Source organism: Triticum dicoccoides, chromosome 2B (genome assembly GCF_002162155.2).
Source record: "Triticum dicoccoides isolate Atlit2015 ecotype Zavitan chromosome 2B, WEW_v2.0, whole genome shotgun sequence".
NCBI lineage: Eukaryota > Viridiplantae > Streptophyta > Magnoliopsida > Poales > Poaceae > Triticum > Triticum dicoccoides.
The window spans coordinates 261393926-261466014 of NC_041383.1; positions in this window are offsets into that span (position 1 = coordinate 261393926).

Consider the following 72089-nt stretch of genomic DNA (forward strand, 5'->3'; position numbering starts at 1 on the left):
AAGTTGACTCATCATCAGTCCCATAATTATCAAGATTCATATTGCAAAACAAAGATCTAATAGGAGATGCATCAATAACTTTAAGATCCTCATCATTATTTTCATGGAGACTAGAAGAACACGCTTTTATAAAGCAATCTTTCTTTGCACACAATCTAGCGGTTCTTTCCTTGCACTCATCAATGGAAATTCTCATTGCTTTGAGAGACTCATTGATATCATGCTTAGGAGAAGAAGATCTAAGTTTAAGAGAATCAACATCAAGCGAAAGTCTATCAACGTTCCTAGCCAAATCATCAACTTTGAGCAATTTTTCTTCATGCAAAGCATTACAGTTCTTTTGAGAAATCATAAATTCTTTCACACTATTCTCAAAATCAGAGGGTATCTTATTAAAATTACCATAAGAATTATTGTAGGAATTTCCATAATTATTAGAGGAATTGCTAGGGAACGGTCTAGCATTAAAATTTCCTCGATAAGCATTGTTTCCAAAATTACTCCTACCAACAAAATTCACATCCATAGATTCATTATTATTCTCAATCAAAGTAGACAAAGGCATATCATTGGGATCAAGAGGAGTATTCTTAGTAGCAAACAATTTCATAAGTTCATCCATCTTTCCACTCAAAACATTGATTTCTTCTATAGCATGCACTTTTTTACTAGAAGATCTTTCGGTATGCCATTGAGAATAATTAACCATAATATTATCAAGAAGTTTTGTAGCATCTCCTAATGTGATTTCCATAAACGTGCCTCCCGCGGCCGAATCTAAGACATTTCTAGAAGCAAAGTTCAAAACGGCATGAAACTTTTGTATGATCATCCATAAATTCAAACCATGAGTAGGGCAATTGTGAATCATCAATTTCATTCTTTCCCAAGATTGGGCAACATGCTCATGATCAAGTTGTTTAAAATTCATAATATCGTTCCTAAGAGTGATAATCTTAGCGGGAGGAAAATACTTCGAGATAAAAGCATCTTTGCACTTGTTCCAAGAATCAATACTATTTTTAGGCAAAGACGAAAACCAAACTTTACCACGACCTCTAAGTGAAAACGGAAATAACTTCAATTTGACAATATTGTTATCCGTATCTTTCTTCTTTTGCATATCACACAAATCAACAAAGTTGTTTAGATGAGTAGCGGCATCTTCACTAGGAAGGCCGGCGAATTGATCTTTCATAACAAGATTCAGCAAAGCAGTATTGATTTCACAAGACTCAACATCATTAAGAAGAGCAATCGGAGTACTAAGGAAATTATTATTATTGGTATTCGAGAAATCACACAATTTGGTATTATCTTGCGCCATGGCAACAAGTAATCCAACACACAAGCAAACAGAAAAAGGCAAGCAAAAGAGAGAGGAGGAGATTGGGAAAGAGAGGGCAAATAAAACGGCAAGGGTGAAGTGGGGGAGAGGAAAACGAGAGGCAAATGGCAAATAATGTAAATGCGAGGGAGATGAGTTTGTGATGGGTACGTGGTATGTCTTGACTTGAGCGAAGACCTCCCCGGCAACGGCGCCAGAAATCCTTCTTGCTACGTCTTGAGCTTGCGATGGTTTTCCTTGAAGAGGAAAGGGTGATGCAGCAATAGTAGCGTAAGTATTTCACTCAATTTTTGAGAACCAAGGTATCAATCCAGTAGGAGGCTCCTCAAAAGTCCCACGCACCTACACAAACAAACAAAGAACTCGCAACCAACGCAATAAAGGGGTTGTAATCCCTTCACGGCCACTTGCGAAAGTGAGATCTAATAGAGATAGTACGATAAGATAAATATATTTTTGGTATTTTATAATATAGATGCAAAAAGTAAAGATGCAAATAAAAGTAGATTGGAAGCAAATATGATAAAGATAGACCCGGGGGCATAGGTTTCACTAGTGGCTTCTCTCGAGATAGCATAAGTATTACGGTGGGTGAACAAATTACTGCCGAGAAAGTGATAGAAAAGCAAATAATTATGAGATTATCTAGGCATGATCATGTATATAGGCATCACGTCCATAACAAGTAGACCGACTCCTGCCTGCATCTACTACTATTACTCCACACATCGACCGATTCCTGCCTGCATCTAGAGTATTATGTTCATAAAGAACAGAGTAACGCATTAAGCAAGATGACATGATGTAGAGGGGTAAACTCATGCAATATGATATAAAACCCATCTTTTTATCCTCATGGCAACAATACAATACGTGCCTTGCAACCCTTTCTGTCACTGGGTAAGGACACGGCAAGATCGAACCCAAAGCTAAGCACTTCTCCCATGGCAAGAAATATCAATCTAGTAGGCCAAACTAAACTGATAATTCGAAGAGACTTGCAAAGATAACTCAATCATACATAAAAGAATTCAGAGGAGATTCAAATATTTCTCATAGATAAACTTGATCATAAACCCACAATTCATCGGATCTCGACAAACACACCGCAAAAAGATTTTACATTGAATAGATCTCCACAAGAGAGGGGGAGAACATTGTATTGAGATCCAAAAAGAGAGAAGAAGCCATCTAGCTAATAACTATGGACCCGAAGGTCTGTGGTAAACTACTCACAACTCATCGGAGGGGCAAGGATGTTAATGTAGAAGCCCTCCGTGGTCGATTCCCCCTCCGGCAGAACGCCGGCGAAGGCTCCAAGATGGGATCTTGTGGATACAGAAGGTTACGGCGGTGGAAATTGTGTTTCGTTGGCTCCCTGGATGTTTTAGGGGCACGTAGGCTTATATAGGAGGAAGAAGTACGTCGGTGGCCGCCCAAGGGGCCCATGAGACAGGGGGCGCGCCCTATAGGGGGGGTGCCCTCCTATCTCGTGGAGGCCTCGGATGCTTCTTGACTTGCACTCCAAGCCCTCTGGATCACGTTCGTTCCGAAAATCACGCTCCCGAAGGTTTCATTCCGTTTGGACTCCGTTTGATATACCTTTTATTTGAAACACTGAAATAGGCAAAAAAACAGCAATACGGGCTGGGCCTCTGGTTAGTAGGTTAGTCCCAAAAATGATATAAATGTGTAAAATAAAGCCCATAAACATCCAAAAGGGGTAATATAATAGCATGGAACAATAAAAACTTATAGATACGTTGGAGACGTATCAATGTGATGCAAGTTCTTTTCCGTAAGCACGTATGACTATATTTGGAATACATGCCTACATTACATTGATGAATTGGAGCTAGTTCTGTGTCACCCTATGTTATAGCTATTACATGAGGAATCACATCTGACATAATTATCCATCACGGATCCAATGCCTATGAGCTTTTCATATCTTGTGTTTCGCTTATTTACTTTTCCGTTGCTACTGTTACAGTCACTACAAAACCCAAAAATATTACTTTTGCTACTGTTACCTTTATTATCATACTACTTTGCTACTAAATACTTTGCTGCAGATACTAAGTTATCCAGGTGTGGTTGAATTGACAACTCAACCGCTAATACTCAATAATATTCTTTGGCTCCCCTTGTGTCGAATCAATAAATTTGGGTTGAATACTTTACCCTCGAAAGCTGTTGCGATCCCCTACACTTGTGGGTTATCAAGACTAATTTCTGGCGCCATTGCCGGGGATCATAGCTCTATTCTCTGAGTCACTTGGGATTTATATCTGTTGATCACTATGAGGAACTTGAAAGACGAAAGAACCAAGATTTTTCCCTCAACTACGAGGGGAGGTAAGGAACTACCATCTTGCTCTACACTAGATTCTCCTTCTGTTTTGAGTAAGCTTGCGACACCTAAACTTGCTACTGCTATGAATTCTGATATGTCGCATGTTATTGTTGATGCCACTTCTGCTATGCATGATACTTATGATGAAACTACTTTTGTGCGTGATACTACTTTTCCATTAGGTGAATTTCTTGATGAACAACTTGCTAGGGCTAAACAGAATGAAATTATTGAAGATGCTATTATTGATGATAGTGATGATGAAAGTTCTCCCAATGATTATGAATTGCCTGTTGTTCCTGAGGGTTGTGTTATGGAAGAGGAAGCTGCTAGAGCTATCTTTGCTTGTAAAGATAGATATGATCTTAAAAAGTTATTAGCTAAATGGAAGCAACAGTCTCTTAACGCTAGAATGAAACCTGACCCTACTTTTGCTACTTCACCTATCTGTGTTACTGATAAGGATTATGAATTCTCTGTTGATCCTGAGATTATTACTTTAGTTGAATCTGATCCTTTTTATGGCCTTGAATCTGAAACTGTTGTGGCTCATCTTACCAAGTTGAATGATATAGCCACCCTGTTTACTAATGATGAGAAGTCTCGCTATTATTATATCCTTAAGATATTTCCGTTCTCATTAAAGGGTGATGCTAAGACTTGGTTTAATTCTCTTGCTCCTGGTTGTGTGCGTAGTCCCAAGGATATGATTTATTACTTCTCTGCTAAATATTTCCCTGCTCATAAGAAACAAGCTGCCTTGCGGGAAATATATAATTTTGTGCAAATCAAAGAAGAGAGTCTCCCACAAACTTGGGGGAGGCTTCTCCGATTACTTAATGCTTTGCCTGATCATCCTCTTAAGAAAAATGAATACTTGATATCTTTTATAATGGACTAACCGATGCTTCCAAGGACTACTTGGATAGTTGTGCTGGTTGTGTTTTCAGGGAAAGAACAGTCGACGAAGCTGAATTACTATTGAATAATATGTTGACTAATGAAAATAATTGGACTCTTCCTGAGCGAATTCCTGAGGTAATTCCTGAACCAATTGAGCCAACTCCTGAGCCTATTCCTAAACTCACTCCGAAGAAGAGAGGTGTTTTATTTCTCAGTCCTGAAGATATGCAAAAGGCAAAGAAATCAATGAAAGAAAAAGGTCTAAAAGCTAAAGATGTTAAGGATTTACCACCTATTGAAGAAATACATGGTCTTAATATACCGCCTGTCGAAGAACCACATTGTCTTGATAACCCGACACAGGTAGTAAAGGTAAATTCTCTCTATTTATATGATAAAGTTGAAATCCCCTCTACTAAATTTCATAGCCCATGCTTAGATGAATTTGATGACTTTATGGCTAGACAAGAAAGTTTTAATGCTTATGTTGGTAGAGAGTTGAAGAATAATGCTTTCGAGATAGGACGCGTGAGCGACTATATGGCTAGAGTTAAAGGTGAACTTAAACTCGTTAGCAAATATGCTTCTATTGTTGCTACTCAAGCTTTGCAAGTACTTAAAGCTCAAAATGATTTGCTTGATGAACTAAATAATAAAAATGACTTTGCTGTTTAGTGGCTCTAGAACTGGTAAAATGACTCAGGAACCTTTGTATCCTGAAGGCCACCCTAAGAGAATCAAGCAAGATTCTCAGAGAAATAATTTAGAGGCACCTAGTTCTTCTAAAAAGAAGAAAAAGAAAAACGATAGGACTTTGCATGCTTCTAGTGAACCTGTTGTAGACACACCTGAGAATCCCAATGATATTTCTATCTCTGATGCTGAAACACAATCAGGTGATGAACATGAACCTAGTGATAATGTTAGTGATAATGTTCATGTTGATGCTCAACTTAGCAAAAACAATGAAGTAGAGATTGAACCTGATGTTGACCTTGATAACCCACAATCAAAGAATCAACGTTATGATAAGAGAGATTTTTTTGCTAGGAAGCACGGTAGAGAAAGAGAACCATGGGTTCAATAACCCATGCCCTTTCCTCCTAAACCATCCAAGACAAAGGATGATGAGGATTTTGAGCGCTTTGCTGAAATGATTAGACCTATCTTCTTACGTATGCGCTTAACTGATATGCTTAAAGTAAACCCTTATGCTAAATATATGAAGGATATCATTACAAATAAAATAAAGATACCGAAAGCTGAAATTTCTACCATGCTTGCTAATTACACTTTTAAGGGTGGAATACCAAAGAAACTTGGAGATCCGGGTGTGCCAACTATACCATGCTCCATTAAAAGAAATTATGTTAGAACTGCCTTATGTGATCTTGGAGCTGGTGTTAGTGTTATGCCTCTCTCTTTATATCGTAGACTTGAATTGAATAAGTTGACACCTACTGAAATATCTTTGCAAATGGCCGATAAATCAACTGCTATACCTGTCGGTATTTGTGAGGATGTGCCTGTTGTGGTTGCAAACGTCACTATCTTAACGGACTTTGTTATTCTTGATATTCCCGAGGACGGTAGTATGTCGATTCCTTGGTAGACCCTTTTTGAATACTGCAGGGGCTGTTATTGATTGCAACAAAGGCAATGCCACTTTTCATGTTAATGGTAATGAGCATACGGTACACTTTCCGAGGAAACAATCTCAAGTTCATAGCATCAATTCTATTGGAAAAGTTCCAACTATCATTATTGGAGGTTTTGAATTTCCTCTCCCTACTGTCAAGAAAAAGTATGATATTCTTATATTGGGAAGTTCATATCCCCGTTGAGGTAACCTAGTGTTATTCGAAATTTCTCTGGTTCCGTGTTACTCGGAATGAGCTTGTTAACAAGACTTGATCAACCTTGTTAGTGGATTCATTTTGATGATCACGAGATGGATGGAACTAGAAGGCACAACCTTCTGTACCCTCTTTTTACTTCCTGTTATTTAGAATAAATAAAGCAAAAATAGTATTATCCGTCTGTTTTCTGAATTATCCGTGCAATAAAAAAATATCCCGAAAATAAAAGTGCTCCAAATGCCGTGCAAATTTAGTATGATTTTTTATGAAATATTTGAGGATTTTAGGCACTGAAATCACTGCAGGAGGGGCAAGCACCAGGCCACGAGAGTGGAGGGCGCGCCCACCCCCCTGGGCGCGCCCCCTGTCTCGTGGGCCCCTGGTGGCCCCCTCCACTTATGCTAGCACCCACACACTCCATCTTCTTCCCAAAAAATCCCCATCCATCTCAAGCACGAGTTCTAGCTCATTTTGCTGTGATTTTCGATCTCCTTGCTCAAAGCTCCATTCACAAAACTGCTTTGGGAGATTGTTACTTGGTATGTGACTCCTCCATTGGTCTGATTAGTTTTTTGTTCTAGTGCTTTATTCATTGCAAATTTTTGCTGCATAGGTGACCATGTTCTTGAGCTCTGCATGTTAAATTTATGAGGTCCCAAGTAATTCGAATGCATGATATAGGCTCTTGGCACTTGTAGGAGTAGTTGCTACCAATCTTGTTTAGTTTTATTCACTTTTATTTTGAAGTTACTAAAATTTCAGAAATTTTTAGAAAATGTTAAGGAGACTTTTGAGGGGCTCTTCTAGCCAAGGCTCCCAGGAAAAACAAGCTAAAGAGAAAGAAAAAGCCAAGTATAATCTTCCTCGCATAGCTATGAGTTATAATGGTTTACCTTGTGTGCCAACATGCTATTAGAATGATTATGATGTGGTATGATGGGATGGTATCCTCCTTTGAATGAATTGAGTGACTCGACTTGGCACATGTTCACGCATGTAGTTGAAACAAATCAACATAGCCTTCATGATATTTATGTTCACGGTAGATTATATCCTACTCATGCTGGTACTCGGTGTGAATTAATTTTAATGCATGTTTATGACTGTTGTCGCTCTCTTAGTTGGTCGCTTCCCAGTCTTTTGCTAGCCTTCACCTGTACTGAGCGGGAATACTGCTTGTGCATCCAAACACCTTAAACCCCAAAGTTGTTCCATATGAGTCCACCATACCTTCCTATATGCGGTATCTACCTGCCGTTCCAAGTAAATTTGTATGTGCCAAACTCCAAACCTTCGAATGAAATTCTGTTTCGTATGCTCGAGCAGCTCATGTTTCAACTAGGGCTGCTTATATCTTCCATGCTAGGTGGGTTATTCTCAAGAGGAGTGGAGTCCGCTCCTCATTCACGAGAAAGGGCCGGTAACCGGGATGCCCAGTCCCATGATCCAAAAAGATCAAATCAAACCAAAATAATTAAACAAAACTCCCCCAGGGCTGTTGTTAGTTGGAGACACTCGTTGTTTCAAGCAAGCCATGGATTGATGCTTGTTGGTGGTTGGGGGAGTATAAACTTTTACCATTTTGTTTGGGAACTGCCTATAATGCATGTAGTATGGAAGATACAGCCATCTCATAGTTGTTGCGTTGATAACGAAAGTATGCCGCTCAAAATGTTATTCAATCTCGATTTTAAATCGAGCTCTGGCACCTCTACAAATCCCTGCTTCCCTCTGCGAAGGGCCTATCTATTTACTTTTATGTTCAGTCATCACCCTTCTTATTAAAAAGCACCCGCTGGAGAGCACACTGTCATTTGCATTCATTACTATTGGTTTATATTGGGTATGACTTGACTGGATCTCTTTTACCATGAATTACAATGTTTAGTCAGTCCTTGATCTTTAAAGGTGCTTTGCATTTATGTTTTGCGGTCATAGAAAGGGCTAGCAAGATACCATTTTGTTATATCATGTTATGATTATTTTGAGAAAGTGTTGTCATCCGAGTTTTATTATTATTGCTCGCCAGCTGATTATGTTACTGATATGAATAATTGTGAGACATAAGTGTTATTGTGAGTATGGTTAGTTCATAATATTTGCTGAAACCTGAATGCTAGCTTTGCATGTTTACAACAACAAGAGCAAACAGAGTTTGTAAAAGTTTTTTCTTTATAACTTTCAGTCTATCAACTGAATTGCTTGAGGACAAGCAAAGGTTTAAGCTTGGGGGAGTTGATACGTCTCCATCGTATCAACTTTTCCAAACACTTTTGCCCTTGTTTTGGACTCTAACTTGCATGATTTGAGTGAAACTAACCCAGGCTGACGCTGTTTTTAGCAGAACTGTCATGATGTTGTTTTATGTGTAGAAAACAAAAGTTCTCGGAATATCCTGAAAATCCATGGAGGCACTTTTTGGAAAATATAAAAAATACTCACGAAAGAATCAAGACCAGGGGGCCCACACCCTGTCCACGAGGGTGTGGGGCTCACCCACCCCCTGGGCGTGCCCCCTGTCTTGTGGGCCTCCTGAGGCTCCGCCGACCTCAACTCCAACTCCATATATTCCATCTCGCGGAGAAAAAATCAGAGAGAAAGTTTCATCGCGTTTTACGATACGGAGCCACCGCCAAGCCCTAATCTCTCTCGAGAGGGCTGATGTGGAGTCCGTTCGGGGCTCCGGAGAGGGGGATTCGTCACCGTCGTCATCATCAACCATCGTCCATCACCAATTTCATGATGCTCTCCGCCGTGCGTGAGTAATTTCATCGTAGGCTTGCTGGACGGTGATGGGTTGGATGAGATATACCATGTAATCAAGTTAGTTTTGTTAGGGTTTGATCCCTGGTATCCACTATGTTCTGAGATTGATGTTGCTATGACTTTGCTATGCTTAATGCTTGTCACTAGGGCCCGAGTGCCATGATTTCAGATCTTAACACATTATGTTTCCATGAATATATGTGTGTTCTTGATCCTATCTTGCAAGTCTATAGTCACCTATTATGTGTTATGATCCGACAACCCCGAAGTGACAATAATCAGGATACTTCTCGGTGATGACCATAGTTTGAGGAGTTCATGTATTCACTATGTGCTAATGGTTTGTTCCGGTTCTCTATTAAAAGGAGGCCTTAATATCCCTTAGTTTCCGCTAGGACCTCGCAGCCACGGGAGGGTAGGACAAAAGATGTCATGCAAGTTCTTTTACATAAGCAAGTATGACTATTTTCGGAATACATGCCTACATTACATTGATGAATTGGAGCTAGTTCTGTGTCACCCTATGTTATAGCTATTACGTGAGGAATCGCATCCGACATAATTATCGATCATTGATCCAATGCCTACGAGCTTTTCACATATTGCGTTTCGCTTATTTACTTTTTCGTTGCTATTGTTACAATCACTAAAAAACCCAAAAATATTACTTTTGCTATTGTTACCTTTATTATCATACTACCTTGCTACTAAATACTTTGTTGCAGATACTAAGTTATCCTGGTGTGGTTGAATTGACAACTCAATTTCTAATACTCAATAATATTCTTTGGCTCCCCTTGTGTCGAATCAATAAATTTGGGTTGAATACTTTACCCTCGAAAGCTGTTGCGATCCCCTACACTTGTGGGTTATGAGTGTGGAACAAGCTACATTTGCTCTATTTATGATGCGAAACCTAACCAGCTTCAAGGTTTGTTCATACGCATTGGCGAGCTGTTTGCCTGTTTCAGTTTTAAAAAAGACAAACAAAATAAAGTTTCAGCAGGCTCCCTCACATGCTGATGAAAATGTGCACCAAGTTCCAGCAGGATCCCTCACCTATGCAAACCCAATGCCACCTTGGTATTATACACTACTGATATACTCCCTCCATTCCTAAACATAAGACCTTTTAGAGATTTCACTATAGACCACGTACGGAGCAAAATAGTGAATCTGCACTCTAAAGTATGTCTATATACATCCTTATGTAGTCCATAGTGTAATCTCCAAAAGGTCTTATATTTAGGAACGGAGGGAGTACATGTTTGCAAGATTATGCTTCTTGTCATCATCAGTGTACTTGTTCTGTGTGGCACGATAGCAGAGTACTTGTTCTGTGCGACACAATAGCAGTACCATCAGATGAAACAATTACCTTCAGTAAACAAATGCATGGGTTAATATGAATAAGAAGTTAAAGACTTCCACAAACCTGAATATATCAAATGTTGTGTTTTGAAAAGCAATCATGTAATCCATGGCTCTATCCTTATTTGTAGATAATCTTAGTTTTCTGGCCAGTTTACTTCGAACTATGCTTGTATTTCTTAGACCTGGTCACAGGAGGCATCCCTACCATGTTAAAATAGGTCTAGCGTGTCACATACACGTATTATGTACTTATGTAATTGTATATGCTGATCATTATATATAGAAAGACGTGGAGAGTCATTGCCCCACGGAAAACCCTAAACCCTATTCTCAAATATGGTATCCGAGCCAAGTGGTCCTGAGTTCAAGACCCTGGTGACGCAGTATTAAATAAAACGATTATGCGGCCTGCATCAATCCCACGTCTAATGAATAAAATAGCATAGACGTGAGGGGGTGTTGAAATATATTGCACGCCTCTCTCCATCAGTTCGGACTTTCTGATGAGTTGGCTGGAGCATGAATTCAATATGACTATGCAAGTTTTTAGTAAGTGCAGACATCATGCCGCACTGTCCTCAAAAACCAGTTCGTTCATCTGCAACCTCTATGGTTGTGATCAGCGGATAAACATTGTACAGAAACACAAATTGTCAAACAAGTCTAATTCATAAAGTACATGGTTAGAGAACTGAAGTTGTACCTTGCTGCACCCTGAAGTGCAGTTTGGATCACTTTCACAGGGTCGATGATACCATCTTGATTATATGAAAATACTCCTCTACAGTAACCAAAATGAAAGGTTAAGTACCGAACCTCTAAAGATTATTACTTTGCTGGAGGAATATGAAACATGACATTTTTAGTGCACTTCAAAATGAACAGCTAAAACACAGTTAAAAAGCACAGACCTATTGTTGCATCATAGCCCAAACTAAGTTATCTTTGTCTTGTTTTAGTAGCTTCCCAATAATTATGGTGATCAAGGGAGTTTGCAGAAATTGAGGAACAATTAATATATGGATTAATAGGCTTGAGACATTAATGGGAGAGCACAAACAACATATAATCAGGCTGCAAATAAAGTAACAAGAAAGAAGTGGAAAAATATCTTTAAGATGCTAAAGGGAAATTTGATTACGTAGAACAGAATATACACAATAGGACAATGATCACAATTCACTATACTGCAATGTAATAAACATGCATACACATCTATTCCTCCCAAATCACCGTACCTTATTTTCAGAAAGTAATGACCAGTCCAAAAAGACATACAAATTATCGGAAAGTCGTCACCAGACTGGCAATCAGATAGAAGGGAGAAATCAATTGGTCATGCAGCAGACCCTCCTTGGAGAAAAGAATATAAAACACACTGGGGTATGATTATGCTGAAAAGAAAACATACATGAGAGGAAGAGCTATCAAGAATCATTCTACGGCCAACATAGTTTGAAAGAAAAGTGGCGACCAAGGAAGATTATGGAGTTAATTACACCTAGGGTACATGAACTTGCGCGGCGGTAACGGATTCGTACATAAACAAAAAAAACCCATAAAAGTCATACACCAACTCTGATGCGGACTCGTTTAGGCCCAAATCACATGCAAAGTGGACACATGGGCTGCCACGCACGCCTGGGTCGGTCCACTGTGCCACGCATTTTTTGCAGATAACCCCCCCAGTTTAATTGTTATTGACCCGCCGCCCACTCCTCTGTATCCCAATTCTTTTTCCAGATCCACCAAGGCGACGCGGCAGCCGCCCTTCTCGTGCGGCCATGGAGGGAACGACGGCCAGATCCCGTCGTGCGACCATGGTAGGCGGTCGGAACGGCGGCCTCAACCACGGCAGCAGCCTCAACCACGGCGGCAGCCTCAACCACGCCGGGAGCCTCAACCACCCCGGCGGCAGCAGCAACATGGATGGCGAGTGGAGAATTAGTTCCGAGCTTACATTTGGCTCAAAAAAATCCATTAAGGTGTGTCCTTGTTCCGAGCTTTCTTGATTGTGGAGGGTGAACATGCCTCAATCTTGTGTCTGATTTGTAGGGAGGGGAGAACACTGATAAGGCAGAATGTGGCTGCAAACTGACGCCTGTTGTGAGAATGTGCGATGAAGGATTTGATGCAGGACGACGTTTTCTGAGCTGTCCATATGAGGTATCCGATTTTGGTTTAACTGAATTTTGCTTGTTTCACTGAATTTTGCTTGTTTCACTGAATTTTGCTTGTTTCACTGAATTTTGCCATGTCCAAATTTTGCACTGAATGTCTTCTGCAATTGAAATGGACAGGGGCTGAACTCTTGTGGGTATTTGAGTTGGATGGATGATGCATGGCAGGGGAGATCAAGGCTTGTTATTCACAAGCTTGCAGATGATAACAAGAAGCTGCAAGTTAGTTTGTTTGAAAAGGAACATGAGATTCAGAGGATGAAGAAAGAGAGGAAAAAAATAGATCATCAGAGGAAAACTAGGGAAAAAATAGATCAGTTTCTTGTACTTGTGATTCTTGCCAGTGTTGTGGTTTATGCCGTGGTTGCATTGCTTAGCAGGGGCTTTTTGTGATTGTAAGATGAAGAAAAGTGGAATGTGTAATGCTGAAAAGCAAGTTTGGAAAGTGTAATGTTTTCATGTTTTGTGCCTTTCTTATTGTTCAAATGTGACAAGTTTTAGTATAAAGAAGCTCTGAAATGTAAAGTACTTGGGAGACAGTTGAAACTGAAATTCACTTGAAATGAAAAGTACAACACTGACCACTAACAGTGACCACTAACTTGATTAACACTCACCACTAACAGTTACCACTAACTTGATTAACACTGACTACTAACACTCCTGAAACTTAAGCACTAACACTGACCACTAACACTTCTGACCACTTAGTAGAAATTCAGATTCTAGTTCTGCACTTTCTGAAACTCTAGTCCTCGTCGGACGACAAGTCGATGTACTCCGGTGCCGGACGGCTGCAGCTCGGCTCCATAGCGTGGTTGTACTGCACTGGTGCCTTCCCAGGTGCTGCAGCTTGCCTTCTGACCATGGCGTCGCGCGCGGCGCGGTGGTATTGCACGGCCTAGCTCACTCTAGCGGGGTCTGCATCGGCAGGAGCTGGCAGTCCCAGGACAGAAAGCTCGTCGATGAATCTACGGCTGGAGTCCTCCCTTGCCGCAGTGCCATACGAGTTCAGTATGGCAGTTTGCTGATCAACTGTAGGCACCACGGCTGGGAGCGGAGCTTGTGGCCATGGATCCCATGGCTGGGGCTGGAACGGAGGTTGTGGCCATGGATCCCATGGCTGAGGTTGGGGCTGGGGCTGGGGCTGGGGCTGGGGCTCGGGTTGGGTTGTAGGGGAACGAGGATGGGTGATGTGATCCTAGGTTCCGGTGATGGTAGCCCAGGTGGTGATGAGCTTGCGCACCATGATTGTCGCGGTGAGTACGGCTTGGGTTTGGCCGCGGTGACCATGGCTTTTATAGCGGCCGCGCGTGGACATGGCGGGAAGAGGCGAACGCGGGAAGTGGCCATGGCGGGAAGGGGTATTGGCGGGAAGGGGGGCATTGGCGGGAAGGGCCATTGGCGGGAAGGGCGTCCTGTTTGGCCAGAGGTGGCAGATGATGCAGTTGGCACAAGCATGTTTAGCAGTATACACAAATAGCTTGGTTGGCATCATATGCTCGATAGCCTCTCATAGCCTACTGGTTCGACCCCCCCTGTCACAAGTAACAGATACTGGGTTTGAGTCCCAGTATCACCCAATTTTTTTTAACATATTTTCTGCAATTTTTTTAGTGACATAAGTTGACAACATTAATTCAAAGATTTTGAAAAGCTAATCCTTTTTTTGACATAAATGCTGTCAACAAACATATTTTCCAATTCATTTAAAAGCTGTCAACTCCTATTATGTTCTTTTTTGACAGAAATGCTGTCAACTTCATGGACCAAAAGATCCATCATGCAAACATATTTTCTGCAATTTTTTTAGTGACATAAGTTGACAACATTAATTCAAAGATTTTGAAAAGCTAATCCTTTTTTTGACAGAAATGTTGTCAACTTCATGGACCAAAAGATACATCATGCAAACATAGTCTACTTTGCCAAATTAAAAGATCCATCATGCATTACAAAATTTCTCTTGCAGTCTTGTAGTTCATACATGAACTGGGACATTTTGCAGTTTAGTGCTGAACTAATGTAGCATACAGAAACAAATCTAGTGCTCTGGGGTCATTGGAGCATTCTGGGTCACTGGAATCTCTTCATTGAGGTCTGGGATTGCATTCCTTGCTCCATCATGTCCAAACATCAGTTGCCACAAAGCATAATCTTCAACTCTTCTTCCTCCTGGTGCAGCTCCTGTTGCAGGTGCTTCTGGCCCAGCTCCTGTTGCAGGTGCTTCTTGTCCAGCTCCTCTTCCACCCCCCAGCTCTTCTTCCTCTTCCACCCCTCACAGCTCTTTCTCCTCTTGATTTCTTCACTACTCTGCTTGCACTAGCACTGGTACCTGCCTCATCTGCAAAATTCAGTTCTTGTAAGTTTCTGACAATGCAAGATTCATTACACATTCAGTTTTTTGCAAGATTCATTACACATTCATTACAAATTCAGTCACTGTACCTGCATTTGTTTCAGATGTTGTTGTTGCCTTTCTTTTAGCTCTGCCTGCCCTTCTACCAGCAGCTCTAGCAGTTGTTTGCCTGGTCCTTTGAGGGATTAAATCCCTAGCTGCAGCTACAAAGCTTGACTCCTCTGGCAGTGGTCCAGGTGGTCTGACATTTGTAACATATATGCTCTCTCCTACAAAACAGTTTGTGGCAATGAGCATCTACAAACAGTTGTGGCAAACAGTTGTGGCAATCCTCTCAATGTACTTGAACTTACCTCTTGACCCATCCTGTAAACCATGCTTGTCCTGTCATTAATTGGGTCCAACCTAGGGTTCAGTCTGCAATGCACAATGTCCTGCAACAACATTCAGAAAAGCAACAATATTCAGTACACCAACAATGTCCAGGAAAATAAAATACAACAACATTCAGAAAACATCAACAACCTGCAGAATAGCTTCACATGCAAATTCATCCTCTTCTTCCTCAACTTGTTGTTCCACTTGTTCCCTCTGCATGTACTTCTCATGCCCCCTGCTGTTGTGGTCATCTTTGCCACAAACTGAGCAATGCATAGCTACCCCTTTTTTATTCAGATACACTGTTCCATCCTTCTTCCTTTTCTCTTTAGGAGTTTTTCTTCTATTCTTAGGTGGCCTGCCCATTTGTTTTGTGAAAACTGGTGGGTGAATGTGCATTCCATTCATCTTCTCCCAATGGCTCCTGTCTCTTAAGGGCATAATAAAGTGACCATATGCTTGCAAATATGCCTCTATTGTATAGCATTTGTGGACTAGTTCTTCAGGGTCAATTCTTTCAGCCACTCCACTCAAATCCCACCTTTTGCAATTACAAGTCCTTGCTATGATGCCAACAATATATGAGTTGGGCCCAGACTGCACATTGAATATACCATTGCCAGCATTTGTTGCAAAACAATTGGCAGAAAATTCTGCATTCTTCTCAAGCTTCTTCCTAATTTTTGGGCAAATTCTTCCTGTCCATTTCTCAACTGCTTCTCTGTGTTTGCTTGCATGCCTTTGTGAAATCTTTGCAAGGATGCACTCCAACATTGACACAACACAAAGCTCTCTAGCTTCAAGTATGTAACTGTCATGAAAAGTGCAACATGATGTTAGAGCACTAGAAGATGCAGTTGCAGATAACAACTAGAAGATGCAGTTGGAAACTACAACTTAAAGATGCAGTTAGAACAGTTAGAACATTACCTATTATACACCTCAGACATATTGTTCAAAAGAATATCACACTTTGGAAAATCACTAAAGAAGTTTTTCACCCATTGATTAGGTGGCTTTCCCTCTAACCAATTGTAAGCATCAATGGAAGCCTCTCTCATTTTTTCTCTGTTCTCATTCCATCTTGGTAAGTTTGTAGATCTGGCCATGGCCCACAGCAGATTCTTCAATGTCTCACCTTTGAATTTCTTGTGGAAGTTTTGGTATAGGTGCCTAACACAGAACCTGTGCTCTGCATCTGGGAAAACTTTCTCAACAGCATTTATCAAACCCTGCATAAGCAATGGATTTTCACATAAGTTCATATGAAGCATTTATCAAGTTGAAAAACAAGTTGAAAGCATGCATATTAATGCAATGGATGAGAAAAAGCATTAAACAAGTTAACAAGTTGAAAGCATACCTTCTGCTTGTCACTCATTATGGTGTATGGGCTTGTGTTGATAATATTCAGATCATTTTTCAGTGTTGACAGGAACCATTCCCATGTGTAAGTTGATTCAACCTCAACCATTCCCATAGCTATTGGATAGATGCAATCATTTGGGTCAATTCCCACAGCTGTCAATAATATACCTTTGTACCTACTTTTCAAGTGGCAGCCATCCACAAATATAATGGGCCTGCATCCCTTTAGGAAACCTCTCTTGCAAGCATCATATGACCAATAGAGTGAGGACAGGTGATCCTTTGGCAGTGCATCATTCTTCTCCTTCACCTTGGTAGTGGAAACTATGAATTTGCTGCTAGGATTAGCTCTTCTGAGTTCTTGCCCATAGTCCCACAGTAAGTTGTACTGCTCTGCTTCATCCCCATGAATTAGGTCTAGAGCTGCCTTCCTGGCCCTTCCCAATTTCATCTTGTTTGGTAGCAGTTTGAACTCGCTCTGGACCTTCTTACAAAATGTACCCAAATCCATGGTCTGGTTGTCTCTGAATTCCTCAATGAATTTCTGTGTGAGAATTTTAACTGTCAAACACTTGGAATCAAATGATTTCTGGCATTTGTGAGTGCCATTGTACTGCCTTATGACAATGCTACCAGTCCTATTGTCTTTTGAAGCTTTTAGTTGCCAAGGACAACCTTGTGAGCAAACTGCATTAAGCCTTTCAGATTCATTCCTTTTCTTATAGATCTTCACTCTGTTCCTAACAGTATATGCATCCAAAGCCATCCTCAGCTCTTTCATGTCACCAAACACCAAACCAACACTGAATATTGGATTATTCAGATCCACTGCTGGATTGTAGGCTTTGAAAGTGTACTGCAACTTTGACAGTTCATCCTTGCTAAGGTTTAGATCATCATCATCTAAAGGGTCTTCTTCTTCAATGTACCCTTCCTTCTCATTGTTATCATTGACATCTATATCCACATTCTCCACAAACAAATCATCATCAAGATCTTCAACATCATATTCACTCTCATCAAAATCACTGTCAGTTTCTTCTCCTTGAAACTCTCCCTCTCCCTGCTCTGTTTGCTCTTCTTCTCCCTCTTCCTCCTCTGCTTCATATCCATTATCTTCTCCCTCTTCCTCCTCTGCTTCATGTCCATGATCTTCTGCCTCTCCCTGCTCTGCTGCATGTCCATGATCTTCTCCATCTCCCTGCTCTTCTTCCTCTCTTGCTTCTCCATGATCTTCTTCTCCATGCCCTCCTTCAGCAGACCATGGCAATTTCCTTGGAGTAATTACACTTGGCAGAGGGGGCCCATCTAGGATCACATCATCATACAAAGTTCTAATCTTGTTCTCCTCATCCACTATTAACAGCAGTGTCTTGCATTCTTTGCTTGCATTCACCATAGCAGCAATGACCTCTTCAGTATCCACACAAACAAGGCCATCTACTATGTCTTTGCCAGGCAAACACCAGTATACTTGCAGATCTGGATAACCATGGGAGTAATCCAAGTTGTCCAGGCAATACTTCAGCATATCTAACGACCCAGTGTCAGCATGACAATAGTCAAATTCACAATAAGTGCTGCCAATATATGATCTGTTCACTCCTTGCCCAATAAATATGCCATTATGCTCAAACGCTACAGAGAACAACATAGACTCTTCTCCTGAAGTAACTGCAAAATAAAAGACAGTTTTTTTGTTCAGACTATGATGCAAATCACAACATTAAATGAAGTTCTTTTGACTATATAGTACACCAATAAACAACATTTATCATCACTTAATTGAATGCACTGCAATATTAATCACAGGGCAGCACTAACTGAATTTGACAACATTCACTAACTGAATTTGGACAGCAAAGACAGAGCAATATCTGAATTTCAACAGCAAGTAACAGGGCAATTCACACCCATAACAGGGCATACATCACAATAATCACAGAGGAGTGCATACATCACAACAATCATATCTTCCTTCAAATCCAAGAACAACCCCTAAATTAACCCTAAATTAAGCCCCAAATCACCGCCACCGGCAAGCCAACATGGAAAGCAACGAAACAACAGTAATCGTTCTATCAAACGCCCGCATTCCCTTAATCCCATCAATTGTGGCAACAAAGCATCAATCTTTCCACCAAAATCATTAAGAACCTAGCCCGATCAAAACTCTAGGACAAGGGGGCAACCCAGCGGGAGAAGAGGTCGATCGAGCGCGTACCGTACTCAGGAGGGAACTCCCCGGGCTCCCGTAGGAGCGGCTCCATGCCGCATCGTTCGGCGGCGTTCGGCGGCGGCGTCCAAACCGGCGGCAGAGAAGGCGACGGCATCGAGGCAGAGAAGGCAACGGCGTCGAGGCAGAGACAGAGAAGGCCAGGGGTTAAGGGGGGTTTGTGAGCACCGGGTCGAACCGGTACTTATCTGGACGCAGGAGCCGAGCTACAAATATTGTAAAACACAAGGGGGAATGTAGAAAAGTGCCCAACACCTGCCGCCAGCCCTCTCCTCCCACGTGGCAGCCCAGTTGGCATGTTTCGGACTGTTTTGTAGCTAGACGTTACCGCATCAGAGTTGGTGTATGACTTTTATGGGGTTTTTTTTGTTTGTGTATGAATCCGTTACCGCCGCGCAAGTTCATGTACCCTAGGTGTAATTAACTCGATTATGTACCCAGCACTGTACCTTCCTGATTCCCTATGACGAGTGTCACATCAGTACTCCTCTGTTGAGCAGCTCGTTATTCTGCAGCTTGTCGTCATCTACCTGCACCTAACCATGATGAAGCGCTTTTGTGGCTGGCGCGCTTGGATGGCGTATCGAGGCAATTGGGCACAGCAAGGTGATGCGAGGAGGACGTCGGGATTACGACCAGATAACAATGGTCGGTGGCGGCAGTGTGTGCTGACGGTGCGAGCAGACTGGGTGATGACCTGTGTTACGTTGCTGGACTAAACAGCTCCAAAACTAAAAAATATTAAAAATTAAAGTCGTTCCGGGCCTCCGCAATGCATCACATGATCAACCGTAGGTGTATCAGAGTTGATCACCACAGAAAATGATGCATATGTAGCAGATATTGATCTTCACAGGAAAGATTGTCATTACTATCGGTTATTATTTTGTGTGTGTGTGTGTGCGCGTACGCACAAAAGATCAAATAGTTAAGTTGTACCACAGATAATTGAACAAAAATTAAATGTCAGAGTTACAATACAGTGACACATGAAAGTTCTTTTTAGTAATCCGCACGAACACACCTCCTCTAGCTTCCAAGCGATTTCTAGCATTGCCCACCAGTCAACTCAGCATATATGATTTTTTCAGAAGAAGGAAAAAACTCATACATTACATACACACAAAAAACAGAACAGAGATGGGTGCTTCAAACCACCATGTATTAGAAACGGATCTAGAAGTTTAGATGTATTCTAACATGAGAATAGACTGTATCCTCGAACAAAGGGTAAATTGGCAATCCAACCCATACATATATATATATTCTCCAAGCCAATAAACAAGTAGTTTTGAGCAATCTGTAAGAACACGCGCCACATCTCCAAGAACATCATCTTCACAATTCACAAACCCCAACATTTTGCAATTGATGTGTCAGAATAGTTTAACTACAGAAAATACAGAAATAAGGGATTGAGGGGAAGAGAGATGTTGTGCTAGCTACCTTGTAGGTACCGATGGATAGAGCAGCAGAGAGGGCCTGAGGAGGGAGGAACTGACAATAGAGAGGGCCCGAGGAAGGAGGAGCTGACAACAGAGAGGTGTACGCCGGCAGGGAGGAGATCGTTGTTCGGCGTTCGGCACGGCGCGCCCCTTGTCTCACGTGCGGCCACGTTCGCCGGCGGCCTCCCCGCGTGCGTCCAAGTCCCCGGCGGCGGCGGCGGCTCCCGCAGGCCTCTCGCCGGCGACGAGCACCCTCACCTGCAATCGGTCCGACGGTGGAGCGGTCGGTGGTGGTCCGAGTGAGGTGAGGTGGTGTGTGCAGCAGCAGTCTCCGGGCGGACAAGCGGGCCTGCCGTGGAGCGGTCGGCGGTGATGCGAGGAACAAGTGGTGATCCCGGCGTGGTGAGGTGGTGCGTACGACGGTGATCTTGGGAGGGGCGGTTACATCGATGGGACTGGGATCCGGCAGAGGTGGTCGGTCGGGGTTGCGAGAGGGAGGCCTACCCGGTGACCTCGACGGCCACCCCGCAGCCGCATGGTGGAGCCACCCACAGCGGGGGGAACCGATGCCACGTGCGAGGAATAGAGAGAGGTTACGGGAGGAGGGGGTTGCAGCGGGGCGTGGCCGTCGGCGGCGACGGTGGGCGGGGCAGGGAGGAGCGAGGCGGCGGTGATTTGGGCGGGTGGGCGGTGGATGAGGAGGTGGACGGAGGAGACCGACGACCAAGAGGACCAGGGCGGCGACGGAGAGAAAGTGGAGAAGAGGAGCGGCGGAGGATGGTGAGGACGGGGGCGGCGGACGCCCCGTGCTCTAGTCGTTGGGAAGAGGAGGAGCAAGCGAGTGTGGGGCGTGCGTGCGTGCACAGCGGGAGCGGTTTTTTAGGGGCGTGCGGGTGGGGAGAGACGAAGCCGTAGCGGGGTAGCAGTTTCGTTGGCGAGGGGGAGATTTCATTAACGATGATTTTAGGTAATTAATTAAAGCAATGGCATGGTGGGTAATTAAAGCGTAAAATACGTTTAGTATGCTGGAGGATGTAGACCATCAGATTGCAGGTTTCGATGGATAGGATGATCTGGTTCTCCGCCCTCTCTTTCTTTTATAGTGGTAGTAGATACAGAGTATAAAGTAGGGGAAACCCTTTTTCTTAAAATGGGTCGCCCATTGGAGTTGCTCTGATTGGGTCGACTCGACGGGCAGTCAGTCCCTCGCCGTCGTGCTGTTGCGCATGTCGTGGACTGCCACGACGTCACCTGGGGCGCGGCCAGCGGCGGCAAAAATCACATATTTGACCTGAGGCCGAAATCCAATCACAAACTGACCTGCTCTCGAAACAATTTCACTCTGCTGACCCTTTAGTGTGGCGCCCAACAGCTAGGTGCCGCACCCTACAGTGCAGCGCCCTTCCCTTAGGCGTCGCAGATCCAGCCAGCGTGGCAGCCCTGGTCCAATTGCGGCCCCACAGACAGCAGTGTAGCGCCTAAGGCTAGGGCACCACACTTGTAATGTGCAGCGCCCGTGTCTTAGGCGTTGCACGTTGACTTAGGCCGCATTGGGCCAGCCCCTCCCAGGCAGTTCTTCCACCTCTGAGGAAGTTGCTCTCTGTACAGAGAGCGGCGGCGGCGCCCCCTTCGGTTCCCCCCCACACCCCCTCTCAGATCTGAAGTTTTGAGGCCTGGATTCGATCTCCAATCCCTCCTAGTTTGTAAACTCCTTCGTTCCCTTTCTTTTCCTCCGTAAAATCGTTGCAATTTTAGGGATTTGCCCAAGATTAGGTGGAACCTTAGATTTGCTTGGTTTGCATCTTTGTTTGTCCAAGATTGTGTGTTGTGATGGAGGATGTGTAGTCATATCCGGTAGTATATGATTTTTGTTAGTGAAACCTAGATTGTTTATTTTTTTAGATATATATGAGATGCCTAGTTTTGTAGATAATTATGAGATGTTGAGTTTTGTAGCTATATGTGAGATGTTGAGTTTTTTTAGATATATATTAGATGTTGAGTTTATTTGAAATATGAGATGTTGATTTATTTGAACACATATGTCATACGAGATATATATGAGAATTTACAATCATTTATTCATTGTGTGAGAAGGATATGTTGAGATTCTTGTAGATGAACACAATGAAATGTTGAGTGTTTACCGATATTTGAGATGAACTCATATATGTTTATTGTTTGAAATTTGTAAGGATGGTTTGGCTTCTGGACGATGTCTACGACGTGCAACACCGGGCCTACATGATGCACGAGAAGGAGAAGGTAATAACTAGTAATCTAAATATTTTGCAAATTTGCCTTTAGTTGAAATTTACATGCCCTAAGATTTGTCATTACTTGTTTTTTTGCAGAAGCTTGAACCTCTGAAGATTTGGTATCACGGGGTCTCTGGTCCTGCCATGCCTTACGATGAGCGGTACACACCGTACATCAAGCAGGCAGGACTACTCCCATGGATTCTGTTGGTCAGCCGGTCCACGCCGAATCTAAACACTCCACTGGTGTCCGCTCTTGTTGATCGGTAGAGGCCGGAGACGCACAGTTTCCATCCTCGGACTGGGGAGATGACCGTGACGCTCAAGGATGTCTCGTTGATCACCGGCCTTGCTATCGACGGGAGGCCTCTCTGTATGAGCACCGATTCTGATGGGTGGCGCGAGCAGATGATTGCTCTTATCGGTATGGCTCCTACCGAGGCTGAGGCTGATGTAGAGGAGGGAGAAGAGAAGAAGAAGAGGGAAAGGAAAGCAGCCGGAGTTGCTTTCATGTGGATTCAAAATAACTTTGCGACGTGCCCTTCGGATGCCACTGATGATGTGATCCAGACACATGCTCGTGTGTATATGTGGTACATTGTGTCGAGGACTTTGTTTCCTGACTCCACTGGCAAGAACGCTCCATGGATGTGGCTGAAGGCGTTGACCATCTTCGATAGCAAATGGAGCTAGGGTTCAGCGACTCTTGCCTACTTGTACCGACAGGTAGTTGGTCTATTTTGTGATCAAATCATTTCTTCATTAGCAATGCAAGCTTGCTGTCAAGTTAACATTGTTTTCTTTCATATGCGGCTGGACGATGCATGTTGCAGGATCACAGATAGTGCAGGCATTGGTGGTAATCTACTTCTACTTTCTGTATGGAGCTGGGAGCGTCTGCCTGTTGGACGCCCAAAGAGCGTTATGTTTAATCCTTGGTATGAAGATGAACATGACGAATTACGGCGCCCCACTTGGGCTTACAAGTGGGATGTGGTATCCGAGATGACGAACGATGTCAATCTCATGTACCAAAAGTACATTGCCGAGTTGGACACAATTACGCATGAGTAGGTAAGGAGGTCATTACTTCAGTCCTTTCTCATGCCTGAAAAATAGTCATCAAATTTGCATTGTTGCCCTATTTCATAGGTGGTATGGCAGCCATATGGCGCGGGTGAGAGCTTTGGGTACACCATGGAGTTCCGCCTCAACCCGATGTGTTTGTGGGATAATGATCTCTGGCTTATGCGGTGCCCACTGATATGCAACTGGGCTGTTGAGTTTCATTTGCCACATCACGTGTATCGTCAGTTTGGTCTATTCCAGCCTCACCTGCCGGATTGGGTGGACCCGGACAAAGCACTTCATAGGTAAGAGAGCATGTCTGCGTATTGACTAAGCATCGGGACTCCTTTTGATTGTGCTAATGTTTGGTTTTATACCACGCAGGTTGGACAGGAGAAGGCAGCGGAAGATAAAGGACTGGGACAAGCATCATGCTCCATATGTTACTGATACGTCTCCAACGTATCTATAATTTTTGATTGCTCCATGCTACTTTATCTACTGTTTTGGACTATATTCGGCTTTATTTTCCACTTTTATATTATTTTTTGGGACTAACCTATTAACCGGAGGCCCAGCCCAGAATTGCTGTTTTTTGCCTATTTCAGTGTTTCGAAGAAATGGAATATCAAACGGAGTCCAAACGGAATGAAACCTTCGGAAACGTGATTTTCTCACCGAACGTGATCCAGGGGACTTGGACCGTACTCCAAGGAACAAAAGAGGCAGTCACGAGGGTGGGGGGAGCCCCCCTAGGGTGCGCCCCCTGCCTCGTGGGCCCCCTGTTGCTCCACCGATGTACTCCTTCCTCCTATATATACCTACGTACCCCCAAACGATCAGAAGGGGAGCCAAAAACCTAATTCCACCGCCGCAACTTCCTGTATCCACGAGATCCCATCTTGGGGCCTGTTCCGGAGCTCCGCCTGAGGGGGCATCCATCACGGAGGGCTTCTACATCATCACCATAGCCCCTCCGATGAAGTGTGAGTAGTTTACTTCAGACCTTCGGGTCCATAGCTAGTAGCTAGATGGCTTCTTCTCTCTTTTTGGATCTCAATACAATGTTCTCCCCCTCTCTCGTGGAGATCTATTCGATGTAATCTTCTTTTTGCGGTGTGTTTGTTGAGACCGATGAATTGTGGGTTTATGATCCAGCTTATCTATGAATAATATTTGAATCTTCTCTGAATTCTTTTATGTATGATTGGTTATCTTTGCAAGTCTCTTTGAATTATCCGTTTGGTTTGGCCAACTAGATTGGTAGTTCTTGCAATGGGAGAAGTGTTTAGCTTTGGGTTCAATCTTGCGGTGTCCTTATCCAGTGACAGAAAGGGTTGCAAGGCACGTATTGTATTGTTGCCGTCGAGGATAACAAGATGGGGTATTTATCATATTGCATGAATTTATTCCTCTACATCATGTCATGTTGCTTAAGGCGTTACTCTGTTTTTAACTTAATAATCTAGATGCATGCTGGATAGCGGTCGATGAGTGGAGTAATACTAGTAGATGCAGAATCATTTCGGTCTACTTGTCTCGGACGTGATACCTATATACATGATCATACCTAGATATACTCATAACTATGCTCAATTTTTTCAATTGCTCAACAGTAATTTGTTCACCCACCGTAGAATACTTATGCTCTTGAGAGAAGCCACTAGTGAACCTATGGCCCCTGGGTCTACTCTCATCATATCAATCTCTATCACTTTTATACTTGCTTTGTTTTTACTTTGCCTTTTACTTTTTGCTTTGCATATCTATATAAAAAATACCAAAACTATTATTTATCATCTCTATCAGATCTCACTCTCATAAGTGACCGTGAAGGGATTGACAACCTCTAATCGTGTTGGTTGCGAGGAGCTATCGTTTTGTGCAGGTACGAGGGACTTGTGCGTGGCCTCCTACTGGATTGATACCTTGGTTCTCAAAAACTGAGGGAAATACTTACGCTACTTTGCTGCATCATCCTCTCCTCTTTGGGGAAATCCAACGCAGTGCTCAGGAGGTAGCAAGAAGAATTTCTGGCGCCATTGCCGGGGAGGCTCATGCAAGAGCAAGTCAACTATACCAAGTACCCATCACAATCCCTATCTCTCGCATTTCATTATTTGCCATTTGCCTCTCGTTTTCCTCTCCCCCACTTCACCCTTGTCGTTTTATTCGCCCTCTCTTTCCCAATCTCCTCCTCTTTTTCCAGTTGCCTTTTCCTCGTCTGCTTGTTTGCTCGTGTGTTAGCTTGCTTGCTTGTCGTTATGTCTGAAATTGGGGTAATTATTGCCGATATGGGTGATAATAATATCATGGAAAATTCTGAAGCTCCTTCTGAAGAATCCCCTACCTATCATACAAAAAGATTTCGAATCGGTAGTGGTAATATTATTGGAAAAAGAGTTATTCAAGATTTCTTTACTTGTGTTGGTGCTTTACCCTCTATGGGTGGTTCTATTCTCCATAGAACTAGTAGCCTTCCGGACGCTATTGCCATGCTTATTGTTGAACTTGAAAGGCAATTTATGCATATGCACCCTTCTGTACAAAGAATTTTCCTAGAATTTTCTAATATTGAACACTCCTCTGTTAAGCGTGATGCTACTATCTTTTTGGCTCATGAATTCATATTTATAATAAAAGAAGCCAAAGAAATCTTTGCGCATTATAGGGTGGACGCTGGCCGTCCTCCCATAGAATCTATCCTTTTTGATCAAGAAGAAATAATGTGTTTTCAATCTATCGACTATGTTGCTTTTAATGAAAATCTTAGAAAAAATGTGCCTACCAATATTTTAATTGATAGAATCTCTGAGCTTAATGATGATTTGGATATTCGAAATAATGAGCTACGATGCTCTCTTGAGTATAGGCTCACCAAGTTCTGTCAAAATAACGCTTATAATGATGAATTGGTTGTGCAATACGAAGGGCCAAAAGAGGAACCTATACCTCCTAAAATTGATCTTGGGGACTTTTATCCTATTAAATTTAGCCCTTTTGATTACTTTTGCTTGCCTCAAAGAAAACTTGCTGCCGAACATAGAGAATATGAAATGAGTTTCGCCGATCTATCTTATTACTACGGCACTACCCAGATTTATCCTTGCTTTTATGCCTAGCTAGGGGCGTTAAACGATAGCGCTTGTTGGGAGGCAACCCAATTTTATTTTTAGTTTTTGCTTTTTGCTTCTGTTTAGGAATAAATAATCCATCTAGCCTCTGTTTAGATGTGGTTTTATCTTTTAATTAGTGTTTGTGCCAAGTAGAACCTATAGGATAACCTACGATGATAGTTGATTTGATTCTGCTGAAAATCAGAAACTTTGAGCGCACGAATATAAATTTGTTAAATCACAAGAACGTGCTTTTGCGTTGATTCTTTTTTCTGCTGTTCAATAGATAAATTTTCCAGGACTTCCTATTTTTTTAGGATTTTTAGAGTTTGAGAAGTTTGCGTTAGTTACAGATTGCCTCAGACTGTTCTGTTTTTGACAGATTCTGTTTCTCGTGTGTTGTTTGCTTATTTCAATGCATCTATGGCTAGTAATTCAGTCTATGAACCATAAAGAAGTTGGAATACAGTAGGTTTAACACCAAAATAAATAAAGAATGAGTTCATTACAGTACCTTAAAGTAGTCTTTTGTTTTCTTTCTCTAACGGAGCTCACGAGATTTCTATTGAGTTTTGTGTTGTGAAGTTTTCAAGTTTTGGGTAAATTCTTTTGATGGATTATGGAACAAGGAGTGGCAAGAGCCTAAGCTTGGGGATGCCCATGGAACCCCCAAGATAATCCAAGGACACCAAAAATTCAAAGCTTGGGGATGCCTCGGAAGGCATCCCCTCTTTCGTCTACTTCCATCGGTAATTTATTTGGAGCTATACTTTTATTCACCACATGATATGTGTTTTGCTTGGAGCATCTTGTATTATTTGCATCTTTTCTTGTTAGTTTACCACAATCATCCTTGCTGTACACACCTTTTGAGAGAGCCATACATAAATTGGAATTTTCTAGAATACTCTATGTGCTTCACTTATATCTTTTGAGCTTGATCGTTTTGCTCATAGTGCTTCACTTATATCTTTTGAGCGTGATAATTTTTGCTCTAGTGCTTCACTTAGATTTTTTAGAGCATGGTGGTGGATTTGTTTTAAAGAAACTATTGTTCTCTCATGCTTCACTTAGATTATTTTGAGAGTCGTTAATAGCATGGTAATTTGCTTAATATTAATATACTTGGTATTCAAGATATGTGAAACTTTCTTTTGAGTGCATTGAATACTAAGAAAAGTTTGATACTTGATAATTGTTTTGAGATATGGAGGTGATAATATCAAAGTCGTGCTAGTTTAGTAGTTGTGAATTTAAGAAATGCTTGTGTTGAAGTTTGCAAGTCCTGTAGCATGCACGTATGGTTACAGTTGTGTTAGAAATTTGAAACATGAAGTGTACCTGGCTTGTGCATCCTTATGAGTGGCGGTCGGGGACGAGCGATGGTCTTTTCCTACAAATCTATCCCCCTAGGAGCATGCGCGTAGTACTTGATTTTTCATGACTTCTAAATTTTCGCAATAAGTATATGAGTTCTTTTGACTAATGTTGAGTCCATGGATTATACGCACTTTTACCTTTCCACCTTTGCTAGCCTCTTTGGTACCGTGCATTGCCCTTTCTCCCCTTGAGAGTTGGTGCAAACTTCGCCGGTGCATCCAAACCCCGTGATACGATACGCTCTATCACACATAAACCTCCTTATATCTTCCTCAAAACAGCCACCATACCTACCCATTATGGCATTTCCATAGCCATTCCGAGATATATTCCCATGCAACTTTCCACCGTTCCGTTCATCATCATCATGACATACTTTACTTTTGTCATATTGTCATTGCATGATCATGTAGTTGACATCGTATTTGTAGCAAATCAACCAAGCATTATTTTTCATACATGTCACTCTTGATTCATTGCACCATCCCGGTACACCGCCGGAGGCATTCATATAGAGTCATATCTTGTTCTAGTTTCGAGCTGTAATTCTTAAGTTGTAATCAATAGAAGTGTGATGATCATCATTATTAGAGAACTGCCCAAAGAAAAAAAAAGAGGGCCCAAAAAAGGAAAAGGAAAAAAGAAAAAAAGGAAAAAAAAGAAAACAAATAAAAAGGGCAATGTTACTATCTCTTTTTCCACACTTGTGCTTCAAAGTAGCACCTTGTTCTTCATGTAGTGAGTCTCATATATTGTGCTTCAAAGTAGCACCATGTTTTTCATATAGTGAGTCTCATAAGTTGTCTTTTTCATACTAGTGGGAATTTTTCATTATAGAACTTGGCTTGTATATTCCTACGATGGGCTTCCTCAAATGCCCTAGGTCTTCATGAGGAAGCAAGTTGGATGCACACCCACTAGTTTTCTTTTGTTGAGCATTCATAGCTCTAGTGCATCCGTTGCATGGCAATCCCTACTCCTCATGTTGACATGAATTGATGGGCATCTCCATAGCCCGTTAATTATCCTCGTCAATGTGAGATTTTCTCCTTTTTTTGTCTTCTCCACACAGTCCCCATCATCATATTCTATTCCACCCATAGTGCTATATCCATGGCTCACGCTCATGTATTGCGTGAAGGTTGAAAAAGTTTGAGATTATTTAAGTTTGAAACAATTGATTGGCTTGTCATCGGGGGTATAGAAGTTGGGAACATCTTTGTGTGACGAAAATGAAGCATAGCCTAACTATATGATTTTGTAGGGATGAACTTTCTTTTGCCTTGCTATTTTGAGAAGACATGATTACTTTGATTAGTATGCTTGAAGTATTATTATTTTTATGTCAATATGAACTTTTGTCTTGAATCTTTCAGATCTGAATAATCATACCACAATTAAGAAGATTTACATTGAAATTATGCCAAAGTATCACTCCACATCAAAAATTCTCTTTTTATCATTTACCTACTCGAGAACGAGCAGGAATTAAGCTTGGGGATGCCTGATACGTCTCCAACGTATCTATAATTTTTGATTGCTCCATGCTACTTTATCTACTGTTTTGGACTATATTGGGCTTTATTTTCCACTTTTATATTATTTTTTGGGACTAACCTATTAACCGGAGGCCCAGCCCAGAATTGTTGTTTTTTGCCTATTTCAGTGTTTCGAAGAAACAGAATATCAAATGGAGTCCAAATAGAATGAAACCTTCGGAAACGTGATTTTCTCACCGAACGTGATCCAGGGGACTTGGACCCTACTCCAGGGAACAAAAGAGGCGGTCACGAGGGTGGGGGCCCCCCCTAGGGCGCGCCCCCTGCCTCGTGGGCCCCCTAATGCTCCAGCGACGTACTCCTTCCTCCTATATATACCTACGTACCCCCAAACGATCAGAAGGGGAGCCAAAAACATAATTCCACCGCCGCAACTTCCTGTATCCACGAGATCCCATCTTGGGGCCTGTTCCGGAGCTCCGCCGGAGGGGGCATCCATCATGGAGGGCTTCTACATCATCACCATAGCCCCTCCGATGAAGTGTGAGTAGTTTACTTCAGACCTTCGGGTCCATAGCTAGTAGCTAGATGGCTTCTTCTCTCTTTTTGGATCTCAATACAATGTTCTCCCCCTCTCTCATGGAGATCTATTCGATGTAATCTTCTTTTTGCGGTTTGTCTGTTGAGATCGATGAATTGTGGGTTTATGATCCAGCTTATCTATGAATAATATTTGAATCTTCTATGAATTCTTTTATGTATGATTGGTTATCTTTGCAAGTCTCTTCGAATTATCCGTTTGGTTTGGCCAACTAGATTGGTAGTTCTTGCAATGGGAGAAGTGTTTAGCTTTGGGTTCAATCTGGCGGTGTCCTTACCCAGTGACAGAAAGGGTTGCAAGGCACGTATTGTATTGTTGCCATCGAGGATAACAAGATGGGGTATTTATCATATTGCTTGAATTTATTCCTCTACATCATGTCATCTTGCTTAAGGCGTTACTCTATTTTTAACTTAATACTCTAGATGCATGCTGGATAGCGGTCGATGAGTGGAGTAATAGTAGTAGATGCAGAATCGTTTCGGTGTACTTGTCTCGGATGTGATGCCTATATACATGATCATACCTAGATATACTCATAACTATGCTCAATTTTGTCAATTGCTCAATAATAATTTGTTCACCCACCGTAGAATATTTATGCTCTTGAGAGAAGCCACTAGTGAAACCTATGGCCCCCGTGTCTATTCTCATCATATCAATCTCTATCACTTTTATACTTGCTTTGTTTTTACTTTGCCTTTTACGTTTTGATTTGCATCTCTATATAAAAAATACCAAAAATATTATTTATCATCTCTATCAGATCTCACTCTCGTAAGTGACTGTGAAGGGATCGACAACCCTAATCGCGTTGGCTGCGAGGAGCTATCGTTTTGTGCAGGTACGAGGGACTTGTGTGTGGCCTCCTACTGGATTGATACCTTGGTTCTCAAAAACTGAGGGAAATACTTACGCTACTTTGCTGCATCATCCTCTCCTCTTCGGGGAAATCCAACGCAGTGCTCAAGAGGTAGCAGTTACCCGCTTCCAGCTTTGTGTGGAGCAGGCTCGTAGCACTGCACACGCCCCACTTCGTGAGCATAACCCACTTGCTTTTGATAACTACGTACGATGGTTTATTGAAACTACTCGAGTTGAGATATGCCCGCCGGCATATAATGAGGATATTCTTGAAGAACCCGTAAACTTTGAGGATCTAGCAAAGGGGAAGTACAACAGAGATGTCAGGGAAGGGCAAGGAGTCCCTGCTGTTCCAGTGATTAACTATGTGGTAAAGTGCTCCCTTCTTTACTTTCCCGTTGACCGTATTACACATGTTTGAATGGCTAACGTATTCATTCTTTCTCATCCGCAGCGCACCGAGATCAAGAAAGCAGCTAATGAGAGCCAGTCTATTCTGGAGAAGACACCGGTTGGAAATGGCAATGATGATGATTCATTACGAGCATTCCTCAAGGTACATATCGCATTCACTATGAGAGCCAGTCTATGTTGCGGAGTTTGATATCTTATACACTTGTTCATGTTACAGCGTCAGGCCAAGAAGTTAAGGCGGTTATCGAATCTTCTCGGTTGCCGTGATCCTGAATATGATGAACCATCTGCCTCTAGGTCTGGTACAACATCAGACCCCTCATCTCACCATCAGGGGGACGATGTGAGTTCCGCATATGCTTATCTGGATGATGAGGGTGCGGTCACCCAAGAGGTATGACTAATCCTTTAGATGTGATTCTCACTTGATTACGACACCGGCCTTCACCATATTGTTTGATTGTGTGATAGGGCCATGAGCTTTATGATGACATGACTTCGGCGGACGCTCAAGCTCGGTCGACATATGTGTTCAAGCCTAGTAATGGTACCAAAGAAGGACAAATCCTGGCGCCTACGTGTCGATTTTAAAGACCTCAACAAGGCCTGCCCAAAGGATCCCTTCCCCCTCCCCCGCATCGACCAGATAATCGACGCTACCGCAGGACACGATTCATTGTGCTTCCTTGACGCATACTCCGGCTACCATCAAATCAAGATGGCGGAAGCGGACCAAGCCGCAACGGCATTCATCACTCCGTATGGACCATTCTGCTTCAACACGATGTCCTTTGGACTTAAAAACGCCGGCGCAACATATCAGCGCATGATTCAAACATGTCTGGCCACCCAGATCGGCAAAACAGTAGAGGCATACGTAGACGACGTAGTCGTCAAAACCAAACACGTCGAAACTCTAGTAGACGACTTGAGGCTCACATTCGACAACCTCAGAGCATATGACATCAAGCTGAATCCGGAAAAATGTGTTTTCGGCGTACCAGCCGGAAAGCTCCTGGGCTTCATTGTATCCGGCAGAGGAATCGAAGCGAACCCAACCAAGATCCGAGCTCTGTCACAACTGGATATCCCAAAGGACCTCAAACAAATACAAAAATTGACTGGATGCGTGGCGGCTCTAAGCCGCTTTATCTCCCGTCTAGGAGAAAAGGCATTGCCCCTCTATCGCCTCCTTAGGCGCACCGAACACTTCGAGTGGACGGATGCTGCCACTGCCGGAATAGAAGAAATAAAAGCCATATTGGCAACAAATCCGGTCCTGGCTGCGCCCAACCTGGGCGAACCAATGCTGTTATACATCGCGGCAACACATCAAGTTGTAAGCGTGGTACTCGTCGTCGAACGAGAGACAGAAGGGCATAAATTCCCTCTTCAAAAACCAGTGTACTACGTATCCACTGTGTTAACCCCCTGCAAGTCCCGTTACCCGCACTATCAAAAGATAGCGTATGCGGTGTTCATGGCATCCCGGAAGCTCCGACACTACTTTCAAGAGTGTTCGATAACAGTGGCCTCCGAAGTACCCCTCAACGACATTATAAACAACCGCGACGCGACGGGCAGGATTGCAAAATGGGCTATTGAGCTCTTACCATTCGATATAACTTACAAACCTCGGCGAGCTATAAAGTCGCAAGTTTTGGCTGACTTTGTCGCTGAATGGACCGAAGCCGAACTCCCTAAAGAGTACGGCGCATACTCCAATTGGATTATGCACTTCGACGGCTCTAAAATGTTGGCCGGATTGGGGGCTGGCGTCGTATTGACGTCCCCAACCGGGGACACATTCCAATACGTACTTCAGATAATGTACACGGACTCCAACAATGCAGCCGAATACGAGGCCCTTTTACATGGCCTCCGGATGGCAATCTCCATGGGCATTCAACGCCTAGAGGTGCACGGGGATTCAAACCTTGCAATATCCCAAGTAAATGGAGACTTTGATGCCAAGGATCCGAAAATGGCATCCTATCGTAACGCTTTCCTAAAAATGTCAGCTCGGTTTGAAGGACTTGAGTTCCACCACGTAGCCCGGGATAATAACCAAGCAGCCGACATATTGGCACGCATCGGCGCAAAACGTGACGCTGTCCCTCCAAATATCTTCCTGGAACGGCTCTTTAAGCCATCCGTACTATGGGAAGAGGGGTCCGAAAATAACAAACCAGAAGCAGCAGCACCAACCGAGACAAAACAATCTGACATAATCGGCGACTCAGCCGATGAAATAACACCTTCAGCCCACGAAATAATGGCAGTAATCTCCCCATGGACAGAGCCATTCCTAGCCTACTTGCTTCGGCAGGAACTCCCCGAAGACCAAAATGAGGCCCGCTGCATAGTTCGGCGATCTAAAGCCTACAAGGTCCATGAGGGAGAACTTTATAAGAAAAGCACAACCGGAGTCCTTCAAAGGTGTATCTCCGAAGAGGAAGGGTGAAACCTCCTGGCTGAAATTCATGCCGGACTAGGCGGACACCACGCCGCAGCCCGGGCCCTTGTAGGAAAGGCATTCCGAACAGGATTTTATTGGCCGACGGCATGGGCAGACACTCAGGACTTAGTCCAAAGATGCGTCGGCTGTCACCTCTTTGCTAATCAGAGCCATATGCCACCCACCGCCCTCAAAACTATACCCATTACCTGGCCGTTCGCGGTCTGGGGGCTTGACATGGTTGGACCCCTTAAAGGGGGAACCCACAAGCAAAGGTACCTATTGGTCATGGTGGACAAATTCACCAAATGGATAGAGGCCAAGCCAGTTAAAACGGCAGAGTCCGGACCAGTGATAGACTTCATATCTGGGGTAGTACACCGATATGGTGTCCCCCACAGCATCATTACCGATAACGGCACGAACTTCACCGCCGACGAGGTTAAATTATGGTGCAAAAATATGGGCAGTAAGCTCGATTATTCTTCAGTCTATCATCCTCAAACCAACGGTCAAGTGGAGCGAGCGAATGGTCTAATAATGAGCGGCATCAAACCCAGGCTAGTGTGGTCCCTGACGAAATCGGACACGCACTGGGTAGAGGAGCTCGACTCCGTACTCTGGGGGCTGCGGACGACGCCCAACCGTACTACCGGATTCACACCATTCTTTCTGGTATACGGCGCAGAGGCAGTTCTGCCCTGCGACATTATTCATGACTCACCTCGAGTGCGCATGTACGAAGAAAGAGAAGCCGAGTTGGATCGGCAGGACAGCTTGGATGCATTGGAGGAAGAACGTGACGTTGCCAAGGCTCGTTCCGCATTTTATCAGCAGCAGGCTCGAAGATACCAAAGCAGAGAAGTACGAGCTAAAACCTACAATGTTGGCGAACTAGTTCTACGCCTGCCGGACAAGAAAAAGGACAAGCTCAAGCCCAAATGGGAAGGCCCCTTCATTATCGATCAAGTCTTGACCGGCGGGGTGTACCGTCTGCGAAATGCGTCGGACAACCGACTCGAGCCGAACCCATGGAACGCAGCCCGCCTCCGAAGATTCTATGCCTAGCGCCGGACTAAGAGTTCGTCCCCTTCCCCCATCCAAATTTTTACACTTTAGCTGCCTTTTGTTTCTCTTCTTTCTCTCAGCCCTATTCATAAAAGCCCTAAAAGGCCTACTTGCGCATTGTTTGCACACAATTGATGTGCTATCCGCACTCATTATACCTGGGGGCTTCTTTACAAGAAGCTTAATTATAAGGGCTTCATGCCCAGCACACGTGTCACACTTCCACGTGTACCTTTTATTCACCACTATATGCATCGATATGACTTAAGTTTTGGCCAAGCTTGGTTGCCTGGCTCCTGTGCTTACCCCTACGTTCCCGATTGTTCGGCTAGGAGGTAAAGGGAGCACCTCTGTGATTGTTACTGCCGGGTCAGCCGGATGTGTACCTCAGACTGGGTGAAGCCGAAAGCTAGCATTCTTAAGGGAATACTCGGTCGGTGACTTGAAAGATGATTTTTTACCTACTTACTTATCCGCCCCCAGATGTTTTTCTACTCTTTTCGCAGACCGGACATGGACTTTAGGGCATGCCTCCCAGGGAAAGGAACCCTTAATGGAACTATTCTCCCTGGAAGATGTTTCTTACTAACCATGTAATATAACGTAACTAGTTGGGCACTTGTCTGATAAAGCACGAATGACCCCTATGCCTGGTCTCCATGCATGCCCCGGTTGTTTCTTAACCGAGAAGGTATTCGGACACACTCCGGACTCTAGGGTCCCGAGGTTGAAGCGAAAAGGTCGGCAAAGACAAACGATCTACAATCCGGCTAGAAGGCATTTCACATGTCATTTTAAAATACATTGTCAAATAGACTGATTGTATTCCTCCTCAATCCCGTCTAACAGGCTGTCTAATTTACAGTCCCGTTGGGAAAATTTAGCGGCCAACTCTACTTGGCCGTATACTAAACTCACAGGGATCTCCTTCCCATCGGGCCCCACAGGTCCGACCTCGGCCATGTGGTTGGGATCCGCCTTCTTGTACCGCGTCTTCACCATGGCCCAGGCCTCCCTGGCACCTTGGCGGTAGGCCGAAATCTTCCATAAACGGAAGCGCTGCCGCATTCCCTGAAGCTTCTCCGCAAGCTCCCCAAGGCCCTCGTGCAGGGAGAGGGCTGGCCATAAAGCCTGGACGACGCCGCTCATTGCCTGCCGAACTCGTTCGAGCAGCTGCAACAGTTCGGGAAGTTGATCACCCGTCGATACGGGCATCTCCTCCGCAGGGCAACCTGTGAGTATACCTACAGACATATTTTGTCAATTTACTTCCTTGCCGAACTCTTCTTTTCAAAGGAGTTCGCTCAAGCACTTACTATAGATGCCGCGACGAAGCCGCTGATTCTCCTTAACGGAACCAGACAGCTCGGCCCGAACGCCTTTCAGCTCTTCTCCAAGCTGGGCGTGGGCATCCTGGAGCTTGTTCCTTTCCTGCTGCACCTTATTCAGCACCCTCTCGCCGGCCTTCAGCTGGCGCAGTAGTTCTTGCCTGTCCGGATCTTGTCCGGCAGCACCTGCAATGTCATTATTAGACTTGCGCGCACGCCGCACACCACTTATCTTTTTAAAAATAATGTGTTACTAGGAGGGGTCTCTGTGTTTCCTCTTGTGGCAGCAAGTGCGGCCTCGAGTTGGGCCTTACACTCTTGCAGCTCCTGAGACAGTTGGGTATTCTTCTCCGTAAGATCCTGCATTTCAAATGATCCTTAAATCAGTTAATATAACTACTTTAAGTCTCGGGGGCTACTGGCATATACAAACTATTAAATTCTCTTACCCGTATGTCTTTTACATACTGCTCCGTGGCTCTGGTCAAACCATCTTGAGCAGCACGGAGGTGCGCGTCCCCCGCGTTAAAGGCATTCAACGCCTCAGGGGAGAAGCATGCGTCACGAAAAACTGTCCGGCGGCGCCTGTGGTTCATGGCGCTCTCCACCTCAGACTTGGTGGCGGACAGTCTGTCGGCATCCTCCGTTGGAGGAGTATCCGGCTCGCGCCTTGCGCTCGCCTCCCCCTCCAGACCAGGTGTTGGAGCTTGGCTGGTAGAGGCTGGGTTGGCAACCTCTACGCCCCCAGTCCGGCGGGCGCTTTTTCTCCTACAAAAGTCATGAGCATTCAAACGCTTCCTAGGAACGTTGCTCTGAATGACAAACGGTGGGCTATACCTTTGCGGCGACATTTCAATCCGCGCCGCGCTCCTCTTCTGCCTACTGGTCCGGACTGGCCCTTGTTGGTCAGCCGCCGTGGGCTCGGCTTCCCGCCTTGAAGGAGCTTCCTACAAAACACCATCATACATGGGGGTCAGAAATGAGCGAGGAAGAAATAATGGTGTCGGAACTTCGGTCACAATCACCTGAGAAGCCGGATATAGTCCGGGATAGTCAGCCGTAATGGCGACTAAAGCATTATCCATGCTGAGCTGGTGGAACACCCCGTCGATTAGCTCCACCTTTATGTCCGGGTCCTCTTCGGAGGCCGGATCCTAGGATCTCTCTGGATCCTCGGGTTGCGGAGCTGGACTAAGCATGCCCTCCACAACCCGATGCAGCTCCTGCATCGAAAACATAATATAAGAAACTTAAACTTTGAAAGCATGGGTCGAGCACACAGAGTGTTCGCTTACCCAACGCCGGGGATTATTCATGGAGAACCCATTCAACGGGTTCGTCTAGAGGAAGTCCTCCTTCTCCCCCTTGTACAGGCCGGACAGGATCTTCGCCAGGTCCTCGGCCGAACCCGGCCCTTACCGGCCATGACGGGTGGCATCGTCCTCCCCGTTGAAATCCCACATAGGGTGGCCCCTGTATTGCAGCGGCTGCACCCCCCGCATAATGCATGTTTCCATGACTCCAATCATGGTCAACCCGGAATGGGCCAGTAACCTTATCCGGCCCATCAAATAATGGACGCTCTTGTCTTCCTCCAGTTGGGGGCTCCGTGGGCGCCAACTAAGGCGTTTCTTCAGAGGAGCATTACTGAACTCCGGGAGGCCGATCCGAACAGGGTCCAGCAGTGGAGCGTCTTCTATGTAAAACCATTCCGAAGGCCAGTCTTCGGACGCCTTCTTAGGGGTTCCGGATGGATATCCGGTCCCGGCAATGCGCCATATTTCGGCGCCGCCCACTTGATATATGGACCCCTCGTGAGAGCGGGGTACAAGGCAGAACAACCTCTTCCACAGCACAAAATGGGGCTCGACGCCCAGAAACAGCTCGCAAAGAGCTACGTAACCCGCGATATGCAGGATAGAGGCGGGTGTGAGGTGATGGAGCTGGAGTCCGTAGAACTCCAGGAGCCCGCGGAGGAACGGATGTATAGGAAATCCGAGCCCCCTTATCAGATAGGGGACGAAGCATACCCGCTCCCCTTTGTTGGGATTTGGGGTAGCCTCTGCTTGCTTCCCACCTTGGTAGGTGGCCAGCCCGGCTCGAACCGGGACCATGAAGGCCGGAGGGAGATATCCCTCCGCTTGGAGCGTCACCAGCTCGCTGTGCGGGATAGAACATCTCCGCCAGTCTCCTGGCAGAGGGCTAGGAGCGCGAGAGGAGGAGCCGCGTCGACGGTCCATGATGGAATGGATTTTTGGTCGGAAGCGGTCCAATGAGTACTCGCGGAAGGAAGATGGTGTGATTTGGATCTGGATTCTTGCCTCTCTTATGGGCAGATTATTTGCACAGCTAGGGGGTAAAACATAAAAGATACCCTGGCTTTTCGCATTCGTGCGACGCGTGGAAGATGGACATTATTGGGCGTGGAAGCCAAGAAGCGCAACATTGATAAGGAAGCCAGACACTGTTCGGCAGGTACATGGAACTTAAGGGAGAACCCGCCTTGCAACGCCGAAGACTATAAATGCGCTGGACTTATCGTCATTGAAGCCTGGTTCGGGGGCTACTGAGGGAGTCCTGGACTAGGGGGTGTTCGGATAGCCAGACTATCATCGTCAACCGGACTCCAAGACTATGAAGATACAAGATTGAAGACTTCGTCCCGTGTCCGGATGGGACTTTCCTTGGCGTGGAAGGCAAGCTTGGCGATACGGATATGTAGATCTCCTACCATTGTAACCGACTCTATGTAACCCTAGCCCTCCCCGGTGTCTATATAAACTGGAGGGCTTTAGTCCGTAGGACAAACAACCATTACAACAATCATACCATAGGCTAGCTTCTAGGGTTTAGCCTCCTTGATCTCTTGGTAGATCCACTCTTGTACTACCCATATCATCAATATCAATCAAGCAGGAGTAGGGTTTTACCTCCATCGAGAGGGCCTGAACCTGGGTAAAAACATCGTGTCCCTTGTCTCCTGTTACCATCCGCCTAGACGCACAGTTCGGGACCCCCTACCTGAGATCCGCCGGTTTTGACACCGACAGCAGCCCAGACGCTGGTACACGCCGAACGACTATGACAACAGAGGCAACCCAAAGGTGGTCGTAGGGACCTCGCGGATGGCTAGCTTGGATGATGAGGCGGAGGCGGAGGCGGAGGAGGAAGTGCAGGAAGAGAAGGCTCGTCCTTCCAGGAAGAAAAATATTGCCTGCAGGCGTGGCACCAGGAACACACGCGGAAGGCATTAGTGCTTGTTCATGTTACTATGGAAGTGCTCTCTTGTAGCTGTTTCATTAGGTTGATGAACTTGTGAGGTTATGTTATATGTTGGTGAACTCTTACTAGTATGGTATTTGTGTTTTCGAACTTGAAGTAATGTTGAATTGTCTTAAATGATGTGATGTTCAAGTTATTAGTTCTCTTTGTTTAGTATGTGCAGTTTACAGTACTTTTAGTGATGTTCAAGTTATGTGAGTGCTGCATGAGGCCAAAATGGCATCTGTTTCTGCAGTTTAGCTGTTAGCAGCACTGCAGCGCCCAATAGTTAGGCGCTGCACTGTACTGTGTGGCGCCCAACGCTTAGGCGCTGCACTGTACAGTGCAGGGCCCTTCCCATAGGCACTGCTCAACTGGCCATGGCTATTCAGAGAGCCACAGAAGTCTTGCAGCACTGACCATCCATAATACTTACAATGACTGCAGCATCACAACAATTTGAACAAACACACATTTTATGCCGACGAGTTCATAACCTAAGACAATTCAAACATTACTACAACATGGTTCATGACACATTCATTACAAATGACAAATGGCAGCTTGCCCTAGAAGATAGTTCACCAACATCTCACATGCCCTCACAAGTTCACGACACATTCATTAGAAGATAGTTGACGATGAGTGCACCGAAGCGAAGTCCCTACTGAGTAGAGCGAGGCCATTTCCCCTTCTTGTCACATGTCGAGTCCTCCTCTTGCGCCTTGCAAGCCATTGCAAGCTTTCTTGCCCTCTCCTCCTCACAAGCAAGTTTCGCTTGGCGTGCCCTCTCCTCCTCTCATTTCTTCCACTCCATCCTCTCCTTCTGCCGACGCTCTTCCTCCAAGCCTCTTCGAAACAATTCTTCGAACCGTCGTTGCCGCCTAAGACAATCTTGGTATTGGTCCTTTTTGACATCTTCTGGCACTTCAAGATATATCCACGTGAAGTACTTGCATAGAGGAGGCGGTGACTGCATAAAAATTTGTTGTTAGTGTTGACACACATTTGAGAGTAACATTTTACTTCTCGATCTTACCGGTGGTTGGTCATAGGCGTTAGTTGGAAGTGCAGATCATAAGCATAGTTTGGGCATACAAAATATCTCCGCCCTTCCGTCCATGATTTCTTTCGGTCGGTGGACACCTTCACCTTGCAAACATCTCCACACCAACATGGCGGGATGTTGACATCTTTCTCCTTCACCTTGTCCAAAGATGCGTCCTCCCACTTGTTCAGCATGTCTTCTTGGTTAGCACACGGTGGCCTCGTCATGGAACCGGATGAAGACATGCCTACAAAACCGAGAATTCTTGGTTAACCCTAACCCCTGATACGTCTCCAACGTATCTACTTTTCCAAACACTTTTGCCCTTGTTTTGGACTCTAACTTGCATGATTTGAATGAAACTAACCCGGACTGACGCTGTTTTCAGCAGAACTGCCACGATGTTGTTTTATGTGTACAAAAGAAAAGTTCTCAGAATGTCCTGAAAATCCACGGAGGCACTTATTGGAATTAATAAGATTTTCTCGGCGAAAGAAATACACCAGGGGACCCAGGGCCTGTCCACGAGACAGCGGGGCGCGCCCCCCTGTAGGGCGTTCCCCCATATCTCGTGGGCTCCCTGGACCTCCACCGACCTCAACTCCAACTCCATATATTCACGTTCGGGAGAAAAAAATCAAAGAGAAAGTTTCATCGCGTTTTACGACACGGAGCCACCGCCAAGCCCTAATCTCTCTCAGGAGGGCTGATCTGGAGTCCGTTCGGGGCTCCGGAGAGGGGGATTCGTCACCGTCGTCATCATCAACCATCAACCATCCTCCATCACCAATTTCATGATGCTCACCGCCGTGCGTGAGTAATTCCATCGTAGGCTTGCTGGACGGTGATGGGTTGGATGAGATTTACCATGTAATCAAGTTAGTTTTGTTAGGGTTTGATCCCTAGTATCCACTATGTTCTGAGATTGATGTTGCTATGACTTTGCTATGCTTAATGCTTATCACTAGGGCCTGGGTGCCATGATTTCATATCTGAACATATTATGTTTCCATGAATATATGTGTGTTCTTGATCCTATCTTGCAAGTCTATAGTCACCTATTATGTGTTATGATCCGACAACCCCGAAGTGACAATAATCGGGATACTTCTCGGTGATGACCGTAGTTTGAGGAGTTCATGTATTCACTATGTGCTAATGATTTGTTCCGGTTCTCTATTAAAAGGAGGCCTTAATATCCCTTAGTTTCTGCTAGGACCCCGCAGCCACGGGAGGGTAGGACAAAAGATGTCATGCAAGTTCTTTTCCATAAGCATGTATGACTATTTTCGGAATACATGCCTACATTACATTGATGAACTGAAGCTAGTTATGTGTCACCCTATGTTATATCTATTGCATGAGGAATCACATCCGGCATAATTATCCATCGATGATCCATTGCCTACGAGCTTTTCATATATAGTTCTTCGCTTATTTACTTTTCCGTTGCTACTGTTACAACTACTACAAAAACCCAAAAAACAATTATCTTTACTTTTGCTACCGTTACCTTTATTATCATACCACTTTTGCTACTAAATACTTTGCTGCAGATACTAAGTTATCCAGGTGTGGTTGAATTGACAACTCAACTGCTAATACTCAAAAATATTCTTTGGCTCCCCTTGTGTCGAATCAATAAATTTGGGTTGAATACTTTACCCTCGAAAGTTGTTGCGATCCCCTACACTTGTGGGTTATCAAGACTAATTTCTGGCGCCGTTGCCGGGGAGCATAGCTCTATTTTCTGAGTCACCTGGGATTTATATCTGTTGATCACTATGAGGAACTTGAAAGACGAAAGAACCAAGATTTTGTTCTCAACTACGAGGGGATGTAAGGAACTGCCATCTAACTCTGCACTAGATTCTCCTTCTGTTATTAGTAAGCTTGCGACACCTAAACCTGCTACTGCTATGAATTATGATATGTCGCATGTTATTGATGATGCCACTTCTGCTATGCATGAAACTACTTCTGTGCTTGATACTACTTTGCCATTAGGTGAATTTCTTGATGAACAACTTGCTAGAGTTAGGGGGAATGAAATTACTGAAGAACCTATTATTTATGATAGTGATGACGAAGGTTCTCCCAATGATTATGTATTGCCTGTTGTTCCTATGGGTTATGTTATGAATGAAGAAGCTACTAGGGAAATCTTTGCTTGCAATGATAGATACGATCTTAAGAAATTATTAGCTAAATGGAAGCAGCAGTCTCTTAATGCTAGAATGAAACCCGACCCTGCTTTTGCTACTTCACCTATCTGTGTTACTGATAAGGATTATGAATTCTCTGTTGATCCCGAGATTATTAATTTAGTTGAATCTGATCCTTTTTATGGCCTTGAATTTGAAACTGTTGTGGCACATCTTACCAAGTTGAATGATATAGCTACCCTGTTTACTCATGATGAGAAGTCTCGCTATTTTCATATCCTTAAGATATTTCCGTTCTCATTAAAGGGTGATGCTAAGACTTGGTATAATTCTCTTGCTCCTGGTTGTGTGCGTAGTCCCCAGGATATGATTTATTACTTCCATGATAAATATTTCCTTGCTCATAAGAAACAAGCTGCCTTGCGGGAAATATGTAATTTTGTGCAAATCAAAGAAGAGAGTCTCCCACAAGCTTGGGTGAGGCTTCTCCGGTTACTTAATGCTTTGCCTGATCACCCTCTTAAGAAAAACGAAATACTTGATATCTTTTATAATGGACTACCGATGCTTCCAGGGACTACTTGGATAGTTGTGCTGGTTGTGTTTTCAGGGAAAGAACCGCCGACGAAGCTGAAATATTATTGAATAATATGTTGACTAATGAAAATAATTGGACTCTTCCCGAGCCAATTCCTGAAGTAATTCCTGAACCAATTGAGCCAGCTCCTGAGCCTATTCCTAAACCCACTCCGAAGAAGCGATGTGTTTTATTTCTCAGTCCTGAAGATATGCAAGAGGCAAAGAAATCAATGAAAGAAAAAGGTATTAAAGCTGAAGATGTTAAGAATTTACCTCCTATTGAAGAAATGCATGGTCTTAATATACCGCCTGTTGAAGAACCATATTGTCTTGATAACCCAACACAGGTAGTAAAGGTAAATTCTCTCTATAGATATGATAAAGTTGAAATCCCCTCTACTAAATTTCATAGCCCATGCTTAGATGAATTTGATGACTTTATGGCTAGACAAGAAAGTTTTAATGCTTATGTTGGTAGAGAGTTAAAGAATAATGCTTCCGAGATAGGACACGTAAGCGATAATCTGGCTAGAGTTAAAGATGAACTTCACCTCGTTAGCAAATATGCTTCTATGGTTGCTACTCAAGCTGAGAAAGTACTCAAAGCTCAAAATGATTTGCTTGAGGAATTAAATAATAAAAATGACTTTGCTGTTAGAGTGGCTACTAGAACTGGTAGAATGACTCAGGAACCTTTGTATCCTGAAGGCCACCCTAAGAGTATTGAGCAATATTCTCAGAGAAATAATTTAGAGGCACCTAGTTCTTCTAAAAAGAAGAAAAAGAAAAATGATAGAACTTTGCATGCTTCTAGTGAACCTACTGTAGACACACCTGATAATCCCAATGATATTTCTATTTCTGATGCTGAAACTCAATCAGGTGATGAACATGAACCTAGTGATAAGGTTAATGATAATGTTCACGTTGATGCTCAACTTAGCCAAAACAATGATGTAGAGATTGAACCTGTTGTTGATCTTGATAACCCACAATCAAAGAATCAACGTTATGATAAGAGAGATTTGGTTGCTAGGAAGCACGGTAAAGAAAGAGAACCATGGGTTCAGAAACCCATGCCCTTTCCTCCTAAACCATCCAAGTCAAAGGATGATGATGATTTTGAGCGCTTTGCTGAAATGATTAGACCTATTTTCTTACGTATGCGCTTAACTGATATGCTGAAAGTAAATCCTTATGCTAAGTATATGAAGGATATCATTACAAATAAAAGAAAGATACCGGAAGCTGAAATTTCCACCATGCTTGCTAGTTACACTTTTAAGGGTGGAATACCAAAGAAACTTGGAGATCCGGGTGTGCCAACTATACCATGCTCCATTAAAAGAAATTATGTTAGAACTGCTTTATGTGATCTTGGAGCCAGTGTTAGTGTTATGCCTCTCTCTTTATATCGTAGACTTGAATTGAATAAGTTGACACCTACTGAAATATCTTTGCAAATGGCTGATAAATCAACTGCTATACCTATCGGTATTTGTGAGGATGTGCCTGTTGTAGTTGCAAATGTCACTATCTTAACGGACTTTGTTATTCTTGATATTCCCGAGGACGATAGTATGTCTATTATCCTTGGTAGACCTTTTCTTAATACTGCATGGGATGTTATTGATTGCAACAAAGGCAATGCCACTTTTCATGTTAATGGTAATGAGCATACGGTACATTTTCCGAGGAAACAATCTCAAGTTCATAGCATCAATTCTATTGAAAAGGCTCCAACTATTGTTATTGGAGGTTTTGAATTTCCTCTCCCTACTGTCAAGAAAAAGTATGATATCCTTATTGTTGGGGATTTTCATATCCCCGTTGAGGTAACATAGTGTTATTCAAAATTTCTCCGGTTCCGTGTTATTCGGAATGAGTTTGTTAACAAGACTTGATCAACCTTGTTAGTGGATTCATTTTGATGATCACGAGATGGATGAAACTAGAAGGCACAACCTTCTGTACCCTCTTTGTACTTTCTGTTATTTAGAATAAATAAAGCAAAAATAGTATTATCTGTCTGTTTTCTGAATTATCCGTGCATTAAAAAATAGTCCGAAAATAGAAGTGCTCCAAATGCCCTGCAAATTTAGTATGATTTTTTCTGGAATATTTGAGGATTTTGGGCACTGAAATCATTGTAGGAGGGGCAAGCACCAGGCCACGAGAGAGGAGGGCGCGCCCCCCCTATAGGGCGTGCCCCCTGTCTCATGGGCCCCTGGTGGCCCCCCTCCACTTATGCCAGTACCCACACACTTGATCTTCTACCCAAAAGAATCCCCATCCAGCTCAAGCACGAGTTCTAGCTTGTTTTGCTGCGATTTTCGATCTCCTTGCTCAAAGCTCCATTCACAAAACTGCTTGGGGAGATTGTTGCTTGGTATGTGACTCCTCCATTGGTCCAATTAGTTTTTGTTCTAGTGCTTTATTCATTGCAAATTTTTGCTGCATAGGTGACCATGTTGTTGAGCTTGCATGTTAAATTTATGAGGTCCCAAGCAATTCCAATGCATGATATAGGCTCTAGGCACTTGTAGGAGTAGTTGCTATCAATCTTGTTTAGTTTTATTCACTTTTATATTGAAGTTACTAAAATTTCAAAAAAAAATCAGAAAAAGAATTATGCTTAGAAGAATGTACCAAGGTGGTTCCTCGGCAAAGAAAGGGCCAAGGATTGCTATACGTGGGCAAGATGTTGAATTGCTGAGGGACACAAATGTACGGGCTTGTGAGTGGCCATCCGATGATTTTATGGTTGAAGCAGGCTTCAAGGAGGAATTTGACGCGTACGTGCGTAATGCCGAGCTGGAGGACTTCTTACAAGATAAGTGTCCTCAGTACTATCAACTGACTGATTCCTTTGTGCGGAGGTTCCAATATATTTGTGCGCGTAATTCTCCTAGTGTCATGTTTGATATTTATGATACATCTTATACCATGGATTTAGAGGATTTTGCAACTGCTTGCAAACTCCCGCAGTGGGGTAATATTAATGATCCTCGCAAATCTAAATTTAGAGATTTTCTTGCTAGTATTACTATGGGAGAATCTAGGGACATAGCACAAGCTACCATAGGGAGCATTCATTTTCGCGCTATACATTATTTTGCTCTCTTTATTGGTAGATGCATTAACGGTAAGGATGAAGCATGTCACATGTGGGTCCCTGATCTTTGTGTCCTCAAGAGTGTTGTGTCAGGTTATAAAGGTTATAACTTGGGGGCAATAGTTGCACGTAGGTTGCAGAATAATAGTAGAAAGGGGGATTTATTTGGAGGAATTTATGCAACCCGCGTGGCTAATTTTCTTAATATAGCCCCACGAGAGGGGGATATGATTTTACCTCTTGTTTATTTGGATAAAGAAGCTATGTTCAATCATCATTTTCTTGAGAGGAATGAACAATTCCTCCATTATAGACTAATCTATGACAGACGCAACGTCGTCCCTGTTACTCTTCCTGCTCCCTACCTTTTTGATTATCAGGCAAAAGGAAGATATGTTGTCACCAGGGAGGAAGTAGCTGAATACGAGAGGGGAGTGGAGGCAGCTCGCCAACACGATGCAGCTCAGGAGGCGGTTGCCGCTGCATCTCAGTGCAACCCCGGTTTCACTTATGGATATCAGCTAGGCGATCCTTGGTACTAGACCAACTTAGACCAAAAGCCTAAGCTTGGGGGAGTACGTATTTCTCACAGACTTTACATTCATGTTCACACACTAGTCGTCGGTGCTCATACTCTTTCATTGTATTATCCATCTAGTTTAAATTTCTTTTTCTAGCTTTCTTCTTGTGTGTTTGATAAATCTTAAGAAAAAAATTAGTTAGTTTAATTTCCATGCTTGTAGTAGAATTAAAATGAAAACCCAAAAAGATTTCTAGATTCTTGTTCTTACTTGTTGGGAGCTTTCCCGCGTAAATAGTTTTATTTTCTTTTCTTTCTTTTGGGGGTCGAGAAGACTATATTCAAAATGCTTAGTGGCTCTTATATGCATGATTGTTTATTTAACTTAGAGCCCAAATTATTTGTCTTCTCTCTTGAGTTGAATGCTTGCAGATTCCAGCTTAGTACAATGCACGTGCACTTTTATTATTATACACATCGTTCGGTCGTGGAAGTGAAAGGCAATAATGACGATATATGATGGACTTATTGGGATGAGAAAAGCTGGTATGAACTCGACCTCTCTTGTTTTTGTAAATATGATGAGTTCATCGTTTCTGAGTCACCTATTATGAAGTAAACATATTTGCAATGACATTTAGAGATTATAATTGCTTGTGCCATGCTTGATTAGCTATGAGTTATAATGGTTTACCTTGCATGCCAACATGCTATTAGAATGACTATGATGTGGTATGATGGGATGGTATCCTCCTTTGAATGAATTGAGTGACTCGACTTGGCACATGTTCACACATGTAGTTGAATCAAATCAACATAGCATTCATGATATTTATGTTCATGGTGGATTATATCCTACTCATGCTTGTACTCGGTGTGAATTAATTTTAATGCATGCTTACGACAGTTGTCGCTCTCTCAGTTGGTCGCTTCCCAGTCTTTTGCTAGCCTTCACCTGTACTAAGTGGGAATACTGCTTGTGCATCCAAACTCCATAAACCCCAAAGTTGTTCCATATGAGTCCACCATACCTACCTATATGCGGTATTTACCTGCCGTTCCTAGTAAATTTGTATGTGCCAAACTCCAAACCTTCAAATGAAATTCTGTTTTGTATGCTCGAGCAGCTCATGTTACAACTAGGGCTGCCTATATCTTCCATGCTAGGTGGGTTATTCTCAAGAGGAGTGGACTCCGCTCCTCACTCACGAGAAAGGGCCGGTAACCAGGATGCCCAGTCCCATGATCCAAAAAGATCAAAGCAAATCAAAATAATTAAACAAAACTCCCCCGGAGCTGTTGTTAGTTGGAGGCACTCGTTGTTTCGAGCAAGCCATGGATTGATGCTTCTTGGTGGTTGGGGGAGTATAAACCTTTACCATTCTATTTGGGAACTGCCTATAATGCATGTAGTATGGAAGATACAGCCATCTCATAGTTGTTGCGTTGACAGCGAAAGTATGCCGCTCAAAATGTTATTCAATCTCTATTTTAAAATCGAGCTCTGGCACCTCTACAAATCCCTGCTTCCCTCTGCGAAGGGCCTATCTATTTACTTTTATGTTGAGTCATCACCCTTCTTATTAAAAGCACCCGCTGGAGAGCACACTGTTATTTGCATTCATTACTATTGGTTTATATTGGGTATGACTTGACTGGATCTCTTTTACCATGAATTACAATGTTTAGTCAGTCCTTGATCTTTAAAGGTGCTCTGCATTTATGTTTTGTGGTCTCAGAAAGGGCTAGCGAGATACCATTTTGTTATATCATGTTATGATTATTTTGAGGAAGTGTTGTCATCCGAGTTTTATTATTATGGCTCGCTAGCTGATTATGCTATTGATATGAGTAATTGTGAGACTGAGGTGTTATTATTAGTATGGTTAGTTCATAGTATTTGCTGAAACTTGAATGCTGGCTTTTCATGTTGCAACAACAAGAGCAAACAGAGTTTGTAAAATTTTTTCTTTATCACTTTCAGTTTATCAACTGAATTGCTTGAGGACAAGCAAAGGTTTAAGCTTGGGGGAGTTGATACGTCTCCAATGTATCTACTTTTCCAAACACTTTTGCCCTTGTTTTGGACTCTAACTTGCATGATTTGAATGAAACTAACCCGGCTGACGCTGTTTTCAGCAGAACTGTCATGATGTTGTTTTATGTGTAGAAAAGAAAATTTCTCGGAATGTCCTGAAAATCCATAGACGCACTTTTTGGAATTAATAAGAATTTCTGGGCGAAAGAAATACACCAGGGGCCCAGGGCCTGTCCATGAGACAGGGGGGCATGCCCCCTCTGTAGGGCGCGCCCCCTATCTCGTGGGCCCCCTGGACCTCCACCGACCTCAACTCCAACTCCATATATTCACGTTCGGGGAGAAAAAATCAGAGAGAAAGTTTCATCGCATTTTACGACATGGAGCCGCCGCCAAGCCCTAATCTCTCTTGGGAGGGCTGATCTGGAGTCCGTTCGGGGCTCCGGAGAGGGGGATTCGTCGCCGTTGTCATCATCAACCATCCTCCATCACCAATTTCATGATGCTCACCGCCATGCGTGAGTAATTCCATTGTAGGCTTGCTGGACGGTGATGGGTTGGATGAGATTTACCATGTAATCAAGTTAGTTTTGTTAGGGTTTGATCCCTAGTATCCACTATGTTCTGAGATTGATGTTGCTATGACTTTGCTATGCTTAATGCTTGTCACTAGGGCCTGAGTGCCATGATTTCAGATCTGAACATATTATGTTTTCATGAATATATGTGTGTTCTTGATCCTATCTTGCAAGTCTATAGTCACCTATTATGTGTTATGATCCGACAACCCCGAAGTGACAATAATCGAGATACTTCTTGGTGATGACCGTAGTTTGAGGAGTTCATGTACTCACTATGTGTTAATGCTTTGTTCCGGTTCTCTATTAAAAGGAGGCCTTAATATCCCTTAGTTTCTGTTAGGACCCCGCTACCACGGGAGGGTAGGACAAAAGATGTCATGCAAGTTCTTTTCCATAAGCACGTATGACTATTTACGGAATACATGCCTACATTACATTGCTGAACTGGAGCTAGTTGTGTCTCACCCTATGTTATAACTATTGCATGAGGAATCGCATTCGGCATAATTATCCATCACTGATCCATTGCCTACGAGCTTCTCATATATTGTTCTTCGCTTATTTACTTTTCTGTAGCTACTTTTACAACTACTACAAAAAACCAAAAACAATTATCTTTACTTTTGCTACCGTTACCTTTATTATCATACCACTTTTGCTACTTAATACTTTGTTGCAGATACTAAGTTATCCTGGTGTGGTTGAATTGACAACTCAATTGCTAATACTCAAGAATATTCTTTGGATCCCCTTGTGTCGAATCAATAAATTTGGGTTGAATACTTTACCCTCGAAAGCTGTTGCGATCCCCTACACTTGCGGGTTATCAACCCCCACTTAACAATAACCACAACCCTAACCATAGCATAACCCTAACACCAACATCAAACACACATAACCCTAGCCCTAGCATACTATGAAAGCCTAACCATACATGCGAGTTGGTAGACAACTCACTATGCGCCAAGTTGGACCTCCTTTCCATGGCCTTGCACGCACAATCCATGGACATGTTGGCGCTTCACATTTGACCGTGTAACGCACTTTGACGTCCAAGTTGGCCACTTTATGTGGACGATAATGCATAACCGAGTAGTTGTCGAGCCACATCTTCAATTCCAAGAAGGATTGAAACTCACAAGCAGGATATATCCCATTCTTGCCGTCTTCCAAATCACAGTGAGAACTTGGCCTAGCTCAAAGAGATATGCATTTGCCACCATCCACAACCGCTTCATCCGCGAGACTAAGATCCTTGAACAATGGTGTCTTGTGATCCCGCCCGAATACCTTCTTGAATGCTTGGGCCTCCTTGGGCGTGAACCCCTCCTCATCAACTTCTTCATCGGGACCATCGTCATTGGAGTCCGATGCATATGCACGGGAAAAAGGGATGGATTAGTCCATTGTCTCTTGCACATGATATTGGTCGAGATCACCCACATTGTTGTCATGGAGATCAACTTCGTTGTCATCCTCCTCGTACTCATCATTCTCCTCTTCAAAAGCTTCATTTTGGTTGTTTGGAGTCAGGCTCAATGTTGGCCAATCTTGTTGCGTGAAATGAGGTTCACTCATTTGATCTTGGTTCATTGGTGGGGGAGTCCTAGCAACCAACGGGGAGGGGTTCCGGTTCAAGTCCAAATTCAAAGTAGACTCAACCTTCTTGGAGGAAAATAACTCAAGAGCCTTGTCTAGAGATTTGGCAACCGTCTCCTTGTATGCAACCCAACGTTGCTCGGAGTTCACACGCATTGTCTTCCAACGGATATGCATTCCAAAACCAACATTATGCCTTCCCTCAAACTCAACAACGTCACTTGGGTCCATCCAATTCAAATCATTCCTCACTTGTTCCAAGAGCTCCGCATAGCTAGGACTACTCTCAAACACCATGTCAAGCTCATCCGGGTCCGGCTCAACATTGCCTTTCAAAAAGGCCTCTTTATCCACATGATGAACATAAACACACGTTCTCCCCATCCCTACAATAATCAAAAATACACATATATCAAATAAGTACTTAACAAAAATATTTGCACAAAATACATATGCCCTAACATATATATGAATTAATAACCCTAACCCCCACTTAACAATAACCATAACCCTAACCATAGCATAACCCTGACACCAACATCAAACACACATAGCCCTAACCCTAGCATACTATGAAATCCTAACCATACCAAATTAGCAAAGAAACATAACTTGATTCAACACAAATTTCCAAATCCAAGCAAAAACTAGGGTTTCCCCAAACTAGCTAGATTTGAGCAAATGTGACAATTCCTATGGATGAAAACGAGGGGATCGGAGGAGATTACCTTAAGGGAGGGGTTGGCTTCGAAATCCACGGTCAAATACTCCGGATTTGCAAGATTTGATAAGGATTTGAGAGGGGGGAGAGGGGAAGAGAGGAGCGGCGCAAGGCTAAGGGTTTGGGTGGGGTGGGGGTGTAGGGGGTGGGGGTGGGAGGGGAGAAGGGTGGGGCCAGCCTAAGTGGCACAAAGACAGTGCAGCTCCTAAGACATGGGCGCTGCACATTACAAGTGTGGCGCCCTAGCCTTAGGCGCTGCACTGCTGTCTGTGGGGTCGCAACTGGACCAGGGCTACCACGCTGGCTATATCTGCGACACCTAAGGGAAGGGCGCTGCACTGTAGGGTGCGGCGCCTAGCTGTCGGGCGCCACACTAAAGGGTCAGCAGAGTGAAATTTTTTCAAGAGCAGGTCAACTTGTGATTTGATTTCGGCCTCAGGTCAAATATGTGATTTCTGCCGCCAGCGGCAGCAGCAGGGCCGCGAGAATGAGGTAGCCGCCGAGCATGCTTGTCTATGGCAGTGGCAGAAAGCGGAAGAGATGGTAGATCAAGCACGAGTTACCGAAAAAGGCTTCCGCCCTGCTTTATATATAAAGCAAAGATCACCAACATCCCGAAACAGACGCACGCCACCACAACAACGCACACACCCATGCATGATACACACGCGCTGAGTGCAGCAACACCACCCCTAACTACGAAGATATGAAGCCGCATACAATGATCCGTTGGCTCCAAGGCGGCGCCTTCAGCACGGGTACGACATCAGAGCGCCGCCATCGCCCGATCCAAGGATCAGAGTTTCCCCTAGAGCACACGATGGGCGATGAGAGCCGCGACGACGCCTTCAAGAAGGGAACGGGTTTCGCCGCCGCCGGTCTGTCCGCAGAAAGAACAGGTTTTCACCCCGGCCACCCCTCACCGCCACCGAACACCGCACCCCGGCAGCCACGCCGCCCGAGGGAGTCCTGGATTAGGGGGTGTCCGGATGGCCGGACTATAGCCTTTGGCCGGACTCCTGGACTATGAAGATACAAGATTGAAGACTTTGTCCCGTGTCCGGATGGGACTTTCCTTGGCGTGGAAGGCAAGCTTGGCGATACGGATATGTAGATCTCCTACCATTGTAACCGGCTCTGTGTAACCCTAACCCTCTTCGGTGCCTATATAAACCGGAGGGTTTTTAGTCCATAGGACGAACAACAATCATACCATAGGCTAGCTTCTAGGGTTTAGCCTCTCTGATCTCGTGGTAGATCTACTCTTGTACTACCCATATCATCAATATCAATCAAGCAGGAGTAGGGTTTTACCTCCATCGAGAGGGCCCGAACCTGGGTAAAAACATCGTGTCCCTTGTCTCCTGTTACCATCCACCTAGACGCAAAGTTCGGGACCCCCTACCCGAGATCCGCCGGTTTTGACACCGACATTGGTGCTTTCATTGAGAGTTCCTCTGTGTCGTCATCTTTAGGCCTGATGGCTCCTTCGATCATCAACAACGATGCGGTCCAGGGTGAGACTTTTCTCCCCGGACAGATCTTCGTATTCGGCGGCTTTGCACTGCGGGCCAATTCGCTTGGCCATCTGGAGCAGATTGAAAGCTACGCCCCTGGCCATCAGGTCAGATTTGGAAGTTTGAACTACACGGATGACGTCCGCGGAGACTTGATCTTCGACGGGTTTGAGCCACAGCCAAGCGCGCCGCACTGTCACGATGGGCATTATCTAGCTCTGCCGCCGAACAGTGCCCTAGAGGCCGCACCAGTGTTCGCTCCGACCCTTAGCTCGGAGCTGACTGCGCCGATCGAGGACGGGTGGCTGGACACCACCTCGGGGGCTGCGATCTCTATGGCGATTGAGCCGAACACCATCCCTGTCGTTTGACAGGCTCGTAACTCCAAGGTGCTGGACTCCTCTCCGGACTCCGAACCTTCCGCGCCCCTGCCAATCGAATCCGATTGGGCACCGGTCATGGAATTCACCGCCGCGGACATCTTTCAGCACTCTCCCTTTGGCGACATCCTGAATTCACTAAAGTCTCTCTCTTTATCAGGAGAGCCCTGGCCGGACTATGGTCAGGAAGGTTGGGATGCGGACGAGAAGAAAATCAAAGCCCACCCACCACCCACTTCGTAGAAACTGTCGATGATTTAACCGACATGCTCGACTTCGACTCCGAAGACATCGACGGTATGGACGACGATGCAGGAGACGACCAAGAACCACCTCGTCATATGACATTTACATGGTGGACATCCCAAAAGATGGGAATGGCGATGGAACAACGGAGGATGACCCCTCCAAGAAACAGCCTAAGCATCGGCGTCAGCGGCGCCGCTCTAAATCCCGCCACAGCAAAAACGGTGATTCCGGCACGGGAGACAATAACACCCCGGACAGTGCCGAAGACAACCCCCTCCAGCAAGATTCAGTGCGGGAGGATGGAGAAGCCAGCCCTCATGAGAGAGCGGCAGGCAGAGAGGTAGAGGACGATAATTACATGCCTCCCTCCGAAGACGAGGCAAGCCTCGATGACGACAAATTTGTCTTGCCCGAGGATCCCGTCGAGCAAAAGCGTTTCAAACGTAGGCTTATGGCCACGGCAAGCAGCCTCAAGAAAAAGCAGCAACAGCTTAGAGCTGACCAAGACTTGCTAGCCGACAGATGGACTGAAGTCCTTGCGGCCGAAGAGTATGAACTCGAACGCCCCTCCAAGAGCTACCCAAAACGAGGCTGCTACCCCGATTAGAGGAGGAAGCACCTAAACCTACATCACCAGCGCATGATACGGCCGACCGTCCACCTCGTGGCCGCGACAGAGAGGCCTCTCGGCCCTGCACTCAAGCCGCACCCCGGCGCCGCTCAAAAAATACCAAGGCGCGGGAAAATGCGCCAGACCTGCGGGATATACTGGAGGACAAGGCAAGGCAAACAAGATCGATCTATGGATTGCGTGGGCGCCCCATGATACGTGATGATAACCGTCACGCCGGATATGGCAATTCCGGCCGGGCCGAACACAGTAGACAAAGCTCATTTGAGCTGCGTCGTGATATAGCCCAATACAGAGGCGCCGCACACCCACTATGCTTCACAGACGAAGTGATGGATCGTCAAATCCCTAAGGGTTTCAAACCCGTAAACATTGAATCATACGATGGCACAATAGATCCTGCGGTCTGGATCGAGGACTATCTCCTCCATATCCACATGGCCTGCGGTGATGATCTACACGCCATCAAATACCTCCCACTCAAGCTTAAAGGACCAGCTCGGCATTGGCTTAACAGCTTGCCAGCGGAGTCAATTGGTTGTTGGGAACACCTGGAAGCCGCATTCCTCGACAACTTCTAGGGCACCTATGTGCGACCACCAGACGCCGATGACCTAAGCCACATAATTCAGCAGCCAAAGGAATCAGCCAGACAATTCTGGACACGGTTCCTAACCAAGAAAAATCAAATCGTCGACTGTCCGGATGCAGAGGCCCTTGCAGCCTTCAAACATAACATCCGCGACAAGTGGCTTGCCCGGCACCTAGGACAGGAAAAGCCGAAATCCATGGCAGCCCTCACAACACTCATGACCCTCTTTTGCGCGGGAGAGGACAGCTGGCTAGCTTGTAGTAACAACATGACCAAGAGCCCTGGTAATTCGGATACCAAGGACAGCAACGGCAGGTCGCGTCGCAACAAGCACAAGCGCCGCATTAATGGCGATAATGCTGAGGATACGGCAGTCACTGCCGGATTCACAGGCTGTAAACCCGGTCAACAGAAAAAGCCATTCAAAAGAAATACTCCGGGCCCGTCCAATTTGGATCGAATACTCGACCGCTCGTGCTAGATACACGGCACCCCCGAAAAACCAGCCAACCACACCAACAGGGATTGTTGGGTGTTCAAGCAGGCAGGCAAGTTAAATGCCGAAAACAAAGACAAGGGGCTGCATAGCGACGACGAGGAGGAGCCCCGTCCGCCGAACAATAGAGCTTAGAAGGGCTTCCCCCTACAAGTGCGGACGGTGAACATGATATACGCAACCCACATACCCAAAAGGGAGCGGAAGCGTGCACTAAGGGACGTATATGCGATGGAGCCAGTCGCCCCAAAGTTCAATTAGTGGTCCTCCTGCCCAATCACTTTTGATCGAAGGGACCACCCCACTAGTATCCGCCATGGAGGATTCGCCGCATTGGTTCTAGACCCAATCGTTGACGGATTTCACCTCACTAGAGTCCTGATGGACGGCGGCAGCAGCTTGAACCTGCTTTATCAGGATACAGTGCGCAAAATGGGCATAGACCCCTCAAGGATTAAACCCAAAAAGACGACCTTTAAAGGCATCATACCAGGTGTAGAGGCCAACTGTACAGGCTCAGTTACACTTGAAGTGGTCTTCGGATCCCCGGATAACTTCCGAAGCAAGGAGTTAATCTTCGACATAGTCACGTTCCACAGCGGCTATCACGCACTGCTCGGACGAACCGCATTTGCAAAGTTCAATGCGGTGTCGCACTATGCATACCTCAAGCTCAAGATGCCAGGCCCTCGAGGAGTCATTACGGTTAACGGAAACACCGAACGCTCTCTCCGAACGGAGGAGCATACGGCGGCTCTCGCGGCGGAAGTACAAAGCAACCTCTCAAGGCAATTCTCGAGTCCGGCTATTAAACGGCCGGACACCGTCAAGCGCGCCCGGAGTAACCTACAACAAGACCGCCTGGCACGTCCCGAGCACGCGTAGCAATGCGGCCCCAACCCCAGCCCTCGCAAAATTGCGAAACCAGTACTACACGTACATAATTACGCTCTGGAAATACCATGGGCATAGGGGGAGGGGCACGACCACGGCAGGCCCATAATGCGACTCAATCGCACCAGGGGCTCCTGATTGTGCAATTCCTTTTTCTTATTTTCAGGACTCCTTTATCAAGAAGCCTTGTCCGGCAGTAGAATCGCCGAACATACGATGCAACAGCCAGGGAAGCAGAAAGCTACGTCGAGTATCCAGGTGTTCTCTATAACGAGCAGTATACTTGTTTTACATATCATCCCGCAGCTCGCTCCTGGAGGGGGACATGTCAAATAGTCCCGTCCCTTGCTTATCGCACTATTTGTATCCTTCTGCTTTTACCGCAGCTTTTTTAATAAACAATGCATAGCTTTTGCCTATTATTGCATTCCTTTTTCTTATCTATATATGTTCACTTATGACATGTTGCATCCGTACGCTTTGGTACGGCCAAATACACCAGGGGCTTAAGTACCCCAAAATATGGTGTGATAAGTCCGAACACTTTCACAAGTGCGGCACCCCGAACTTATAGCATTATATGCATCGGCTCCGAATCATGTCTTGGGTCAATAGTTGGGTTTGCCCGGCTCCCATGTTTTGGTACCTTACGTTCCGTTATATCGGCTAAGGTAGCGCTGGGAGAACCACTGCGATTGTGCCCCAGTTGAGCTGGATTAAGCACCTCAGTGGAGAAAGCTAAAACTGACCGTCATGATAGGGCGAGAGCCAGTCGCTGTTCGAGAGGTTTTCGAGTCCCTAAAGACTTATGCCGCTTAGAGCGAGGAGTCGGCTTTGTCCGGCCCAGGCGTGGATAGCGCCCCAAACTCGGTCTTCCGAATACTAGGGGCTTCGCCGAAATTTAAATTATAGAATTCTATGGCTAAGTGAGAGTGTTCAAGCATTATAGTCTGGTTGCCTCGTTCGTTGCGTTGAGCGCCTCCCTCGAAGGACCCAAGAATGGGAAAAAGAGCGCTCAAGTTTATCCCGAACACCCCAGCACTCGCGGCATGGGGGCAGAACCCGACGACTTGCCATCTCTCAAATTTAATAAACGGCCGCACAGAAGGTAATATTTTAAATTCACAAGCGTTGCTTAGCGCATATGAACAAGTTTTCAAGCGTACAGGATAACAAATGCGAGTTTACTCAAAAAATACATCTTTGGATCATTCACCCGCTATAAGACGGGCACCCTTCAGGACGCCCGCATAATACATTTCGGGCTTGCGATACTCCCTTCTCGGCGGTGGAGCATCCATCACAAGCTTCTCAGCGTCCATCTTGCCCCAGTGCACTTTAGCACAGGCAAGGGCCCTACGGGCACCTTCTATACAGACGGAGCGCTTGACGACTTCAATCCATGGACAGGCGTCCACCAGCCGCCTCACCAGCCCGAAGTAGCTCCCAGGCATGGCTTCCTTAGGCCACAGCCGAACTACGAGGCCCTTCATGGCCTGTTCGGCCACCTTATGGAGCTCGACCAGCTGCTTCAGCTGGTCGCTCAAGGGAACCGGGTGTCCAGCCTCAGCATACTGATACCAGAACACCTTCTCCGTCGAGCTCCCCTCCTCAGCCCGGTAGAATGCGGCAGCGTCGGACACACTGCGGGGCAGATCTGTGAATGCTCCTAGAGAGCTCCGGATTCGGGTAAGTAACAAGTAATTCACTTTCACGTGCTTGCTTTGCATGAAGAATGCCTTACCCGCCGCTATCTTCTTCATTGCCTCAATTTCCTGGAGGGCTTTCTGGGCTTTGGCCTTAGCGGCTTTGGCGCTCTCAAGAGCCGAGGCGAGCTCGGACTCTCGAGTCTTTGAGTCACGCTCCAAACTCTCGTGTTTTTCCATGAGAGCCTGGAGCTCTTGCCGCACCTCCGCCACCCGCGCCTCCTGCTTCTCTCGCTCGGCGCGCTCCGCGGCCGCATTGCTTTCATCCTTAGACACCGCCTCCTTCAGGGTCGCCACCTTGTTCGTGGCCCCTGCAATTCTCATGTCATTCCTGTCATTTTTTGCAACCACATCTTTTATATACTTCCATAAGGTATTACTTACCTTCCTTGTCCTCAAGCTGCTTTTTGGCAAGGCCGAGCTCGTTCTCGGACCGCTCGAGGCTCTGCTTCAATGCATTGACCTCCGCAGTCAGTGCGGCAGAGGTCAGCAACGCAGCCTGCATTCCCCATATTGACATACTTATGTTAGACTCCTGCGTACATCTTTTTAGATCCTTAGTTCGGCTTTTCTTTCCGAACACCAAACCGAGCATTAGGGGCTACTGTCTGTGCGGTAATATTTTTACATATCTTAAATACATACATCAAAGCCTGTTAGAAGGTTGGCACAGGCTTCAGTCAGCCCGCTCTTGGCGGACTGAACTTTCTGAATCACCACACTCATAACATTGCGGTGCTCCTCGTTGATGGAGGCGCCGTTAAGCGCCTCCAGCAAATTATCCAATGCCTCTGGTTGGACGGAGGTCACCGGTGTCGCAGTCTCGCCCTTCTTACGAAGGGGCCGCCTGCCGGACTCCGGAACCACTGAAGGTTCCGGTGCGGAGTCCGGCCTAGGGACGGACTTAGAGCCCTTTGGGGTTTTATCCCCCTTGCGCCTGGAGTCCGGGAGGTCGCCTTGCGGCGCCTCCTGGACCACCTCCTCCTGGCTGGGCCCCTTTTGGGACCCCACCTCGGCATCATCCGCAGCGTGAGGAGAGGAAGCATCTGGAAGTGAGGTGCTATTCACGTCCGACAAATCCAGGGAGCCGCTCGTTGAAGCGTCGAGCTCGTCCTTGGGCGGGCTGCAGGGTTATATTCGGCGTTAGGAGATACTGTGCGACAAATGAAACGCCATGAGTTATTCTGGTATCCGAACACTTACGATTTTGCCAGGGCCTTAGCCCTCGGTGGCCACTCCTCTTCGCCGTCGTCGGCGTCGGTGGAGTAGTCCGGAGGAAGGGTCCTTCCCTTCTTGGACCCTCTGGCCTCCCCGGTTGGGGCGGCCTTCCTTTTCTTCTCTTCCCCCGCTGGGGGAGAGGCCTCTTTTTCCTCCTCCTCGTCTTCGCGGGAGGAGTCCGCCTCGGAGTCATCGGACAATGAGTCCAATAACACCTGGCGTCGGGAACTCTTTCGGGTTCCCGTGGCCTTCTTCTTGGCCTTCTTCTCGCGCACCACATGAGGTGCCGGAACCAGCAGCCCCCGTCAATCGGGCATCCCCTGGGTCTTCTAGCAAGGGAGCCGGACAGTCAACCTGCCCGGACGTCTTTTGCCAGGCCTGTCAAAGGTAAGGGAGTTTAGATCCCGCATAGAGTCAAACTATGAAAAACAAGTGTCCTGTAAAGGGTAAAATAGCTTACCTCGCCGGCTTGACGCTGCGAGCTGAATCCGCAATCTTCGGTAGCGGATGCGGGAGCCTCGACGCCCTTGAACAACACCTTCCAGGCATCTTCGTACGTAGTGTCGAAGAGCCTGCTCAAGGTTTGGTGTTGTGCCGGGTCAAACTCCCACAAGCTGAAGGCCCGTTGTTGGCACGGGAGGATCTGGCGGATGAGCATGACCTGGACTATGTTGACGAGCTTGAGCTTCTTGTTCACCAGATTTTTGACGCAGGATTGGAGTCCGGTCAGCTCTTTCGAACTACCCCATGTTAGGCCCGTCTCTTTCCAAGAGGTGAGCCGTGTAGGGAAGCCAGATTGGAATTCGGGGGCCGCTGCCCATTTAGGGTCACGCGGCTCGGTGATGTAGAACCACCCCGATTGCCACCCCTTTATGGTCTCCACGAAGGAGCCCTCGAGCCATAGGACGTTGGCCATCTTGCCCACCATGGCACCTCCGCACTCCGCTTGGCGGCCGCCCACTACCTTCGACTTGACATTGAAGGTCCTCAGCCATAAGCCGAAGTGGGGCTGGATGCAGAGGAAGGCCTCGCACACGACGATGAACACCGAGATATTGAGGACGAAATTCGGGGCCAGATCATGGAAATCCAAGCCGTAGTAGAACATGAGCCCCCGGACAAATGGGTGAAGTGGAAAACCTAGTCCGCGGTGAGGAACACCACCCTCTCATGGGGCCCGGGGTGGGGATGAGCTGCCCCTTGTCGAGGAGCCGATGCGCGATGTCACTGGACAAGTATCCGGCCTTCCGCAGCCTCTTGATGTGCCCCTCCGTGACAGAGGAGGCCATCCACTTGCCTCCTGCTCCGGACATGGCTGGAGAAGGTTGAGGCGAGATGTGCGGACTTGGGCGCTGGAGCTCGAGTGCGCGGAAATGGATAAGCAAAGGAGGAAGAAGGCATAGGTAAAAAGGTGGATCCTTATCCCCTTATATGGACGGACGAAGCTATGCGTCTCCACCAGCCTGGTAAAACTCGCTTATCTCCCGAGCGTCGTAATCAATGGCGCGGTTGGGTTACCCACGCCCGTATTGATGAGAATCCCGGAATAAGGGGACACGATCTCTGCTTTGACAAGACGTGCCAAGGAAACCGCCTCGCTAAACGCGCTGAGGTGGAACAGTAAAAATGATCCGAATAAAGGCTTGGCCGTGGTGTGATGTCACGCCACGGAGTATGTCAGCAGATTGAATTTGTGTAAATATTATTCTCTCTACGGTGGTATGTGGAACTTATCTTGCAGAGCCGGACACTATCCTTGTGTTCAAAATCTTCTATGAAGTATTCGGAGGAGGAACCCGCCTTGCAATGCCGAAGACAATATGCGCGCCGGACTCGTCGTCATTGAAGCCTGGTTCAGGGGCTACTGAGGGAGTCCTAGATTAGGAGGTGTCCGGATAGCCGGACTATAGCCTTTGGCCGGACTCCTGGACTATGAAGATACAAGATTGAAGACTTTGTCCCGTGTCCGGATGGGACTTTCCTTGGCATGAAAGGCAAGCTTGGCGATACGGATATGTAGATCTCCTACCATTGTAACCGGCTCTGTGTAACCCTAACCCTCTTCGGTGCCTATATAAACCGAAGGGTTTTTAGTCCGTAGGACGAACAACAGTCATACCATAGGCTAGCTTCTAGGGTTTAGCATCTCTGATCTCGTGGTAGATCTACTCTTGTACTACCCATATCATCAATATCAATCAAGTAGGAGTAGGGTTTTACCTCCATCGAGAGGGCCCGAACCTGGGTAAAAACATCGTGTCCCTTGTCTCCTGTTACCATCCGCCTAGACGCATAGTTCGGGACCCCCTGTCGTGGTTCTAAGCCTGACAGTAGAGTGGGGGTAGGTATGGAGAGGCAAGGTCCTAGCTATGGAGAGGTTGTAAGCACAAAGGATGTACGAGTTCAGGCCCTTCTCGGAAGAAGTAACAGCCCTACGTCTCGGAGCCCGGAGGCGGTCGAGTGGATTACGAATGTATGAATTACAAGGTGCCGAACCCTTCTGCCTGTGGAGGGGGGTGGCTTATATAGAGTGCGCCAGGACCCCAGCCAGCCCACGTAGGAGAGGGTTTAAGGTGAGTTAAGTCTGGGGCGTTACTGGTAACGCCCCACATAAAGGCCTTTACTATCATAAAGTCTACTTGATTACAGGCCGTTGCAGTGCAGAGTGCCTCTTGACATCCTGGTGGTCGAGTGGGTCTTCGTGGTCGAGTCCTTCAGGCCAGTCGAGTGAATCCTCTTTGGTCGACTGGAAGGCGACCTCTTTTAGGAATGTCCTAGGGTAAGTTACTTGGATCAGGTCCATGACCCTACCCTAGGTACATAACCCCATCATTAGCCCCCGAATGGATTGAGGCTTCGAGTGAAGAAGGAGTTGATGTCGTTTCCGATTAACCTTTGCGCTCCGGTTGTGCGCTGTTCTGGACCAAAGAATCCCTTTGTCGATAGGAAACAACTTGCCTTCAGTCGACTTGATCCATTCTGTTTTTGCGTCGAGTGATCTTTCAGGCTTCGACGATCTCCGAGCGACGGATCGCCGGAAACACCGCGCCTGACAGATTGATTTGTTGCTCGCGGATCCCGCGGGATGCGAAATTTTGGGGCGCGCGCGAAGCGGGGCGGACCGCGGCGTTCGGATGGGACGGGGCATGGACGCCTCGATCTCCGCGCCGCCTTTTTCGCCACGTATCCCGTCTGCATAACTGTTCCAGATATGATTAGATCGACCGGGCCCACCTGTCATCCACTCGGAAGGGACCTTATAAATGTGCCCGGCGAGGATTTCTGTGCTGCGCCTTAGCATTCTCCCCCTCTCTCTGCTTCCTTCCTCCCTGCTCAGCGTGCTCGCTCTCGCCCCCGCACCACTTCCCTTCGCGCATCTCGCCGGCGACCATGGCCAAGGAGAAGACGGTGGCGCTGGAGCGTGCAAAGAAGGCGTCGGCGTCGGAGAAGGCGAAGGGGAGATCCACCAGCCGTGGAGGGTCCTCGTCCAGATCCCGCCTGCCGAAAGGCTGGGTCCAAGGAGACTGGATCCAGTCGACCATCACTGAGAATGACATTCTCGACATGGCCAACGAGGGCTTGATCCCCCACGGAGCTGCGAGGCTTCCGGGGAAGGAGTGGCAGCCTCAGCCAGAAGAGGGTGAGTGTGTGCTTTTGGCCACCCATGTGGATCGTGGGTTTTCCTTGCCGCCGAGTGTTTTCTTTCGTGGCTTCTTGAATTTCTTCGGAGCGCAGCTCCACCATTTTACCCCAAACTCCATTGCCTATCTTGCTGCGTTCGTGTCCATGTGTGAGGGTTTCTTGGGCTGTCGACCGCACTGGGGTTTGTTCAAGCATATATTCACGTGTCGCTCTCAGACCGTGAAGAAGGCGAGTCCAGGCGACGAAAAGACCCGAGTCGTCCAAATGTGTGGGGGTTTGGGCATCCAGGTGAGGAACAAGAGCACCTTTCCGCCCATGACCTTTCCCGAGTCAGTCAGAGGCTGGCAGTCGACCTGGTTCTACTGTCGGGACCAGTCGACGCCGGGACAGTCGAGTGGACTCCCACAGTTCACCATGGACCGAGTGAACAAGCCCTCCTCTCTGAAGTTGATCCCGGAGGAGAAAGCTGATGTGAAGATGTTGATGGAGCGCGTGGTGCAGTTGGTTCGGGAGGGAGTGACGGGCATGGATCTCCTGGAGGTCTTCCTCAGGCGTCGCATCCAGCCCCTCCAGTTCCGGAGCCACTGCATGTGGTTGTACTGTGGGACCGAAGACGAGACTAGAGTCCATCCAGAAGCAGTCGACGATGTCACTCTGGAAAGATGGATGGCAGCCGTCACCGGAAACAAGGACAACCCACGCGGAGCCAGAAGGATTCCTCCACTCGACCACAACAGTGATCCAAATAAGGTACACTTGCCCTGCTCTCCACTGCATTCTTGTCGCATTCATCTCTGTCCACTCTGCCGACTTGTCGACTGATCATTGTCTTGATATCTGCTAGGCCCTCACCGAGCTGTACTCGATTCCCAATGGGGCACAAACTCCGACTGAGGAGGGTGAGGCGAGTGGGGGCGATAGCCAGGACGAGGAGGAGTGGGACTCGGACGTTGCAGGGGACGACGACGACGACGATGATGATGACGGCGATGATGATGACGCCGAAGACGAGGAGGAAGAGGAGGAGGTCGTGCCACCGCGCTCGGAAAGGCGGTCGAAGCTCGTCCACGACCCTTCGACTGAACGTGGCAAGGGGGTTGCGACGCAGTCGACCAAGCGCCCTAGGACCACTTCTCCAGCGCCGACTGAAAAGGCGCCGAAGCAGCCTAGGGGGGCTCCGCCAAAGCCGACCAAGCTCCTGCCGAAGATGAAGGTGTCCATCCCCACCATATCAGGGTAATTGTGCTGCTCATATTTTCTTATTCTGTGCGAACTTTATCTCTGGTCGACGCTGAAGTTAGTCGACCGATCCTTTGGAGTTGTAGTGCTGCTACTTCTGAGACCTCGGCCCGGGCTGATGACCACGAGATGGAGGATGCAGCAACTTCGAACCCAGGTACTGTATTCTTAACATCGTTCTTAGTCGACTGGCTCGCGATCTCTGATCCTGATTCTTCTCCGCAGCTCCACCCAATACTGTTATCAATCTCCCTGATGACGACGAGGATGAAGAAACACTGGCACGCAGGAGGAGTCGGAAAGCGTCCGCCAGTAAAGTGCCTCAAGATGTGACGGCGCCTGAGATTCTGACTGTGGAAGAAGAGAACATCACTCGACACACGGTGTCCTTCGCAAATCCACTGACGAGTGCTCAGCAGCCCTCCCTCTTCACGACGCACCACGTCCCAGAGGACCAAGCTGGCGCAGCGAAGGAAGCAATACGCCAGGCGGGACTCATGATGGAGCAGCTGAAGACTATCCGGGACGCGAGCCAGGCAGCTTATGACGCCAGCTCTGCCCTCCAAATCAATGTCCAGGTCAGTCGACCGCTGTTTGTTCTGTTGGATATGCTACCAAAAACTTTTCTTTTCTGGAATTTATAGTAATCACCCACTGGGTGTGTCGAATAAACTCCGTGTTAGCGGGGGCACGCTGAGTGCACCCGCTGGGTGTAGTCCCCAAGGCTAAGGTCGACTGCTGGCAGTCGGCCTTAGGCTTTATGATGTCAATCTTTCTGTCAGTCGACTGGTCGACTGGATTTCACAAACCGGTGGGGGCACGCTGAGTGCACCCACTGGGTGTAGTCCCCACGGCTAAGGTCGACTTCTGGCAGTCGGCCTTAGGCTTTATAATGTCAATCTTTCTGTCAGTCGACTGGTCGACTGGATTTCACAAACCGGTGGGGGCACGCTGAGTGCACCCACTGGGTGTAGTCCCCGAGACTGTGGTCGACTGCTTGCAGTTGATCACAGTCTTAGAGAATGCATCTCGCACACATTTTTTTTTGAGGTCGACTGGTCGACTTTGTCTTCAACAGGATTAGTGGGGGCACGCTGAGTGCACCCACTGGGTGTAGTCCCCGAGACTACGGTCGAATGCTTGTATTTGGCTGTAGTCTTAGAAACGTGTGTTTATCCCTTTTTCACTCGGAAGTGAATTATATTTGACATTTAGTCGATTGGTTCTTCACAGAACTCCTGTGATCTTGTGGCTCGCTACTCAGAGCTGGAACAAAAACATACTCAAGTCGAGCTGAGCTTGAGGCTGGTTCAGGAGAAGCTGACAAAGGCAAAGGAGGAGACCGAAGGTATGTTTGGTGAGACACTGACGACTGCTTTTCCCCTTGCTTGTTTCAGCATCTGATCTTGCTGTAACTTGCAGGTAAGGTAAGGGAGGCCCAGCAGAAGAAAGACCTTGAGCTAGCTGAGAAGATCAAGCTTGCTGACGAGAAGTTAGCTTCAGTTACCAAGCTCGAACAAGACAATACCAATCTGAAAGCTGCTCTTGGGATTGCCAACAAGGAGGTCAGTCGACTGAAAACTGACAAAGCTGCCCTGACCGACCAAGTCAGCAAATTGACTGAGAAGAAAACTGAACTGGAGGCCTTCCTGAGTGGTCTTGCCAAAAAGTTGTTCCTTATGCTTGAAGGTAAATCTCCATGTTTGGCAAATATTTCCAATTGTGGCTTTTTCCATTCGACTATCTCCTTGACTTAGTGATCACCCTTGCAGAATTTTGTCAAAACTTTGAAGAAGAAACCAGCCGACTGGAGCCAAACCTTGACCCCGTCAATTCTCCGGTGAACGACGAAGTTGCCATGGATGTTTTCCGACTGGAGTCTCGTGTTGCAGCTGTCGTGGACTATCTCGCAAGGCTGAAGGCCACCACATCTCGCATCGACTCGACGCTCTGGCCTGAGGAGACACTTCAGAATGACCTTGAGTCGCTGATGGCCCGCTTGAACACGATCCCTGGTCGAGTGCAGGAGTGGAAGAAGTCCTCGGCTCGGTGTGGTGCAGATGTCGCTCTGTGTCTGGCCCGAGTCCACTGCAAAGATGCGCGAGAAGAGAAGCTGGCGGCCCTTCGGGTGGCCAATACCAAGAAGCACGACTTCAGATCCTTTATGGAAACTTTCCTTGCAGCTGCCACTCGGATCGCCGACGGGATTGACCTTGATGAATTTGTTGCACCTTCCAGCCCTCCACAGGAGGGGTAAAAAACTTCTTCTGGCTCGACGCTTTAAATTTGCCTCGGTATGCTGAGTGAAATTGTAACCGACAAACCTTAACAGGCTTGACGCCTGAGCACTTTCGGTTCCTTTAGATGTCGATTCAAACTTGGATTTGGTGCTTGAATACGATTGCCTTCGGCTCGGAATGTCTTTTGCAGGTTCAAAGCAAGGTGCCTTAGGCGAGCGCTTGGACTGCAGCTAAGCCCCCGAGTGAGAGGGTTGCTCTTCACTCGGTAGGATTTTTGTAACTTAGGCGAGCACAGGGCTGCAGCTAAGCCCCCGAGTGAGAGGGTTGCTCTTCACTCGGTAGGATTTTCACAACTTAGGCGAGTGCTTGGACTGCAGCTAAGCCCCCGAGTGAGAGGGTTGCTCTTCACTCGGTAGGATTTTTATAACTTAGGCGAGCACGAGGCTGCAGCTAAGCCTCCGAGTGGAAGGCTGGCTTACCACTCGGTAGGATTTTGATAACTTAGGCGAGCACAAGGCTGCAGCTAAGCCTCCGAGTGGAAGGCTGGCTTACCACTCGGTAGGATTTTGATAACTTAGGCGAAACGGATTCGCAGCTAAGCCTCTGAGTGGGAGTCTGGCTCACCACTCGGTAGGATTTTTACAAACTTAGGCGAAACGGATTCGCAACTAAGTCACCCACTGAGGGGAATTTTATTGGAAAATAAAAATAAAAAGTGACAGATATTGTGGAGGAACTATGACACTATTATTTTGAGGTCCATGAACTACAAAAGTACTTTATTGCAACTCATCCGAGTGATAAAACTTAAGTGTAAAATGGGCGGAGTAGCTCCGCGTTCCAAGCTCGGGGCTCGTCGATATTATGCTCGACGTTGTAGAGACGGTACGCCCCGTTGTGGAGAACCTTGGTGACGATGAAGGGGCCTTCCCAAGAAGGAGCAAGCTTGTGTGGTTTGTGCTGATCCACTCGGAGAACCAAATCCCCTTCCTGGAAGGCTCGACCTCTCACATTTCGGGCGTGGAAACGGCGCAGATCTTGTTGGTAGATGGTCGATCGGATCAGAGCCATCTCCCTTTCTTCCTCTAAAAGGTCGACTGCGTCCTGCCGCGCTTGTTCAGCTTCTGCTTCGTTGTAGATTTCAACTCGAGGAGCATTGTGGAGAAGATCACTCGGCAAGACTGCTTCAGCTCCATAGACCAAGAAGAATGGAGTTCTTCCGGTCGACCGATTAGGCGTGGTCCGCAGTCCCCAGAGTACAGATGGAAGTTCGTCGACCCAAGCTCCAGCCGCGTGTTTGAGATCACGCATCAGTCGAGGCTTCAGTCCCTTGAGAATCAGTCCATTAGCTCGCTCTGCTTGTCCGTTCGACTGCGGATGGGCGACTGATGCGTAGTCGACCCGTGTGCCTTGGGAGTCGCAGAAAGCTCTGAATTCCTCTGAGTCAAAGTTCGACCCATTATCCGTAATGATGCTGTGCGGAACTCCATATCTGAATATTAGTTCCCTGATGAAGCTAACAGCAGTACCGGTGTCAAGGCTCTTGATTGGTTTAGCCTCGATCCACTTGGTGAACTTGTCGACTGCCACCAGTACATGCGTGAAGCCACTTCGTCCTGTTCTCAAAGGACCGATCATGTCCAGCCCCCAAACTGCAAAAGGCCAGACGAGTGGGATGGTCTTCAAAGCTGACGCAGGCTTGTGCGACATATTCGAGTAGAACTGACATCCCTCGCACTTATCTACTATCTCTTTTGCCATCTCATTCGCCTTGGGCCAGTAAAATCTGGCTCGGTATGCTTTGGCCACGATGGTCCGAGAGGACGCATGATGACCACAGGTCCCCGAGTGAATATCATTGAGGATGAGTCGACCTTCTTCTGGTGTTATGCACTTCTGACCGACTCCAGTCGCGCTTTCTCTGTATAATTGTCCTTTGATTACGGTAAAGGCCTTAGATCGACGGACGATCTGTCGAGCCTCTTCCTCATCCTCCGGAAGCTCTTTCCTCAAGATATATGCGACATACGGAATCGTCCAGTCGGGAATGACCACCAAAACCTCCATGATCAAGTCGACCACCGCTGGGACTTCAACTTCAGTCGGATCTGTGGCGCCCTTGGGCTGCGGAGTTTCTTCGGTGAAAGGATCTTCTTTGACTGACGGAGTGTGTATATGCTCCAAGAACACACCACTCGGAATGGCTTCTCTCTTGGAACCTATCTTCGCTAGATCATCAGCTGCTTGATTTTTCAGTCGGGGTATATGATGGAGCTCCAACCCCTCGAACTTCTTCTCCAGCTTCCTCACTGCACTGCAGTATCCAGTCATGGCTGGACTTCTCACGTCCCACTCTTTCATCACCTGATTGACCACTAAATCCGAGTCGCCATAGACCATTAGGCGACGGACACCGAGTGAAATGGCCATGCGCAACCCATATAGGAGGGCCTCATATTCTGCCTCATTGTTGGAGGAATCAAAGTGAATCTGGAGCACATATCTGAGCTTATCTCCTCTGGGGGAAACCAGGACAACCCCAGCACCGGAACCATTCAACATCTTAGAGCCATCGAAAAACATGGTCCAATGCTCCGAGTGAACTTCAGTCGGCTGCTGTTGTTCAATCCACTCGGCGAGGAAATCTGCTATCGCCTGGGACTTAATGGCTTTCTTTGCCTCAAACTTGATATCAAGGGGAAGAAGTTCAATCGCCCATTTGGCCACTCGACCAGTTGCGTCTCTGTTGTGCAAAATCTCTCATAGTGGAGCGTCGCTGACGACTGTGATGGAATGGTCAGAGAAATAATGAGCAACCTTCTTTGTGGTCATGTATATTCCATACACAAGCTTCTGATAATGAGGATATCTCTGCTTGGATGGAGTCAAGACTTCAGACAAATAATACACTGGGCGCTGAACTTTGAGAGCTTTTCCTTCTTCTTCCCGCTCGACCGTTAGCACAGTACTGACGACTTGTCCTGTGGCTGCGATGTAGAGCAACAGAGGCTCTTTGCTGATTGGAGCAGCAAGCACCGGCTGGGTGGAGAGCAGAGCTTTTAGCTCGGCAAACGCTGCATCAGCTTCTGGAGTCCACTCGAACTTGTCAGCCTTCTTCATCAGTCGGTAAAGAGGCAGTGCCTTTTCACCGAGTCGTGAGATGAATCGACTTAATGCGGCCAAGCATCCAGTAAGCTTCTGGACATCGTGCACTCGCACAGGACGTTTCATTCGGAGAATAGTGCCTATCTTCTCTGGGTTAGCGTCGATTCCCCGTTCGGAAATGAGAAAACCGAGTAACTTGCCACCAGGAACTCCAAATGTGCACTTTGATGGATTGAGCTTGATATCATACCTTCTGAGGTTGGCAAATGTTTCGGCGAGGTCAGCGAGCAGGTCGGAACCTTTTCGTGACTTGACAACAATATCATCCATATAAGCTTCCACATTCCGACTGATTTGGGTGAGTAGACACTTCTGAATCATTCGCATAAATGTGGCTCTGGCATTCTTGAGGCCGAATGGCATGGTGATATAGCAGAAGCACCCGAATGGAGTGATGAAAGCTGTTTTTACCTCATCGGGCCCGTACAGACGGATCTGGTGGTACCCGGAGTAAGCATCTAAAAAAGACAACCTCTCGCATCCCGCGGTCGAGTCAACAATTTGATCTATGCGAGGGAGAGGAAAGTGATCTTTCGGGCAGGCCCGGTTGATGTGCTTGAAATCAATGCACATTCGGAGCGACTTGTCCTTCTTAGGAACCATGACGACATTAGCGAGCCACTCGGAGTGGTATATCTCTCGGATAAATCCTGCCGCCAACAGTCGAGCCACTTCTTCACCGATGGCCTTTCTCTTCTGGACGGCGGACCGCCGAAGATGCTCTTTGACCGGTTTTGCAGACGAGTCGACTCTTAGGCGATGCTCAGCCAGTCCCCTGGGAACACCTGGCATGTCAGCGGGCTTCCATGCAAAAATGTCCCAGTTCTCACGGAGGAACTGGATGAGCGCTTCTTCCTATTTTGGGTCGAGTGTTGTGGAGATGCGGGTCGGAGCTGCTTCGGGGTCGGTCGGGTGAATGTGAACAGGCTTCGTCTCACCGGACGACTGGAATGCAGACTCTGTGGCGGGCTTCTTGGATCGCAGCAAGTCACTCGGATCTGCGTTTTGCTTGTATTCTTCGAACTCGACCGCTGTCACTTGGGAATCGGCAATCTTGGAGCCCTTCTGAAAGCACTCCTCTGCCTTTTTCCTATCACCGGTGACAGTGATCACACCTTTGGGACCGGGCATCTTCAATTTGAGGTACACGTAACATGGTCGAGCCATGAACCGTGCATAGGCTGGTCTCCCCAAAATGGCATGATATGCACTTTGAAAATCCACGACCTCAAACGTCAACTTTTCTTTGCGAAAATGCTTCGAATCACCAAACACTACGTCCAAAGCTATCTGGCCGAGTGACTCGGCCTTCTTCCCTGGTATAACTCCATGGAAGCTCATGTTACTAGTGCTCAGTCGAGACATCGGAATGCCCATACCTTTCAATGTGTCTGCATACAATAAGTTCAGCCCACTTCCACCATCCATCAGCACCTTTGTCAGTCGAGTGCCTTCGACAACTGGATCGACCACCAAAGCTTGCCTCCCGGGGGTGGCAATATGAGTCGGGTGATCAGATTGGTCGAATGTGATGGGTGTTTGAGACCACTTCAGATAATTTGCCTTTGCTGGGGCAACCATGTTCACCTCTCGGTTAATCACTTTCAGTCGACTTCTGATTTCCACATCTGCAAAGATCATCAGAGTGGAGTTGATATGCGGATATCCTCCCTCACTGTCCTCTTTGTCTTCGGCCTTGTCCGACTCCTTCTCCTTGTCCTTAGACTGTTTTCCCTGAAACTGCTGGATCAGGAGTCGACATTGGCGAGTGGTGTGCTTTGGGTAAATGATATTCCCCTCTTCATCTTTCTTCGTGTGAATGTGACATGGCATATCCATCACGTCGTTCCCTTCTTTATCCTTTACC